At 33.9% G+C, this 72,089-nt stretch overlaps 4 protein-coding genes and 1 pseudogene across 13 annotated transcripts; all 5 read right to left on the reverse strand.

Moving 5' to 3' along the window:
- Positions 1 to 11,416: 11,416 nt before the first annotated feature.
- On the reverse strand, positions 11,417 to 16,817 carry LOC107482581 (endoglucanase 24-like). Of its 2 annotated transcripts, none has more exons than XM_021139767.2 (6): positions 16,527 to 16,817; positions 15,151 to 15,434; positions 14,492 to 14,929; positions 13,645 to 13,792; positions 12,737 to 12,903; positions 11,417 to 11,752 (listed from the first exon to the last, which is right to left on the reverse strand). In XM_021139767.2, exons 1-6 carry the CDS (start codon positions 16,747 to 16,749, stop codon positions 11,417 to 11,419), a joined length of 1,596 nt encoding a protein of 531 aa, XP_020995426.2. In that variant the 5' UTR covers positions 16,750 to 16,817. The 2 variants fall into 2 exon arrangements, with proteins under 2 accessions (XP_020995426.2, XP_052117156.1); XM_052261196.1 differs by having other exon boundaries at positions 11,605 to 11,752; positions 12,732 to 12,903.
- Positions 16,818 to 23,270: 6,453 nt separating this feature from the next.
- On the reverse strand, positions 23,271 to 40,368 carry LOC107482781 (uncharacterized). 8 transcript variants are annotated; one of them, XM_052260085.1, is made up of 18 exons: positions 40,273 to 40,368; positions 31,408 to 31,684; positions 31,248 to 31,290; positions 30,848 to 30,969; positions 30,116 to 30,223; positions 29,574 to 29,718; positions 29,402 to 29,493; positions 28,832 to 28,925; positions 27,980 to 28,469; positions 27,619 to 27,761; positions 27,134 to 27,462; positions 26,102 to 26,269; positions 24,861 to 25,151; positions 24,310 to 24,720; positions 24,134 to 24,178; positions 23,966 to 24,051; positions 23,781 to 23,871; positions 23,271 to 23,625 (listed from the first exon to the last, which is right to left on the reverse strand). In XM_052260085.1, the coding sequence occupies exons 2-18, from the start codon at positions 31,585 to 31,587 to the stop codon at positions 23,548 to 23,550; spliced, it is 2,916 nt and encodes a 971-aa protein (XP_052116045.1). In that variant the 5' UTR covers positions 31,588 to 31,684; positions 40,273 to 40,368; the 3' UTR covers positions 23,271 to 23,547. The 8 variants fall into 8 exon arrangements, with proteins under 8 accessions (XP_052116045.1, XP_015958844.1, XP_015958846.2 ...); XM_016103358.3 differs by lacking the exon at positions 40,273 to 40,368 and adding an exon at positions 34,828 to 34,855; XM_016103360.3 differs by lacking the exon at positions 40,273 to 40,368 and adding an exon at positions 34,828 to 34,855 and having other exon boundaries at positions 31,235 to 31,290.
- A 3,469-nt stretch (positions 40,369 to 43,837) lies between these two features.
- LOC110272357 (uncharacterized) lies at positions 43,838 to 49,824 on the reverse strand. 2 transcript variants are annotated; one of them, XM_052260775.1, is made up of 7 exons: positions 49,500 to 49,824; positions 48,768 to 48,946; positions 46,734 to 47,065; positions 45,426 to 45,521; positions 44,535 to 44,594; positions 44,176 to 44,416; positions 43,838 to 44,087 (listed from the first exon to the last, which is right to left on the reverse strand). In XM_052260775.1, the coding sequence occupies exons 2-6, from the start codon at positions 48,868 to 48,870 to the stop codon at positions 44,201 to 44,203; spliced, it is 807 nt and encodes a 268-aa protein (XP_052116735.1). In that variant the 5' UTR covers positions 48,871 to 48,946; positions 49,500 to 49,824; the 3' UTR covers positions 43,838 to 44,087; positions 44,176 to 44,200. The 2 variants fall into 2 exon arrangements, with proteins under 2 accessions (XP_052116735.1, XP_052116734.1); XM_052260774.1 differs by having other exon boundaries at positions 43,838 to 44,416; positions 49,500 to 49,822.
- A 2,707-nt stretch (positions 49,825 to 52,531) lies between these two features.
- Positions 52,532 to 57,268, reverse strand: LOC107482780 (uncharacterized). Its single transcript, XM_016103357.3, has 9 exons — positions 57,033 to 57,268; positions 56,839 to 56,913; positions 56,551 to 56,639; positions 55,751 to 55,814; positions 54,664 to 54,741; positions 53,419 to 53,495; positions 53,246 to 53,312; positions 53,049 to 53,156; positions 52,532 to 52,874 (listed from the first exon to the last, which is right to left on the reverse strand). The coding sequence occupies exons 2-9, from the start codon at positions 56,908 to 56,910 to the stop codon at positions 52,845 to 52,847; spliced, it is 585 nt and encodes a 194-aa protein (XP_015958843.1). The 5' UTR covers positions 56,911 to 56,913; positions 57,033 to 57,268; the 3' UTR covers positions 52,532 to 52,844.
- A 10,805-nt stretch (positions 57,269 to 68,073) lies between these two features.
- The window catches only part of LOC127746558 (small RNA binding protein 1-like), a 5,248-nt pseudogene continuing 1,232 nt past the window's right edge, over positions 68,074 to 72,089 (reverse strand).

The following is a 72,089-nucleotide window of genomic DNA, read 5'->3' on the forward strand; positions in this document are numbered from 1 at the left end:
AGTCTGATTTTTAAATCAGTTCCCGTAAGAAAAAAAAAATTGTTCCCGAAAAATTTAAAATTGGTAACGTTAGTCTTTCCGTCAAATGTTTGAGTAACGGCGTGGACATTTGCTGACCTAGCCATTAGTGTGACACCTCACCAAGAACCTAATCGGCGTCGTTTTGCAACTCCCTATTATAACGCTTTCAGCAACACCTTAAACGGCGTCGTTTTCTTTGCTCCCCATTACAACGTTTGGGTTTTCATCCCTGTTTCCTTGCACACGTCTCGAGTTACATCCTTCTTCTGAGAAGAAAAAACCTCTGTAATCCCTTCCTCCTACTTGTTTCGTCCAGGTAGATGAAGCTTTGAACAGTGACCACCAGGCTTGACCGAAGACGACATTGTGCTGGAGTTGCAGGTTTTGGTTTGCGACGACGTTGGTCAACAGAAAAGAGCACTCCATCGCCTTGCGTGAGAGGTAGGTTACCTTTCTTTTGTTATTTTGTGAGAGTGATTGTGGTTTTATCTCTTGATCAATGTGTTTGTATTGTCGTTGGAAATCAAGTGTTACTGTTTGCAATGTTAGGGTTTAGGAGAATGTGTTCAGGCATATGGCTTTGGTGATGATCCATGAATGAATGACCTTGTTTTTGGATTGATGAGAACGATGTTTGTGCTCTGTGTAACTGCATGTGTGTGTGTTAGATTCATTTTGGTTGTTGATGTTGAATATGCTATGCCTGTTGATGAAAAAAATTTCTATCAGTTGTGTGTGTTGCTGCTTTGGTTTCGATGGATGGTCCCCCTATGACCTTTGTATTTCACCATGGTGGGAAGTTCCAAACAGATGAATCAGGCTATCTGTGTTATGAACCAGACAATACTGAAGTATTAATGGGTGTAGATTCAGACACTCTAGACGTTTTCTTTGTGAAGGGATACTATAAGGAGCTGGGGTATGCTGAGATGAACAATTGCTTGTGGAAAGTGCCTGGAACGCTGTTGGATAATGGCTTGAGGAGGCTAGAAACTGACGCTGATCTGTTGGCAATGGCTAAGGATTGCAGGAGGAATTATCACCTCATAAACATCTATTTTGAGCATGTAGTGTCTAAGCTACACGTGGTTGACTGCATGAGCGAGGATGATGATGATGATGTACTATGTTTGCCAACCATCCCTGAAGAAGCAGAGAAGCTGAACAATGACCAGAATGATGCAATGTCCCAAGATTATTGTAAGACAACAAAGAAATCACCTCAGCCAAAAAGAGCTAAAACTTAGCCCACACCTAAAGCCACTCCTCAGCCCACTCCTAAGCCCACTCCTCAACCTACTCCTCAGCCCACTACTTAGCCCACACCTAACCCCACTCCTCAGCCCACCCCTAAACCCACACGTACTCCCACAGCTAAGCCCACTCCAAAACCCATAACTAAGCCCATGCAAAAGCCCATCGAGCAGCCCAAACCTTGGACTAAACCTGAGGCTGCTAAAGTTTCTGGCAAGGTTACACCAGCTGATAAGATCAAGAAGGTGAAAGCTACAACCAGTACAAGATCTGGAAGGCAAGTGAAGGCAACTGTAGTTGAACATGATAGTGACTCTCATGAGTCATATGAGAGTGCTAAAGACAGCTTGTACAAGCCACCAAAAATTGTAGGAGATTCTTTAAACAGTAGTGACAGTGACAGTGGAGTTGATGGAGTAGAGTCTTCTAGGGCCAAGAAAGTAGATCACAGAGAGAAGCATAGGCCTGCCGCTGACAGAACAAGAGACAAAGCTATTGAAACTGATGACTCCAGCTATGAAGATATAGAATCTGAAGAATGCTCTTATGAAGGTATTCCATAATTAATTGTGTATGAGTTATTGAATTTGCTAGTTTAGTGTTTGTGTGTGAGTTAATTTTTTTTTGTTATTATAATTTTGTGTTATTTTCATGTAATTTCAGACTCAGATGACGAATTTTTGTGGGAAGAATCATCAGATGGAAATGAATGGAAGTCAGAAGATTCTGCCCATGAGTTAGACTCTGAAGATGAAGGGCCAGCTATGTATCCACATTACAATAACAAGGCCAAATTTGGTGAGCTCAAGTTTGAGGTAAGTATGGTTTTCAAATCCAAGCATCATTTCATGGCTGCCACTAGAGATTATACTATACAGTGGGGTATGAATATTAGGTTCTGTAAGAATGACAAGGTTAGGGTCAGGGCTGTTTGTAAGTGTGAAGACTGTCCATGGGTAGTATATTATAGACACAACCCCGGTGATGGTTCCTGGCAGATAAAAACACTGGTTGACAATCACACTTGTGCAAGAAAGCAAAAAAAACAGAGCTGCTACATTGGAATGGACTGTGAATAAGCTATACCCAAAACTCAGGAAGCACCCTAAGATGAAGCATACGAAGGTGTATGAGTGGTTTGTTAGGAAGTGCAATGTGAAGCTGAATAGTTCATGCATTACTAGAGCTCTTAAGGCATCTAGGAAGATAGTTGAAGGGGATGAGATTGCACAATACGGGTTAAATATGAGGCAAAGAATCTGTGTTTCATATCAAACATGCAAAAGGTGAGGACCAATTTGAGTCACAATTTGATTTTTAAGGACTTTTTTAATTTAATGATGTTTCTTTGAGGATTGTACTGACTATAAATCTTGTCGGGTTTAACTATTTGTGCAGGGGTTAATACCAGCTGTCAAAGAACTCGTCCCAGTAGTTTCACACAGATTTTGTGTCTGGCATTTGTGGAGGAACTTCTCTAAATAATGGGGCAGTGTCGAGCTTAAGGACTTGGTCTGGGAGTGTGCAAGATCAAGGACCCCGGTTGAGTTCGAAAGGAATATGAATAGAGTCAAGAGGATTAATGAAAAAGCTTGGGAATACTTAGCCAAGTGGCCGAAGGAAGCTTGGACGAAAGCCCATTTCAGTGAAGGGCCAAAGGTCGACAATATTTGTAACAACGCTTGTGAATCCTTCAATGCAAAGACAAAGCATGACAGAGGTAAGCCTATTTTGAGTTTGGCAGACGAGGTACGAAGAATGGTTATGAAAAGCATGTCTGACAATAGATTAAAGCTTCTGAGTTATCAAGGAATACTTGCTCCAGTTCAGCAAAGTAGGCTAGAATCTATTATTAAGTTATCCAGAAACTGGGCTCCCTACTGGTCGGGTGATGCGAAAGAGGAAGTCTACGAAGTTCAAGGATGGCTACTAATATGGTGGTAGATTTGGGAAACCATACTTGCTCCTGCAGGTTTTGGCAGTTGACAGGTTGAATTCATAACTGATTTCTTTTTTCATATGCATAACATGATACATACTTAACTGAATGGAATTTTTTTGTGTGGAATACATAGGGATGCCTTGTATGCATGCAATATCAGCCATTCAAGAAAAAAATGATAAGAGGCCTGAGGAGTATTGCCACGAATGGTTGACCATGGAGGCGTACATAAGAACATACCAATTCAATGTTAACCCTGTCAAGGGACAAGATCTATGGGAGAAAACAAGTTCTCCTGCACCTGTTCCACCTCCTATCAAACCTAAACCAGGCAGACCAACAACAAATAGAAGGAAGGACAAGGATGAAGGACCCAGTGGCACAAAGACAAAAATAAAAAGGAAGTATGCTCCAATTCGGTGCATGTACTGTGGAGAGGTGGGCTACAACAAAAGAACTTGCAGCAAGAAAAAGCAAGACGATGCTCAGGAGAAAGCAAGGATTATGCAGTTGCAGCTTGCAGCTGTTCAACCACCACAACCTGTACCTGGTCCAGAAGCAGAAAAGGAAGATCACACTCAGCCCATACTACCTGTAGTAGTAGCAGCTGCTCCAGATGAACAGACTGAAATTCCTGTTACTCAGCATGCTTAGCTTCTACTGACACAACAATCCCAGACCTCAACCAATGTCACCCAGGTTATCTTTTAAAGAGTTCTAAATTGAGCATTACTTGCTTGTAGCTATTTTTTAATTCAGATAATGATGATAACTATTTGATGCAGACTAGAGGTAGAGGAAGGCCTCCAAAACTCCATGTCACCAGGGCCAGGGCAAAGGGAAATGCCTCTCCAGGAGCAGTTGCTGTATCTGCTGAAACCATCAAGGGTAGCAGCTCTGCAACAGCCAAGAAACTTGCCAGCTTCATGACATTTGTTCCAACTTCGGGTTTCAAACCTAAAAAAAAAAGGACATGGAAAGACTTCAAGACTTGAAGACATAAAATATAGGGCAATTAGTATCTGTTATTTTGTCAGGGCCAAATTTTGCCATTTATAAACAATGTGGTAGTTGTGGTATCTTCAATAGTCCTGTTTTTTGTATAGCCCTTTATGGTTTACTGCTTTCAACTGTCAACTACTAGCTTTTGTGTTATTATCATGTTAAAATTGTTGTAATTTGAATCTGAGACAATGGAAACTAGTACATCATTGGTGATGTTATGATATTCCTACTTCACTTAATTTTAATTCTGCTTATTCTGCTTTGCTTACATTATGTTATGATCAACAACAATGTTGCATGTAAAGGTTTTACTAGTAAAGAAACATGAACATACAAGGTTTTCACAACAACAGAAAACTATCAAGGTTCACAACATCATCCTTTTCACACTAACTGCTTCACTTCCCACTAAAGAACATACACATAATTATAAAAAACACAATCACAACTATTAATCCAAAATACCGTTGCATCCTAAGTGCTTTTACTTCAGCTTCTAAGGTCATCATTCTCCATGATATGTTATGGTTCAAGAAAGCAGCATCACTCTCCATTTCTGCATCAGTTTTAACTTCTCCTAAGTGCTCTAATGCTTCATACTCGTCGTCCTCAGCCCACCTAAAGTAATTGCAGTGGCTGCCCTTCTGCACAACATCAGGGTACCAAAATGTCAAAATCCAACTCAAATAATTGGAAGTTTCAAGAAGACTACATTCATAACTCACTCGGTATCTTGGACAAGCATGGAACAATCTATCAGGATTTTTTCTTGTCCCAGACTTCTTGATCACTGTCTTCAACCCACAAAAACAAACTTGGTCGGAGTTCTTCCTCCGCCACCGCAGCGAAGAGCTCGAAGCATGGCTTCCGTGTGATAGCGACGCTTGTCGACTGCGACCCCCACCTACACTACCCATCGTGCAATTGGTCAAGAATTTTCGGCCTCTGCAGAATCAATCTCAAGCTGCAGCAACAATGGCATTTAAGACGAAGAAGGGATTAGGATTTACAGACCAAGGACTAATTTGACATACATATGAAAACATATCTTGTCACCAGCCACTCTGTGCCAAGCTGGCATGCTGATATGCCACACTAACAGCCACATAAGCAAGAGTTACCGGTGTCAATGACGGAATTCACGGAACATTGACGGAAGGACTAACGTTACCAATTTTAAATTTTTCGGGGACAATTTTTATTATCTTTTTCTTACGGGGACTAATTTGGAGATTGGGCTATCTTTCGGGGACCAATTTGGCTATTTACTCTATCTCTTCAAGTCATATCAAAACAGAAACAATTTTGGTTGTTTTTATTTTTTTTAATTGTATGTGAAATAATAGGTGAATTAGAATATGACGTGTAAAAGTAATCTTTTTATAATAAAAGAGTAAAAGATGTTTATATTAATTATTTTATATAAAATTTATAGTTATATTTATCTTTATATATAAGTATGATTGGAATATTAAGTAAAAAAATCTAACATTATATGCATAAAAATTAAATTTTATGTGACAGAAATATTAAAATTTTTAAATTATTTCAACTTTTATCTTTAACCTTAGCATCACTATTTTTTTCTCTAAATCCAAAATTTTCACAACCCTCGCCACTACCACCATCTCCTCTGATTACTACCGTCTCTCTTCCCTCTCTCCACTGCCACCATTCACTACTACCACTACTAGCACTGCCATCATCACCCCTTACAACTGATCCCCTACGTCACCTCACCTTTCCCACCATGACTACGAACATCTTCTCCCTCAACCACTGCCACAACAATAACATTATAACAGGAAAAGAAAGGCATAGAGAATATATTATATATCATTAATGAAAATTTTTAGATTAATGTGTGATATGATTTGAAACAGAGATATGAATGGAGAGAATCAAGCAAGTAATCAAAGGCTTAAATTTTTATTTCCAAATATAATCTATATTTGAAGGACGACGACTTTGTCGTAGGACTCACGAGAGACCAAGAGGCTTGGCCTCAAGCTTTTCCAGCCAGCTGTCATCGACGGTGGCCTTGGGTCCAATGGTGCCACGCACAACTACAATTCTGCCATCATCAAAATTTGCATCGGAGTTCGAGAGGAGCGAGCATAGGTCAGAGATAGAGGCGAAAGGAGCGCGACGGAGCTTGCGGAGGGAGCAGAGTTGGTGGTGAAGTTGCGGATGGCAGCGTAGGCCAAGGCGAGGCCCAAAACGGTGTTGTTGAAGGAAAGAACAATCTGGGAGAGAAGGGACACTAGGACTTAATCATGCGAGGAAGAATTTGGTATGGGATAGATGTTCACCTCCTTATCTCTCTAGGGAGAACTCTTCTCTCATAAGGAGTGTCTTCAGAACTACAGGTTCTACGATTATACGTTACATCTTTCTCTTCTTTACGACAATTTTTGTATACTTTTTCCTTTAACTCTGCAATTCTAGACATGGCTTATAAAGTGGAACAATCTGTTGAAGGTGAAGTTGTCCATATCAATCCAGAGGATGACGAGAGCTTTATTGAAGAAAATTTGATTATGGTGGGGAAGATTCTCTCGGATAAAGAGGTTAGCTTCAAGACTTGCAAAGCGGTACTTTTGGAAATCTAGGGGAAACCGGAAGGAGTAGCGATCTTGGATATCAGCAGAAACAAAGTGCTTATTAGCTTCAAGGATATTAGGAAGGGTATCCAGATACGCAAGGGATGATCTTGGAGCATTAGAGAAAATCTTGTTAACCTACAGATATGGAATGGAAGACAGTCAGTATATGATATGGACCACAAATATATGAAATTATGGGTACAAATACATGGGCATCCACTTAATTATATAACAAGAAAAACGGTTGAGACTATCGGTAAGAAAATAGGAGTCGTGATGAAAACGGAGAATCCGCGATTGAATAATATACTACAGAGAACTTTTTTCAGGGTGAAGGTAACATTGAACATCACTAAACCTTTACCTACTGTCTTCTGGCTAGCAACAGAAAATCATCAAACTCTTTGGGCTTATTTCAAATATGAAAGGATTCAGGATAGCTACTGTCTAAACTGTGGAATCCTTGGTCATAGTAAGAAGGAATGCAAAAATCCAATTGCTACGGCAAGCTGGGACTCGACGAAACCAAGGTATGGACTGGGATTGGGGGTTAATAGAGCTAAGCCCCTTTTAGCCAGGGGAACAGAGCAGCAAAAGGAAGACGAAAATAGGGAGTGGATAGACGATAAACAAGCGTGTGGGGGAGAGCGTGCAATAATAGACACTATGAAGGAGCAATGGACATAAGAAAATGGCACGAGCAAGAGAGTAGGAGGAGGGATTCAGAGAACTTTTGAAGCTGACTCAGAGCAACAAAAGGTTCGAGGTAGGGAGAGCCAAGGATCAAGAGAGCGAATCGAGGAGGTTTCAGAAAGTCTATTAAACAGGTGTGTTATTTCATAAGAGAAAGAATTAAGAATGGGTGAGAAGACAGCAGACTTTATAAATAGGATGAGAAAAGGAAAGGATAAGCTTCAAGAGTTAGAAGAGGAGAATTGGGCTTCCAGGCCCAATGTGATTTTCTCTTTGAATCAAGAAGTATATGGACCATGCAATATTCAGGATAATAAGTAGGGGAAAGAGGACTATATATAAGTCATGGATAATAACGATGCCTAAATTTTCGCTACGAAATCAACACTGAATGAGTTACAACTAGCTGGGCTGAAGGAAACTGAGGGCCAAACAAAAAACCAGCAAGTAGAGGAAGGTGACAGGGAGAGTGACATGTGTCTAACAATTAGGGAAGAGCTAGAAAGCCTTTTTGGCAAGAAGGATACCCAACAAATTCAACATGACAACAAGGAAATGCTGAAACAAGTAGAGAGAGATAGAAATCATAAGGCATAATGCAGGGTAGCTGTGGAGTTACAGAAAAAAATAAAAAATGAAAAGAATTGTTACTACAAGTAGCAGAACCATGATTCAGAGAATGGAGAATGGGGATAAGTATTACATCGAACTAGCTGAGGATCAGCTAGAAATGGAAGAGGATAACATTGCAATGCCACAACAGAGGAATGATCATCAGTGGGCTTTGAAGCTGGCTTATAACATAGAGATGACTCTGAACCTTAAAAGAAAAAGAGATACAAGCAACAAGGTAGATTATGAAGTAAATACAAAAGAAGCAGAAGACCTTTGTATGCAAGAACCAGGTAAGAAGTTCAAAAACGAAGCTGTAACAATCACGGCCGAGCAGGCGGGCCTTGACATGCCCCACCAACAGCCATGATTGTCGTTAGCTGGAACTGTCGAGGGATGGAGGCCCCTTCGACAATGTATGAATTAAAAAGTGTCTGTAAATCTTTCATGCCGTCCCTTTTGTTCCTTATGGGGACCAAAGCTAGCAAACTAAGTTGTGATAGAATTAGGAGAAAGTTAAGTTTTGACATGTTTTGTGTGAAATTCCGGGGGCTATCCGGGGGACTGTTTATTTTGGAAGAATAATATAAATGTTCATGTTTATACTTGGTGTGACAACTTTATAAAAACTAAAATCAGCAGTGACAATGATAAGGATTGGAAAACAACTTTTGTTTATGGCCATCTAAATCACAAGAGAAGAAAGGAGTTATGGAAGGAGTTAACTTGTGCTAATCAAAATTTGGAAGAGCCAAAAATATTTATTGGGAACTTTAATGATGTAATTTCACAAGAGGAGAAAAGTAGGATTGCACCCAAAATCGACTAGTTAAATTGAAACTTTTAGGACTTTTGTAGATGAAAATGCACTCATGGACTTAGAACTATAAGGGATGAAATAGACATGGTTTAGTAACCCAAGGAATGATTTTGTTACTAAAGAGAGGATAGATAGAGTACTCGTCAATTGGAAATGGAGAAGAGATTTTCAACATGCGACACTTTCAGCCTTACCAACTATAAGCTCAGATCATACTCCTCTAGTTCTCAATGTTGAGCCACAAGGAAAGAGGAGTAGAAGTTTTAAATTTGAGGCCTATTGGACTTACCATGCTGACTGTGACACTGATATAAGGAAGGGATGGAGTAGTTCTTATTGTAATAGTGGAGTTGGTCATTGGACGAATTTGGATCGAAGGATACAAAATTGTAAGAAGGAATTGATCAAATAGAGTAGAAAAAATTTTAAGCGGGTAGATGTTGGAATAGAAAAACTGAAGTACAGTCTCAAGCAAGCACAGGACGGAGAATGTACAGAGACACAGCAACAGGAGATCAACAGACTAAAAATGGAGATTACTAGATTATGGAGACAAGAGGAAAAATATTGGAATCAAAGGTCGAGAATGAAATGGTTGAAATTTGGGGATAAGAATACATCTTTTTTTCATGCCTCTACCATCCAAAGAAGGGATAGAAATAGGATAGACAGATTAAAGGATTCCAGAGGAGAATGGATGTGTAGGGAGAACGATATTCTAAAGTTGGCAGCAGATCTTTTTAAGAATATTTTTAAGACTTTAGACAATTTAAATATGACTGAATGCATAAGTAATATTCCTATTTGAGCTAGTGACTAAAGATATGAATAGGGAGCTCATGAAGGAGGTTACTGATCGGGAGATCAAATAAGCTACCTTTAGCCTTGAAAGTCTCAAGACACCAGGACCAGATGGATTAAATGGTCTGTTCTTTCAAAAGCATTGGACAGTTGTTGAGAAAGAGGTTTGTGAAGTTGTTAATAGCTTTTTTCATGACGAAAATTTACCAAGTAGTATTAGAGAAACCTTTTTGGTATTGGTCCCTAAGACTAACTACCCGAAAACCCTTAATTAGCTTAGGTCGATTAGCTGTTACAACTTCATTTACAAGATTATCTCTAGGGTGATAGTTATTAGGCTTAGAAGAATAATAGATAAGATTATATCACCCATCCAAAATACTTTTGTGGGGGGACGCCTGATTCAAGATAACATGGTAATTGTGTAGGAAATATTCCATGCTTTAAATAAAAAAAAGGAACGAATGCTTCCAGGAATTTAGCCATTAAGGTTGACATGAATAAAGCTTATGATAGATTGGAATGGTCATTCCTAGAAGCAACTCTAAAGGCCTTTGGGTTCAACTCGCATTGGGTCAAGATAATGATGAAGTGTGTGAGACAAGTCAGTTATAAGATTAAAATTAATAGACTTTTGTCAAGGAACGTTGTGCCGCAGAGGGGATTTGGGCAAGGGGATTCCCTATTGCCATACCTTTTTATCATAGCGGCTGAGGTTTTCCCCATCCTTATGGACAAGGCTAGAGAAGAGGGCAGAATTTCTGGAGTTAAAATTGTCCCTACTGCACCAGCTATTTCAGACCTTCTCTTTGTGGATAATTGTATAATTTTTTCCAAAGATAACGAGGAAGAAGTTTATCAGCTCAAAAATATTTTGAATATATATACGGAAACCGTGTTGCTGTTTTTTATGTTGTTTTTGCATTCTTATACTTTGTGTAGCTTAATTTTTTGCATTCTCTGTATTGTGCTTTGACTATTTAATTAAAGAATTGTTCTTAATAAAGTTAAAAGAGATATTTGAGAAAAATGAATAAATCACCATTTGAAAGTGTGTACTCCAATAAGTAGTTGAAAGTTTTTAATATAGTTCTTCTCTTTTGATTTTGATGATTAATAACAAATTTTAATATTTATCTTTTAATATTTGGATATTTATTTAGTTTATATTTAAATGAGATTAATTATAACATTTTGAGTGATGTAATATTTTTACTTTAGATAACATTTTAAGATTTATGCTAAAATATAATTATATTGTAGTATATTTATTTATATTTTATTTATTATTTTATTATAAAATAATTATTTCGTTTAAATTACAATTAAATTAATTAAATCAATAAATTAATAAATTAATTAATTAATAGTTAGAACAGTTTAATGACCTATTCGATTTTTAAAACCTTAATTATGAAAACCAAACATAATAAAGAGGATATATGATTGTCGAAACATTAGATCTTATAACAAACATTAACTACTCTATATCAAAATCATTTTTGTTTGAGAAAAAAATTTATATAGAATTTACATATCTACAATCATATTGAATATTGGATACTTTTTTCCTTTCAAAATAATTGTGATATTCACTTTTTAGATATAATAATATTTTTAATAATCCAAAAAGCAAAAACCAACGCATATTTTGAAACAATTCTAGAAAGACGTAACTACAGAAGAAGTGGCAACCAAACCAGAGAGGAGAGCAACAAAGAGTGCACTATTATAAGTGGTTGGTTCAGCTTGCATTGAATTGTTCCTTAAATCATTATACGTCTCATTGAAGAAGGGTCCACCCACTAAAGCTCCAAATGGTACATTAGGGTTAGGTTTTGGTGAGGCATACCACTTTTTAAATCCAACCTTGCATCCAATCTCTGTTGCATTTACTGGAATGGAAGATCCTCTATGATGCACATATTTTGGATAATGACTTCCATATCCTACAAGATAACTCATCTTCAATGGATTTTCTCCCAACACATATTCTGCCTGAAATTGTTTCAATTTTCTATTTTCAACATTCATTCAATCATATTATAAGTAAGCTACGTTGCACATATATGCATTCAGTATGGTACTATAAAGTATGACCTATATATATATATATATCAAATTATTTGCTAAAGTAGAAAATTTAAACAAAAATGTAGTATACAGAATCATATCATATACAGAATCATATAATATAAGAAGTATGACCTATGCATATTTTGAAATATTTTGGGAATATTCTTCTTGTTATAATAAATTAAGAGTACTTAAGTCAATGAGTAAATAATTCAAAGACAATTTTGGAGGTTTACACTATTGGCTAAAATATCTTAATAAGATTGATTAAAAAGAAAAAAAAAACCTTCATATATTGCAAAAATAAACTTTCGTTCTAAATTAAAGTGATTTGGGTCATAATGAAGTATCCATTTATAAATGGATTCCGCTAGGGAGATGGATTATTTGTACAATGTACAATGGGCTATTGTGTTATAAAATAAACATCTCCTATACTATCTAGAATAACCATTTTCCCAAAAGATTAAAGTGATTTTAGGGTTCACCAAAGATCGAACTCTTAACCTTTTGGATCTAGCACTCTAATACAATGTCATGATACAACTCATCCCAAAAGTTTCAGCTGATGGAAAAAGGCAACACTAATGATTATATCTCTAATACTCCTCATAAACTTCCATACACATTGTACAAATATTCCATTGACTCCTCATATTTTCGTTAGTATTAAGGATGGAAAATATGAAACTTAGAGTGCGTTTTTATTTTTAGTGTTTTTTATTTTTTGAATTTTGTAAAGAAAAAAGTAAAAATAGTAAAAATAATAAAATTTTATTTTTTGTTTTTATTTCTCGTTTTCACTTTTTTTTATAAAATTCAAAAAACAAAAAATATTAAAAATAAAAACAACAAATAAAATGCAAACCGAACCCAACCTTATTTTGCCAAAAATACATACCATACCTGAGATATGGCAAATTTGCGAAGATCTAAAGGCTTATACAATTTTCCACTACAATATAGAGCTTCAGTTTGTGATGTCAGCATATAATCACTATAAACAACAGCTAAGAATGCAAAAGCCACTGCATGTTGCAGAGAGTTCCAAGGTTGTAACCATATCAATCCACCTGCATTCGTTCAAGTTATAAATTGTGTAAAAAAGAAAGTAGCAAAGTTAACAAGGAAAAACGTGTTTAAATAACAAAAGATACTTTGTTATTAAGTCATTTCACTGCATCTATAGAGATATTAGATAAATTGTTTTTCTATTTCGAAAATAGACTAATAGAGTATACATATATAAAGATTCTCTATGAATATAAAAGTTAATCAGTACATATTTATGTATACGTATATACATAGTATTTCATATTTTTTTAAAAGAGTAATTAATCAAAAAATAATTAAGTATTTTACAGTAGAATAATTAAAACTGTCATGACAGTATAATAAGATAGACCTGCAATATTTTTGAGTGGCCTTAACATCTTCTATCCAGTGTTATAAATTATTTTACAGGTAACTACGTTTAACTTGAATGAAAGTTATTAGAAAGTCTGAAATTTAATAAATAAAAAAATTATTAAATTATTAAATAATTAAGAATACTATTAGAAAACATATAAGTAAAATAATAAATTGTAGCTTCTTTATATTTTTTATGGTAAAATAATAAAAATAATAGAATTCTTCTTTTTATTAGGGTATTACTATATTGTTATTTTTTTAAAAAACAAAATTATCAAAAGTAACCCTAGTATTCTCAGGCTAGTTAATTCAACGAAGATAGAAAACCCACCATAATTAATAAATTATATTAATAAAAAATATGAAAGAATTAATTAGAGACTGAAAATTCTAAATGGTACTTTTAGTTCTCATGGTGGTAGCTGTTGGTGAATCTGGCAGAAGAGTGCATATGACAATTTCAGCGGTTTCTCTATACATCTGAAGATCGAGGTCCTCGTCAATTGTAATGTCTTTTGCACCAAAAAAGTTAATTCTGGACAAAAGAACCTAGTTCAACATCACAGAAAACCTGGGTTATGTTCAAAGTAATAACAGAAGATTTATCCAAAATAAATGTGCCTAAACTACCAAAAAAAAAATGTGCCTAATTCATCTATGTATTTCCTAATTCATTAGGCATACATTAAAGAACATTTTAATTTTTAAAGATAAAATTATTTAAGAGGTAGTTTTTTTAATTTATTATCATCTCATAATGCTTGAAAAATTTGTTCTCCTTTACAAATTTATTGAAAGCAAATCTAGAACACTATCTTTTGTTTGGCCAATTCTACAGTGTCTATGAGTTTTTGCCTAAATTTTGTCTAACTTATTTTTTATGGTAAGTTTTGATTTTTTTAATTATTTATTTTTATTTTTTTAAATTAAATAATAATTTTTAACCCTTTTTAATAAATAGGCATCACTTCTTAGACACCATATAACATTCACCTGTTTGTTTATTTAAAACCATTTGGATATTATAATTTATCATAAATAACTATGCTACGCTTACACTAAAATTAGTCACCAAAATCAATCACTAGTATAATATATATTAAAATATAATACACATTGAAAATAAATTAAACTATATATGTATTTTTACATAAATACATTATAAATATATTGGTGGCAGATTTTGGTATAGGAATGACATTTTTATATCACAAATGTTTCAGAAAGTGACACAATAATAATTTGTACCTGGATTGCAGCATGCTTATCATCCCAACTAAACCATGAGAAAGCACCAAAATTTGCAAATGCTTTTGCATTCTGTAGCGTGACATAATTGAGATATGATGGATCCTTTGTTGCATGGTAGAGCCAAGTAGCAGCCCATAAGAGTTCATCACCAAAACCAGATGATTTATAAAAGGGCTTCACTTGAGGAATGCTAACAGTGTAAGAACATTTGAAAGTGTCAGCGAAGGTGAAGAGCTGTTGAGCATGAGCGAGGAGGATTCTGGAATAAGCGGGATCCAGGTTCTTGAAAACAAGAGATGCTGAGGCCATTGCCGCTGCAGTTTCTGCTGCTACTTCTGTTCCTGGATATGATGAATTTACTTCAATCACTGGCCTTTTCTCACTTGTATGTTCAGGTCTTTCCCAACAATTGTGATCCACTTCAGGATCCCCAACCTTCAATCACAAAACAAAAATCTATTATATTTTACTAATTTTACAATTAAAATGTCACTTGTCACTCTCTCATTTTAAATTATAAGGATCAAAATCGTACTTAATCTTAATTATAACAACATAGCATATGATGGGATATGACAAATTAAACAAGATTATATGAAAGTAAAACACAGGGTTCAAACTCCGAAATCAATCAACAAAAAAAAAAAAAGATTCACCTGAATATAAAGAACATCTTCAAAAGGATGAGCATTGATAAGATAATCAGTGATCCACTTAAGCGAATCCTGAGCATATTGTAGCTGCTTCACAGCTTCCATTCTATTCCCATATTCAAGAATCGACCATGACAACATGGTTGCAGTGAAGGCCATTGGAAAACCAAATTTCATGAGATCACCCGCATCATACATTCCTTTACTTAGATCCAAACCTGCTTCTTTTCCATCTTTCAGACTTGAATCCCCTCTCCATGGAATTCTGTTATTCTGTAACTTCCCAGCTGCATGCAATACCATTATTTTTCAATTAAATATGTCAACACTAATAATCTAATAATAAAATTGTTGGTAAAGTATATTTTTTATGTTTTAATGTTTGTGATTCTTTTAAAAAATATCTATTTTTGTCTCTAAAATTTTTTATTTTTATCAAAATTATCCTTAAATATTAAAACGAGAGAGAGACAGAACGGGAGGGAGAAGACGGCGACGGAAATGGGGATGTTCCCGTGGCTACCAAAGGTGCCATTTGGGTCTTGTTAAAAATAAGAGATTAAATTGAAAAAAAAATGGTATATTATTGTGTATTTAAGTTGTTTAAAATGATACAATATTGATCCCAATTAGGACTGGCAATTCATACCCTATCCGGTATCCAACCCGGTCCAATTCGTTACTCTACCTTATCCTACCCGTTACTCTACCTTATCCTACCCTACCCGCACCTCATATATAACACATATTTTATAAAAATCTCTCTATATAGTAAAGGAAGTGAGAGTTGAACCCACAATCTCTCTTATATAATAATTTATAATAAATGAACAACCACTAAACTAGTTAGTTAATTTAGTAATTTAGAACATTAGTTTTTTATTTTTTATGTTATTAATACGTATAAAATTCGAAATAATTGAATTTTATATTTACTTTAAAAAAATTAGATATTTTTGCGGATAGGGTAGGGTAGGAGAGATTCTCAACCCACAGATAAGATAGGGTAGAGTTTTAATAAAATTTTCAACCCGCGGGTAGGCGAGTAGGGTTAAGGTAGGGTCCAAACCCTACCCTACCCTACCCATTGCCAGCCCTAATCCCAATTGATTACGCCGTCGCCAAACCGAGAGAGAGAGAGGAAGTCAGGGAACTTGGGGAAGGAGGAGTCTCCACCGGTGCCATGGGCGCCGCCACTGTTGCCGTTCTTCTCCACCATTCCCCGGCCCATCGCTACTGCCATGGTCGGAACTGTTGGTTGCTAAGGTGTTACAAAGGTATTGAATCCACAAAAATTCTAACTTCACTGTAACAAACAAGGTTATAGAATAGCAATGGAGAATGAACAGTATAATACGATGTTCTATGTATTTGATTACATTTTTGGACGTCGAAAAATTGCAGAGACAATTCGAGGGCTGAGGCATATTTCTGAACAATGTTGGTGGGGAGTGTTGATAAGGTTTGCGGTGAAGCATGGTGACGAAGCTTTTTGAGTAAAAGAAGAACACCAGCACCTACTACCACCATTCCAATCATGGAAACTGTTAGCCACCAACACAAAGCACCCACGTTTTTCTTCTTAGCGACTTTCTCTTCCATTCGATTCGATTCAATGCTGCTGCAGCAGAACCATTCAAAGTACTTAGTAGAATTGAAAATAAAGGCAATTTATGGTTTTTGAGATGTACCATATGGTGTTTTTTCCATCTTATATCTATGAATAAATACATTTATTTTATTTTTTATTGTGCAACAAGGATAGAGGAATCCAGAGGACAAGTGAGTAAATGAGACAAGTCTAAGGAATGATGCTCTACTTCATAGTTGTTATAAAAACGACAGCGATATAAAATAAAATTTTTTTTATCCGTTTAAGTTTTTAAAAAGAGTAGCTTCACAATATAGTATTGAAATCGATGGGTTTTAATATGATTATGTTATAGTTACTATTATGATTATGTAAGGATTGTTAAAATTAAAATTATATTTTTTTTATATATTTTAGTAATTTTTTAAAAAAGCATTGTTTAATAATAAAAAATATTTTAATTATAGTAATATTTTTTAAAACATTATAGTTACCGAATTATCATAGTCACTATAATATAGTTATACTAAAATAACTTATTAGAATTTCTATAACTTAAAAATTTAGAATTTGATATTTATTGATTTTGAAAAAAGCTTTTTAACATAAGTCAAATTAAAAAAATTATAAAAATTTACTCAAATTCAAAAAGAAATTTACAAAAAAAACTTATTAAGAAATAACTAAAGGTAATATTCTCTCTTACATTTCAGATGTGTAAGTAGATCCGGAAGTGGGTTAGTATTGATTTGAGTCTATTACCAAAATCTATGACTCACGCAATGATTACTTATGGTTGTGTAAGCAGCTGTTTGGTTGGGAGGAGCGGGAGAATTGACTTTGACTTTGGCGCAGTTTGTTCTAGAAAAGCACAAGATTTTGGCTTGGCTATGTCTTAAGGAGGCTCTTCTTACTGCAAATTTTCGCTTCAGAAAAATGATATTGTCATCGGATAGGTGCCCAAAATGTCTTTCTAGCCAGGAATCAGTTTTACATTGTATTCGCCATTGTCCAAAAGCTCAGCTTGTATGACATAAGTTGGATATTTTTTGTCATCCTTTGGATTTAAAGAACTGGTTCTTGTATCATAAGTTCTTGTATCATAGCAGAGAGCATCCGTTCAAGTTCTTTTCGGGACTTTGGTGGATATGACGAGTAAGGAATAATAACATCTTTAATCCTTATGAAACTTGGCCTCTGGAAATAGTGATTTGTCTGGCATTAACTTCAGAAAAGGAGTTTAGGAATATTTTTGAATTACAACGCATGTCTCTTCCCTCTACTCTAAATGTTTTTTGGAATCCTCCATCCATCGGTACTTTCAAGATTAATTGTGATGCTAGTTATCTTGGTTCGGGTGATAGTGTTAGTTTTGCTTGTGTTATTAGAGATTGTAACGAGAGTTGGCAAATGGGGTGTTTGAGTAATAGTATTCTTTAAGAAGAATTATTTACTATTTGGAGATGATATCTCTTAGCCTGAGATGTGAGTCAATGAGATGTTATTTGTGAGATGGATTCTGTGGAAGTGTTTAATCTTGTTACTAATCACCAAGATGATTTTTGGATTTATTGATCTTGGTGCATAAAATAAGAAATATCATGTATTAGAATTGGCGTATTGACTTTCGTTTGATAATGAGAGATATAACCACGGTGGCAAACACTATGACAAAGATGGCGATGAAGTTACAACTTTTTCATGTGGAGCTTCCTTCACCTTGGGAGGAGTTTAAGAATAGTCTTAAACGAGAGTGTCGTTTATTTATTTTGTTTGTTTTGTTTTTTTTTTTGTTTAGTTTATTTAAGTCACTAAAAAAAATTATTCATCTATTTTTTTAATCATGATTTATGAAAAATATTTGATGGTTAGTTATTTGTTTTTAAGTGAATAATTCGAAACAAAAGAATTAATTATTGAAAAAACATATTCTTAGAAAATAAAAACTAACTACCCTAATTCATTAATAAATAGAGTTTAAGTTGAAGCCGCAGCAGTGCAAATTAATAATTATTGTGCCGGAGAGCGATGCCACTCTAAGAAGAAGACAACCATTTGAGGTTCTGATTCTTAGTTCAACTAGTGTTTTCTCAAATAGTATCAACCTGTAACAAAAAATTGAAGTGAGGGGAATTGGGGATGTGGCCATTTGGCAGTTGGCACTTAGGAAAGGGTGGCTAATCCTTTTCTTGTGTCTGCTAATCTTGTTTTCTTAGATCACTGGGTGACAAATGTCATACTCATTCCTTTTTCCCTTTAGTTTATTGTGCACTTTGCTCTGTGTGATTTGTGTACTAATAATATAGTATATATTTTAATTCAACTTTAATATATGCTAATAAGTTCGGCACTATCTAAACTTTTCTGTAGTTAAGTGAAAAAAAAAATGTAGTTATCTAAACCACATCACTAATCATGGCGAATATTAATATATCAAAAGATTTATTCGTATCTGAGCTTACATAATATAAGTTCAATCCATTTCATTTTGGTATATAAATTACATTAAAAATTAGATCAGTTAAAATCAGCCTAATAATGTTAGGTCCATTACAAAAGGTTCTTGTGGTGTTTTGAAAGTTATTTTTTTAAGTTTTTTTTTTTGTCTCAAATTTTTAAGAATCTGTCATAAAAAATTACGAATTTTAGAATGGGTAATAGTAGATTTGGAATTTCCAGTGACAATGAGAGTTATTTTAATGGGAGTTGGAACTAGTAAACCAATTTTATGCGATTCTGCAATCAATAAAACTGACAACTGAGAGAGAATAGAGTGGTCTGAAAACTTGATAAAAGAAGGTGTTTATTTTACTAATTTTTTTGTGCAGGTATTGCAGGTAGAGCCGTAGAGGTACTTCCGACGGATATCACAAGCTATAACTTCACTAGTACTATTTGAAGAGAATGCATCCTACCAAGGGTTGAGTTGTTTACTTGGTTTGCACTAGTTGGTAGGGTGAATACAAGGAAAAAACTGTGTAGATTAAGTGTTATTAGCCAGAACGATAACATGTGTATTTTATATCATAACTCATAAGTTTGTTGAAACTGCTTTTCACTTGTTCATTAGTTGTGAGCTCACTTGGTAGGTGTGGTGTGCTTGGTTGTTCTTTTTTGAAAGAATATGGATTATTTTAGGTATGCTCAAGCAATATTATGAAAATTGGACGAATATATCAACAAAAAAGATGGAATGAAAACTGTGGTTGCGGTAGTTGGTTGGTTTTTTGCAATCATTTGAACAATTTTTTGCTAGAAAAAAATGATAGAATCTTTAAAAATCAAGGTTCAAGTGTGGTGAACATTATTAATAGATCATTTACAAGTTACGATGAGTAGATTGGTGGTAAATTCTGTGATTGTTGATGGCAATGTCAAAAATTGCTAGGGGTTATTATTTAAGTCTTTGTTTATTTTCTTTTGCTCCACCTTGTTGTGTTGAGCTTTTTTACTTAAAAAAAATTAATTAAATTCTACATCATTATTCTATAAATACCTCATCAAATAGGTATTTTTTGAGTCCAATTCTTACATAATCCTACTAAAATTCTTATTAACTTAAGTATTGAAATTTCTGCAAATACCTACCATCATCTAGGTGAAAACGTGAAACAAATAACTATACTGACAAACAAGTCGAAACCTCACCCAAATAACTTCTTTTTGAATACATAAATAGAGAACACAAAATATAATATAGTTATAAAATGCTTTATTTAATTCTTTTTATGAATAAGATACAGTTTATTCTTCTAAATTTTGTCATTTGTACAATTTTACGTTTATATAAAATCAATTCAATATCTCTAGATTATCAAATGTTAAATGATGCATGACTTTGCTAATTTTCTTTCAAAACTATCTTTCAATAAAGGGCTAATTGTTTAACTAAGCGTAAAACACATCAAATGAGATTAATTAAGTTTTTAGTCCTACAAAATTAGTGTTTTTTGTTTTTAAGCTTTCAATTTATTTATTTATTTTATTTAAGTTTTAGTCCCAAATTTTTTAATTTGATCCTTGCCATCAAGTATAACTGATGACTTGGCAACTCTATCTAATCATCATCCTTCCATTCCCACCTTTACTTCCACTAAGGGTGCACATGGGTCGGGTGAAGTCGGGTTTGATGTGACCCAGACCCGTTCCGAAATATACACCGGGTCTATTTATTAGACTCGAACCCGGCCATAGACCCGATGAAACCAATACACTTTCGGGCCACAATTATACCGGGTGAAAAGCGGGTGAAAACTGGGCCGTTAACATTACATTACGTTGATACCTTCTTATAAACTAGCATGTAAAAATATCCAAATTTCCAAGACTCCAACCATTAGTTAACATGGTAAAATTCACTTAGAAAAATATAACAAGAACCAACCATTCTTCAAAATTAAAGCATAACCACAATCAATATTAAAGTATAACCACAATCAATACTAATATTGTCTAATAATACCAAATATTTAAATCAATACAAATAACACAATCTTATGTATTAGTCTAAAATCTTATGCATTCTAAACATAAAACATTAACTTATAGTCTTATAATGACTAATAACACAAAATATTAAGATTTATAATACTTAAATTCCACGTAAGAATAGTCATGATCCATCACTAATAACACAAAATATTAATTGTGTATGATGACCGGGCCACCGGGCCGACTTCGGGTGACCCGAGCTATGGCCCGGACCCGACCCGAAATAATGACCGGGTCTATTTTTGAGACCCGTACCCGACCCTAAACCCGATGAAATCACTCCAAATTAGTTCCTAAAGTGTTCGGGACCGAGCCGGGCCGGGCCTTCGGGCCGGGCCGGGTCTATGCACCCCTAACTTCCACCACCACTACCACTACCACCACACAACAACAATAAGAATCACTTCTCTTCATTACCTCCTATTTCCATTTGTAACAACCCAAAAATCTTCTCATTCTTTTTAATAAATCACGAGTAACTAATTTAGTTTGTAACTAATTATACATGAGTAAATTGTTGCAATGATTTCACACCGTACCTTGATAATAGCTAAGTGAGTTTAAGAAAATTTGCGCCTTTTAGAGGCAGGTTTAATTCCGAAGTAAAGCTTACCTATGGGGTGTTAAGGAAGGAATGTTAATTGGAGGTTATTAACATTCTTCCTTGCCAAAGGTAGCATGGACTCAATAAATGTTCTAGGCAAGGGATTGTTGGCGATGGACCAACCAACACATTGAAAGGATTGGAGTCATATCTTGTCAAATACGGATCACAAATTTGGATGCAATAATAGGCCTCATATTCTGTCATCCAATTAACCTATGTTTATATCAAACTTTCACTTGATTTGTTAACCCAAATATATATAAACATATGAATTTATATAATCATTAATTTTAATATTAAAAATATATTAAATAATTGTAAATGAATATGAAATTTCATATAATATATTTTTTGGTTTTACTGTCGTCTTCATTGAACCTAAGTATATTGTATGCACCAAAGATATGCCACAAATAACATGTTTTACAGAAAGCCAAAGATATGCCACAAGAAACATGTTCTATAGAAAGGTAAGCACTGATACCCTAACCAATCTCAATAGTCGTACTTGACAAACTCTCACTGGGATTCAACCTAAAACCCTGAATCATTTGAGACGAACTAGTGACATTACATCAGAATCTGTGCTATCATTGACACATTAAAGCGAAAATCATTCATATAAATTGACACATTAGAGCAGCCACACTCTTGGCAAGGCCAATAAATTTCACTAGAAATGACATGGAAGAGACATGGCATTAATCATGTGGCAGCAAGAATAAGGTGCAATTAAGAGTAAACCACAAATTTATTCCAAAATGATTTAGACACATACAAAAAATACACTAAAAGATCAAAATAACAAAAACATGATCAGATTTTAGAAGTTAAAAACGAGACAAAAATAACTTTAAATATCAATTTTAATTTTTACAAGTGACAAACATATTATGTATTTAACAAACAATTTGATCTGAATTTTCATAAAAATATTTGAATAAATATTTAAAAAATAAATACAAAATATTAGAATAAAATTCAATATCTAGAACTTTCTTTTGCAATTTCTTAAACTCTAATACGCAAAACTAATCTACTTAACATACAATAACTAATTTTTAAGGGGAAAAAAGTCTCATTATTCAACTCATACTTTCAAAAACAACAACAACAACAACAAAGCCTTATCCCACTAAGTGAAGTCAGCTACATGAATCAAACGATGTCATTATACTCTGTCATGTATCATGTCTACAGAGACACCGTTTACATGTAGATCTCGTTTGACCACCTCATGGATGGTCTTCTTAGGTCTTCCTCTGTCGCTCAACTCATACTTTCAAAAGGTCACAAAAAAATAAATCTAAAACTTTAAAACATTGAGAATATAAATTTAAATATTTGGTTGTTCTTACCACATTTTAAAATATTTTATAAGCGTTTTTCTCATTTTAATCTTTCATGAATTTTTTTTCTTTTAGCGTTTAAATCTTGTGTGAATATTTTTTATAGATCACTATGCAATTAATCAAAAGCATTCTGCCTATCTCAACCACATCTGTGGCTCTCTGCTATTTGCTTCTTACGTTTCCAGCACAATTCTTGGGCATCAGGGGTGCTATTTCTCAAAGCCAAACAAATCATATATATACTGATATACATATAATTCAAATTGGCATTCTATGCTAACCTACTGCTTATATTTACTCAAGTAGCGAAGGACAAGATGAAATTCTTGACGAAAAGCTTGTTAAGGGGTGTTCCGACATTATTGTGCGCTACTTCGAGTTCGAACTCTGTCAATAAGCATTTGCCTTCCAGACAAATCCTCTTCATAACCAACAACCTGCATCAAAAGAAGAGAGTTGACACTAATATCTGCACAATAAAAGGAGGTTCTAACAAGGAAATATTCATAAACCAGAAGATAATATCAAGAAAAACTTAAAATGTAGTAGGACAAATTAAAATGTAATACTAATTGCATATAACTAAGAAAACCTGAGATTCTGTTTGTGTTTCGCTAAATCGATCATAAGTTTCAGCTCGTCTGTCTCGAGAAGCCTCACCATCATCATCTTTTCTGTCACCTCTGAGAAAATTATAACTTTGTTACAGATTAGAAGTGTCGTGAAAAATCATGTACATGATGATACAGCTGGCATAATATGCAACAAAATGCTAACCTGTTTAACCAGTGTTTTGACAATCCAAACACAGCATTAGGATTGGAATTCTCTTCACAAACGATAGTACAACCAGATGAATAGATCTATTCTGGCATCAAGGATCACTTTTTCGAAAATTACAAATAAAACACAACCTCAACGAAGTTATAAATTTTAAAAGGATACACTTCTCTCACGCCCTGTACTCCCTGGTGACCTCTGATCATGCATCTTTGAGGAAAGAAAAAAAGCAAGTTAACCAGTATACAGGGAAACAAAAAAATTGGACATAGTAGAGCAAAAACAAAGCAAATGTAGCATTAACAATAAAAAATGGAAAAACAAAAAAGAAAGACTTATACCTTGCTTGTCTCCTCTAACAAGTCCTCAATTGCAGCAGCAACATCAGGAACAGCATGAGGAACCTGTCCAGCATCTTTTACAGTATTGTCTTCAGAAAAATTCATTCCATTGACATGATGAATACCTGAATATACTGCAGCAGACACCTTATCAGGATCTTCCACAAGCCTTGCCTTTTTGCTCTGAATATTTGATATTTTTAAATCGGTCCCATTACTGGCAAGTCCGCTATATATGCCTCTATTTACTTTGTCTGTCGAATTTTGTGATTGATTCGGATACTGGGACGTCAGATCACTTATCATTTGAACGGCCTGAGTAGGAAATTGACTCACAGTACAAATTCCTGCCTCCCGATCTTGAGCAGTGACTTCTTTTGGTAAAAAATGGTCTATGGCAACAACTCCATTCTGAAAAATAAAAATAAAATAAAATAAAAATTGGAGATCAGAGAGGAAATATGTCACAGAAATGCATGCATTAAATATTTATTCCAGGCTTACATTAAAGTCCTAACTGTGCTGTCAACAGCCACTATAGATAACATTACCTGTTTGACACATTCAAACAGCCATTCGGCAGTAACTGACCGGATCCCCCATTTACAAGCAGCATCATACTTGGGCCCATTCTTGAATTTACACAACAAATGGCTGACCTTCTTCGTTAACTTCTCCACAAATTTAGCTCCCAAAACAAAACACAAGTTCCGTAGTAGAATTCTTTCTTTTTCCTCATATTGCGAAACACAAAACCGAAAGCTTTCAAACCCGGGCAAGGGAACGCGACAGGAAAGTGGAGAATAAAGAATATGACTGCCAACATCCATTAGGTATCCGGCCTTTAAAAGAAAGAACATAATCTCAAGATTAGTATGTACAAGCAACAATAACAAGGACCTAACCCACTAAGTGGGGCCACAACATTAGTAGGTAATCACACAAAAATATCATTAAGACATGGAGAAAAATAATAGATGACGGGTGCAAACTTCTTTTTAGAACATCTTTTAGTTTTACGACTATAATTTACCATTATCAAAAGCCATCAAACTTAATCGTTCAGCCCTCTCCTCTTTGGCTTTTGGAACAGCTTAATATGCACTATTCATGATGACTAGTGAAGGAAAATAGAAGAAAGCAGAATGAAACGAAGGGGAAAGAGGGTGCAGAGCCGAGAACTAGGTGTGCTTTCTTCTGATTAATTGCTCTATTCCACATTTTATCCAACCAGAATATATTGTACTCACTTTCCATCCTCTCCTCACTCAATAAGGCTATTCTTTCCCAAGATTAATCTATAATTCCTGACCAACTCAAACCCCTCCCCCTCCCTCCCCCCTCCTTTTTTTTCTTCCTCCCTTCAATTGGATACAAAAAGTATAGCTATGACGTTACAAAGAATATATGCACACCAGCTAAGACATAAAAAGAGTACAATGCATGTTAAACATCAGATAAAGGAGCACTATTAAAAAGACTGCTGAACACCAAACAGAAGCCAAAAATAACCTTATCCCAAATTAAAGCCAAAATTTCAACTGTTTCATTCAGTATAAGTGTAGCAAACTGAAAAAATGACTTACGAGTGATTTAAAACATTAAATTCTTGCAGTAATATATAATGGATAGACGAAAACAAAGTTGTCTCTTCCATCAGCTTACACAGTATTAAATAATATCAAGATCTATTACTGATTAGGCATCTAAAAATGACAAAAAATAAACCTGAAATGGAAAACTTGGATTCGTGAGTACTTGCCCAAAATTAAACTGTGGCTGCTAGGATTACCTGTAAGCAAGATCGTATCCAATGACTCGAAACATATGTACTTTGGGAATTTGCTGTCATCATGGGTGTTACACCATGACATTCAACAGTAAAATGGACACCATGTTTTACTTTCCCACTTATTACTTGTCCTCCCCCTTGATGTATCCATTCGATGACCTCAGCTCTCTAGCAGAAGAGATCATGAGTAAATTATACAACAGCATATAAATACATAAATATATCCATATGGAATACTGATGAAAAGTCATCACAAATACACTAATTGCCATATTTATTTGGTATCAACAATTCTAGACTGTTTATAAAACTGTCCAAAATATGATAAATCAACAACAGAGTAAATTAACAGTTGGCACATTAAGAATATCAATACATTGGACCTGATAGTGTTTCAATGTAGAGAGAAAGTTTGAGGAGGAAGTATACATACATAAATAGTGGAGTGCTGAATCTTTTTCTAGCTAACAGTTATTTACAGACTGCTATCCTAGCTGGCAGAGTCTGTTATCCTAGCTGGGAGCTGTTGTAACTTTTTCAACAGCTTCCAAGCTGCCTGTGGCTTATAGACACTTAACTCTACTTACTCTAGCTCCTAGTTCCATCAACTCAGCTTACTCTATTAGAACCCAGTTCAGCAACAAATTGCCAAAGTTATGGTCAGTGAACATTGTTTTGAAAGGTTAATGTAGAGCAGAAAATCCATTTGGTTATGTAAAATCCTATGTTCATTTTTCAAGTGAAATTCAAGGCCTTGCAAAATTAGTGTTTTTGCAATTTTTTGAAGAACCAATTATTATACAGCCTAGGATAGCAAGATGAAGATTTTCCCTTTTGAGGTAATTGTAAGAAGCGTAGGTCAATTCTAAGTTCATCCGCGTACATTAACCTTCCAGATACATTTCTCCAAGCACACCATTCAGGATTCCTATTATCTGTTCTCCAACTTTTCTAACATAATCATAGTGAGCATTGATCCTCCAGTTAAAAGTCTATTCTACACATCATACTTATAAAAAATATTTTACTTACCCTTTCTTCAGGAAATAAATCCGAGAAACAAAATATTTTCCCTTTGAAAACTGTTGTGGACTTAACATATTCTACACTGGGATCACGTTGTGTCACTGTCATCTTTGGAGCTGTCATCTTATTAGAAGCATGTTGATTTTGCCCCATTGCTTTACTGAATGAGTGAACACTTGTACCCACATCCAGTTTATCTTTCCCCAAAGATACTGGCTTTACACCTCCAGAGGCCATAACTCCCACCACCTGAGCACTCTGCAAGCTTTTAGGAAAACCACAGCTTTTACCTTGAACCATGGACATGCTTGTTGATGCTCCTTTGACAATGCTTCCTAAATTTAGGAAACCAGAGAACAACAAAAGCAATTAATTTCAATAAAGCATATTCACTATTTCGGATTGACTTACTAAAGAGCATTTACTAGCCTGAACAATTAGCATAACTAAGACTAAGATACACAACAAAGATGAACACAGTAATAGCAGACCTTTTGGAACAAGTAGATCAGATGCAATGTGTCTCCTTAGAACAGGGACTTCTTTCTTTTCACGGTTACAATCTTCAAGCCAGGACGTTTTAACAACATAAATGACACCTAAAGCAGCAAGACTCCTTACATCCTTCTTTTCCCTTAAAAATCCAAATCATGTCGAGATCAGTCATAACTATTAGCAATGAGAATTTTTGCCAAACTGTGCACATGAAAATAGTCACATTAGTGAAAATAACGTCCAAATATCATCAACATTAGCATTGGTAGCAACTTTGCACAAATATTCAAGGAAGTTATCAAACAAAGAGATGATAGATATCCATGAAGTTTCTTCATAATCTCAAAATAGACTCACGATTCTGAAGGGTTTCCAACAACTATGTGTGTCAGCTTGGCATTTAAAGACATATATCGGGAACCTCCACCTTTCCGCACCATATTAACTAGTTTCCGCATGTCAGAAGCTTCAAAGCCAACAAGAAAGATTTTGCACTCGGATAAGTACAGATCATTATCATCAGATTCAGAATCATTGGCAACAGGGCCATCAAGGTTCAATTCATCACTGGGCTTTCCTCGAGGTGCTTCAGCATTTGTATCTTTGACAAATGTAGCAACATTTGTAAAAGAAGACGTGTATTCTGAACATGTAGCTTCTTGGTCTTTATCTACAAACTCAGCATAAGAAGAAACCGGCATGTTTGGATCTGTAACAGCTGAGGATACTCCAGATTGAAATTTACTAATATCCGTTTCTTGGCTATGCTGTACATCTATGTCCTTAATCACTTTCTGTGAAGATACAGGTCCATTCTGAACTGGGTAGGACTCCTCGTTCAGACATGCTACCAATGAAAACAAATAAAACAGAACAATGGATACTCAGAGTGCAGTTGAAACTTAAGGGTTGATGTAGAAAAGGAGAGAAAGTGAGAGAGAATATTTAAGCATTAGAACTCTGAATAACTCTTTTAATTGTTTGAAAAATGTTTCTTTTAACAACTGTATGAAATCATAATCATAATCTTCAAAAAGTTTCTTATACTTATAACCTGTTTTCAACTTAATATTATTAACTTCCGATTCTAATCTATTTTGAAATTTACCCGACCTAGTTTTAGAATCTGTTCTCCAATGATATAGAGAATATCAAAGTGGTCTTTAAAAGACAAAAGGTGTTACAAAGCTATTAACATGCATATGTTACCTCTTCGAGCAATAGATTGATCAAACCATTTCCTCGTCACAGTATAAATATGGCCCCAGCGTTTTGCTACCTTATATTTGTCACCTTCAGGAGCTTAAAAATTGTCAAGAACACAATTATGCACCATGCTGAAGCCACATCAAAAGATGTTTGAGTTCAATACTGAACTCAGTGATAGAGGACCATATGCACAAGGGGGGAAAAAACATCATTTGAAGCGTTTTTGCAATTGCAAGCAAAGAATGACATCAAAGCACAAAGACTATACAAGGTGGGACACTAGGAGAGAAGAATAAAAGTTAGCACATCAGCAGAAAAGCTCACTCATACAGGAAGCCCAATAATGCAATCACACAGCAATACATTATCAAAATGAGCCAAATGTTAATGTTGACTTGAGATGAGAGTATGTCAAGAAGCCAACAGCCAACTTAAAAAGAATATTAAGTAGAATTAAGAAAGATATGCAGCAGACACTGAAAGCAAGTAGATTGTGCCTATTTTGATATCTGAAAAAAAAAAAAGAAAAGAAACACCCTCATTAAAAGTAGAGGACCACTGGAAGGATATATCAGAAATCAAATGAGTGCACTTCTTTGTCAATTCTGCAGAGTACTTTCCACCATTTTGTAAAGTAAGCTTCTCAATCTCTTTGCGTTTATCTGAAATAACTGAAGCAAATTAACATCCATGATCCAACAATTCTATTATGACCAAGACCAACAGATAGCTATGTTATAACCTGCTGGAATCCCAGTAACACAAATCGTCAGCCCGGAGAAAGGAAGGACCTTGTATGACTCCTGAGGAACAACACGATGCTCCTCTGAGCATTGCTTTAACCATTCATAAGTAACTATTGGTTTCTTCAGTATATTCAAAGCCCACTGCAAGACACATAAAGGATATTTGTAAGACGTATATCATGAATATCCAAACCTCCACAAAGAGTGGATGAGGGATAATGGGTTTTTCAAATTTTATAAAAGAAGAATGGACATCCTGAATAATTATAATTGTCAAACAAGTTTTTGAAATGGCTATATTTCCACAATCAAGTAGACCTCTAGATTCGGTGTTTGAGATTTGAGAGGGAGTCAGATAGACCAAGAAACAAGATGACTAATGGAAAAGAAACAAAGGATGAACAAACTGAGCACTAGTTCTAAATATGTGCAAAACTGTTGAACCATTAAACATCTGATATAACTATATATTCAGGTTAGCAAAAGTAAGCAACATTATATATCAGATCATGTGCTATATCCGAGACTGAGACCAGACCTTGTATTTTGCAGCCAAAACATTTTTCACAATGACAAAGTTCAAATCCAGTGATGCTTTAGTATGTAGAAGACCACCCATTTCAGTCACAATCTCTTCTATCTTAAGCTGCATGTTCACATACATCAAACAAACAAATTTAGAGCATAAATGAGAACAGAGAGAATGATAAGACATCCGACAAAATAATTCCTTCTGTGTGCATAAATAAAACAGGATAATTGAAAACAGGACCTTTAAGTAGTCATGACAAACTGTTAGAAAGATCAACACGGTGAAGAGGAAAAAAAACCAAACTTATCCATAAAATTTACATTTAAGGGATGAAACAACAAGCCTTATCCTAATAGGTGGGGTAGGCTAAATGAAAGGGGACAAGCAAGAAGAAAATTATGAATGGGCATAAATAATAGCTAAGATCAACAGATATTTAAAACCAGAAGTTATTTTGTACAAACGGAAAAATCTTATAACTCTAGTTGTTGAATTACAATATTACTCCAACTGATTCTTCATTCCTCCTATATCCATATATCACTTTTTTCTCAAATAGTTTTAGATACATTACAGTTGAAGATGGGAAAAATCATCCAAGCATAGCCAAAAATGCAGTTCATGTCCATGCTGAATCGCTGATAGTGAAAGTGACAACACTTTCAACCTTAAGTTCAGTTGGAAAAAATAATAATAATAAAAACAATGATTATCAAAAAATGGAAACATGCACAATACCTTCTCATTGGTATCGAAGCCAGATGCAAGTATTTTGACACCATCCATGGCAAGGCAACACGTAAATCCAACTTTAGGCAAAGGCTTAAGTTCTTTAGCACATGAAAGAACACATCTGGGTCCTGTCCAATAACAACTAAACATAACTGAGGAACAAAACCAATTTTCCTTGCCAATATCATAACAACACATGATCAGTGAATTCTGAACCACATAGATATTCATTCATGCTGCAATGATTTTTTGAAAACATCAATGATTCTGCATTTAACTGTCAAATTGGTAGCAATTTCAGAGACCTACCCTAACTACCAGCAATCAGCAGGCATTTAAAATCGTCACTGCAACAAAAAAAATTAAAACAAAAAGGAGAATGGAAACTTATACTTTCAACATGTACCAAGCAATTTGCAGCCTTTGGCTTTAAGATCCTCAAACTTCTCCTGCAAAACGTAGAAAGAAAACACACCAGTTTAACATTAGTCAGTTAATTAATTATGAAGAATTGGAATTAAAATATTAAGAGAGCGGAGAAAACAAAAGTGGGAATGAGGGAATACATGTTTACTGCAAGAAATGACATGGTAATCATTGGGGCCATTGCGGGAAGGGTCGCAGCAGAGGTGCACTTGTGCACCGTTGTCTTTGAGCACATCATGAAGAGTGTCGAATACCTCAGGCGGAACCAGGTTCCGTGACATGAACACGTTCGCGCCATTGAATACCTTTGCCTTTAACATATTACTCTTCGTTCTTTGATCTGTCTGTCTTGGTGGTGCGCTGAAGCATAGATTCTTATGGTTGTGAGGTGAATGAAAGCAGCCTCTGGAAGGATACCTTGAGAAGATGAATCGGTGAGAGTGGATGAAAGATTAGGTTTATGCAGTGAGCCTGAAAGAAAGCACTACACAATAATGTTTTTTTATAGACAAGTATTACGTGCTCACAAATCAAAAACCGTGTCAGCGAGTGACTGGTACATGCAACTTCAATCGCAATCAATCTTATACAACCTCAAAGCTAACACAGACCAACAGAACACAGAAAACCTCTTCACAGTCCCAATCCAGCCCTTGTGTATCTACTGTAACCACATTCTAATCATAGTTTTTTATTGCGAATGGCAGCTCATGGTGGTGAGCCAAAAATCCGCCATAGAATTATGGCTGATGGTGCTGTGGGAAATGGTGGCTTACCTAAAAATTACATATATATGCACAAAAAAAAAGTAGAAAATTTGCAAATGTATAAAATTATAAAATCTAATTAATTTAAGCAATTTTCTACTCATAAGGCATTCAATTAATTCAGCAAATGCAGTAGCAAATTCAACAAATAAACATAATATCAAGTCATAACAGACATAAAACATATGTAAATTGAAATAAAAGATGGAGAAAAAGAGGTTTATAAGATAACACTGAACCTATGTACATAAAAGGGGAAACCGGAGAAAGAAAAAAGGAATCGGAAGCCGATGGCTTGCAGAAACTAAGTTATGAACGAGAGAGAGAGGGAACCGGTGGCTTGCAGCGGTGGCAAGGAGCGGCAGCAAGCAGTGACGGCAAGGAGCGGCAGCAAGCAGTGACAGCGAGGAGCGGCAAGTCAGCAACGGTGGTGCCTGGCACATCAGTGTGTCAGCGAGTCAGCAACAGAGGTGCCTGGCGTGTCGGCGTGTAAGCGAGTCAAAGATAACACAAGAGAGAACAGCAGAGAGGGAAGATGGAGAAGGAGGAAATGGAGCCAGACGGTGGTACCTGGCACTGCACCAGTGATTCTTCTGGCAGCAGTGAAGAGGGTTAGAAGAGAGTTTTGGAGCATTAGAGAGGAAGAAGCTGTTTTCTGAAGAAAGGAGGCTGAGGAAGGTGAGTAGTTGCATTTAGGATTTCCTAAATTAGCAAAATAACCCTCAAATTTAAAAAAAAAATCCCAAAATGCCTGCCATTTCTGCTGTTTCTATAGCTGGCCGCCATGGCCCCACCGTGAAAAACTCGTTGCACCGAGCACTGAATGGCTGTGGGGATGAATTCTGCCACGTCATGGCAGCACCATAAGCACAATTTTAAAACACTAATTCTAATTAACTCTCTTAGCAACATTCAAAATTTTTGTCAGCATCAATCCAACTAAATTTTCATCTCCAAACATAGCAACATTACTGTACAAATCTCTAACAAATTCATTAACATTTTCACCTAACATCGTCATTCTAATAAATTTGAACATAACATGACAACAGCAACAATAACACTTATAAGATCAAGAAGGGTATGATATTAGTTTATATAGATGCAATCTCGATCCCCTAAACCACTTCAAATTAACTTAAGAGGAAATTACGAAGCATTTCCCTTCTTTAAGAATTACAGATACCCCCACTTTTCCTAGTTTTTATCATACAAAGACCTTCCTTATATTATTACTACCATTACATATACACCCACTTACCTTAATCTCATAAATCAGTAACAGTAACAGCAACAGCAGTTCCATCCAGACCTTGAATTATCACATTCCACCAAACTCAAATTGGCATAAAATCCATCTAACAACAATCTTTTCACGAAAATATCTCAACACGCTCCAATTATGATGCGCTCATAAATAGGTTTCAGTTATACAATTCTGTCACTGTCATCAGCACACCAAAACCACCCAAAATCAGCATCGAAATATTTTCACCAAAATAACTTCCTTCCTTAATAGAAGGGATTGGGATGATTCATCTTTACTCTGCCTCAATTTAGTACCATCAGTAACATAGATGTAACTTATTTAACACACTTATAAATAGCCATAAACCAGTTGACCACAAATCACCAGGCACAAGGTTCAATCAAATAAAGATTAAGAATTTCAGGGAAAAAAAAAAAAAACAATTGCCACAGTCTAACAGGCCACAGGTGGATCAAAACCCTTAGCTAAAAAGTAACGAAAAAATAGGAAAAATAGGTTACAAATCTAGATTTTGTTTGTGAGAGATGACTGACATCGAGTTTATACTGTTGAAACTTTCATAAATAATATCCTAAGCAAATTGAGATCAGAAGAAACAGGTTAGCAATCAATCAAAATCATAATTACATCTGATGCTTCAAGTTCATTAAGCCTAACAAATTAACTTGATGAAGCCTAGATGAACCAGGTCACTCTACACGAGAAGAAGTGATTTATTCTACGCAAAACCAAAGAGGAAGATAAAAGGAATGAAGTCCCCAATACACAAACTAGAATTTATAGCAACTAAAATCTACATTTCATACCATGAACATTTTACTCACTGCACTTATTATCAACTCCGAATTATTAACTTTGATTTACTAACATTCCTTTTGCTTTTACAAACTATATTACTACATATTTGAAAACCGAACCGCATATCAAACCATTCTAGCCACTACTACAATGGTTCAAAGGTTCAACTGATTTAACCAAAGTTCAACTAGAACAACTGCAATATAATAAAATAATATTTAAACTCATAAATAACCCCCTCCTCCCTCCCCAAAAAAAACCTTACATAAACATATTCTAATTGAACCAAAAATTAAAAATAATTCTACTAAGATTTTTTTTTTTATTTCAGTAATACACTAATATTTGAGAACTCAAAACCAAAAGGAGAACCCAAGGCAAGTTCAAAGCTCCAGATCAAGATATATATACCTCACTCTATATATAGTTATACACTCTTATCCTAAGGGATCTATCTATATATGTCTACAAAGAAAGACATACTAGAAAGCAGAAACCAAAGTCTTGAGTAAGTACCCCCATCTAAACCAAGAGCTAAGTACTAGTTTATCATAAAACAAAACAACCTCAAAATAATACAGCTATATACCAATATAGCTAGTTTGGCTCCCACCTCTAAAACCGCTTGACTGCTGGCTGATAAAATTTCTAAGCTTTCAAACTAAAAAAATAATTGCTAAATACATACCGAAATTGTTAGAGAGAAGAAACAGAGCAGAGCATACCAGATCTGAAGGCGGCGGGCTCAAGGGTTGACAGGACGCGACAACGCGAGGAAGGGGAGCAATGGCACGACGGTGCAAGGCAGTCCGGCGAAGGCACGACCACTCGAGATGGGAGGCGATGACGCTACGACGTTAGGCAAGGCAGCTAAGGCGCGACGGTACGACAACACGTGGTAGGGAAGCACGCGGCGGAGAGGGTTAGGACGCAACACGCCACTACGAGAGCGAACAGGGAGAGAGCGGTGAAGGAGAAAGGATTCTGGTTCTGGGCTTTTGGCGGGATTAGCGTTGGGTTTATCAGTTTTAGATCAAAACGGCATCGTTTGGCGGTTCAGGCGGTTTTCTTCAAAAAAGTTTCAAAAAACCCCGGCTTTCGGGTAAGGATTTACTAGTTTTTTTGCCCAAATCTTCGGTTTAAAGTGTTGTAAAATAATTATAATTGTGGATATATGGAGTATTATTATACATAATGGAATTCGGGTGGCAAAGTGGTGGGTCGGCCTGCTCCAACTCGTCTTGTCTAGGCCCGTTTTATAAATGGGGCTAGCTGGTCCACCCCATCAATTAAGATGGGTTTAAAATGCTAACCCGTTCCACTTTATGGTGAGTCGGCGTGCTAGCTCGCTTAACTCTTTTTTTTTTTTTGAAAAGTAAAATTCATTAAAATTAACCAAAAAATAATAATTAAAAAATCAAATACAAATAAAAAATAGTCAAATTATAATATAATTTTTTTATTATTTTTTTATTTTTAATTTTAATAAAATTGTTCAAAATAATATTTATCAGTAGAACCATTTTTATTTTAAAAAATAAGTCACATAATTTGAGCAAATATACGAAATTGTATAATAAAATAAATAACTAAAAGAATAATAAAAACAAAAACAAAAAAAGTGTTTAAAAATTTTATAATTATTAATTTTATAATAGCAATCACTCTTTTATTTAATAAAAAAATTAATAAATAAAAATCTTCGCTCCGACAGACTAGCCCACCCCACCCTAGTAAAATCCGCTAATTTGGCGGTTCGGGTTTGACAGGCTCTAAATTCTAATTCGACCCGCCTTTTTAGCGGGTTGGCCCGATAAGTTCAACCCGTTTTCCCACCCCTGAATGAAATATGGAACATTATCATACATAATGGAATATAAAATATTATTAATTAATAGATATAGATTTTCAATTATGTATTTTTATCAATTAATAAGTGGATTTAGTAAATAATATCATACTATTATTTATTTTAAAACTTTTATCTATAAATCTATAATCTATAAATAGATCCTAAAAGAAGGTTTTAACACACTAAGTTTACATGAAAAGTTTCGATTACCTTCATAGCTCATAATTTACTTGCTCAGAGATAGCGCCTATTAGGTAAAACGGTGCTCTGTTAGGGCTTTTATCGTAGCGCCCTATTAAGGTGGGTTAAACTCTCAAAATCAACACTTCTTTACATATCCCAAAGTACTGCTGCTATTACCAGACATGGACGAAAGAGCAACATATCACAATCACTATAATCCAGAGGCTAACGGGAATAAGGAGGATGTGGTGTTAATTGAGGAGGAAGACATATCCATTAGAGTACAAGCCTATAAAAAAAGCCTTATGTGGAGAACCTTTGTTGATCGAATATTCTCTGTAGGCACAATGGAAAGCACTATGAAAGCAATATGGAGTAGACCGGAGGGTTTTCAAGTGGTAGAGAAGGACTGCAACCTTTTTCAACTTTTCTTTGAAAACGAGGACGAAGCAAAGAGAATTGAAAGAGGATCACCATGACTATTCAAAGGGTACGTGCTCCACGTTAAAGAATGGAGTGAAGGAGGGGCTGCAGAAGCCAAGATGATCTCTACCTTTCTGATTTGGATTCAATTTTGGGGTTCGCCCGAACAATTCAAAACCCTCGAGGTAGGACACAAACTAGGAAACAAAATTGGTTCAATCACTAACATTGTAAGGGAAAAGGAAGCAAGAATTATAAAAGCACAAATAGAGATAAATAGCTTCAATAAATTCAAAGACTTGCTGAAACTGGCTGGACCGAACAAGAAAATTATGAAAATTGGACTCCATTATGAACGTTTGGGAGTAATCTGTAATTACTATGCTTTGCTAGGACATGAAGTGAGAAATTGCCCAAATTTTTTGGAGTATTCAAAGAAGCAACAAGTCAAAATGGAAGGCATTTGAAATTGGGTTAAAGCAGCTCAGGTAGATAAACGGGAAGAAAGAAAGGAAGCCACTGAATCAGAAGCAATGAGGAACACTGGTGGCTCCTTCCCACAAACCAAGGAAAAAGCCAGTTCTCTCATGACTACTGGAAGGTTTTTTGTGGCTGCATATGGAGGAAAAAAAGAAAACTTCAGAATGCAATTCAACCTCATGCAGAGAAGTAAGCGGACATATGGTTGAGAGAAATAAGGGCAGCTCTTGGAAATCCAACCCAGAACCGATTGGTACATGGGTATTGGCAGAGATTCTGATGCCAGTGAACACTGAGAAGATTGTGGTGACAAATGATGATAGCCCATCTGCAAGATCAAAGATGAATAATCTGAAAATGCTAGCCAGACATTAAGGAAGTTCGAAGTTGATGTATGCTGGTAGTAAGAGAAGAAACATTGGAAAAGAGAATGAAAGTAGCTGGAAGAAAGTCTACTTGGAGAATGATAATGATGTTGCTGAGAGGGTGGAGGGTGCCAGCCGTAAAATGGCACCCTCGGACCCATGAAGGTGCTAATTTGAAACTGTTGGGGTTTCGAGAGACCATTGATAGTCTAAAACTTTAAAGGAATGTGTCAATTCCACTCTCCTGAGGTTGTGTTCCTTTATGAAACAAAAAAACCAACTTCGATTGGTGGAACGTAAGCTAAGAATGTGCAGATTTCATGATTGAAAAATTATTTATCCAAATGGGATGGCTGGAGCATTAGTTATAGCGTGGAAAGAGGGGGTAAATATAGAAGTGGTTGCGGCGGATTACTTTTACATTGCAGCCAGAATAAAGGATGAGGTTGCAGATACATCTTGGGGGTTAATTGGAGTCCATCTGAGTTGCTCTGATCAAGTTCGGCTAATGCAGTATGGAGAAATCTCTGATGTGTGCCAGCAACTTCAGGAAAGAATCGTGATATTTAGGGACTTCAATGCAATTGTCAGTCAAGAGGAGGGCTTAAGGCATGGAGTTCTATAGTAGAGTTCACAGAATTTATAGACGATAATGGATTGGTTGATTTGGGTATGGCAGGTAGACCTTATACGTGGTCTAGTCGCAGAAGGGGGGTGGACCTTGTCATGGATAGGTTAGACAGATTTATGGCAAATGGAGATTGGAAAACTATGTTTCCAACAGCTTCGGTTCTGAGGTTTATAGAAAATGGCTCTGATCATGAACCAATTCTTTTGGTCTTAAATCCTCAAAAGGAGAAATCCAAGCAAAAATTTTAAGTTCTAAAGGGGTGGTGTGGACTTAAGGAGGTTCGGTCACTAATAACTAAAGCATGGAATACTCATTTTGAGGGCTCAACCATGTTTAAATTAGCACAAAAGCTGAAGCTGTGTAGGCATAAGTTAGTAGAATGGCAACAAAGCACTAACTGAAATTCCAAGAAGAGATAGACAGGTTGTGTGGGTGGATTGAGATACTTAAAAATGCAGGGGTGTTTAGGGGAGATGCGTTAAGTTTGTTGGAAAAGAGACTAAAAAGGGCTAATAGCAAAGAGGAGAGCTACTGGAAGGAGAAGTCAAGAATCAAATGGTCGAAAGAGGGGGATAAAAACTCAAAGTTCTTTCACCAATCCTTCCAATCCTGGACTCGCAACAACAAAATCTGAAAATTGAAAAGGAGTAACAGAAGCTACGTGACTTCCCGTGAAGATATAGCAAAGGTAGCTGAAGAGTACTTTCGGGCCATTTTTTCCTCTACAGAACATGAAGACCCAAAGCCTCTATTTGAAGACTTCTCGGCCAAGGTCTCCCCAGCCATGAATTGTCGGCTTCTTTCACCAATTTTCTTGGAAGAAGTGAAACGAGCAACCTTCAGTATTAATTCTAACAGTGCACCAGGAGACGATAGTTCCAGGGCAAAATTTTTCCATTTCTATTGGGATGTTGTAGCTGAAGATGTCTATAAGGCAGTGAGGAGTTTCTTTGTGAGCGGAAGAATGTTGAGGAGTTTTAATCATACTCAAATCTACCTAATTCCAAATATCACTGATGCACATGGTATGTCTCAGGTTATATCGATTAACCTCTTATCTGTTGTCTACGATATTATTTCTAAAATAATTGTTCACCGGCTGCAATCTATTATGAATTTGATGATTAGTTTTAATTAGTGTGCCTTTCTAAAAGGGATATTAATTTTTGATAACATCCTTATTGCCCATGAATACATGCACTACTTAAAGAACAAGAAGAGGGGCTTAAACTCAGAAATGGCGATTAAGCTGGATATGAGTAAAGCCTATGACAGAGTTGAATGGCCTTTCCTAAGGTTTATGTTGGGGAAATTGGGTTTTAACCCTAAGTGGATTAAATGGATTCAAGAGGTGGTTACCACCGTTTCTTACTTTGTTGTTGTTGAAGGACAACTATTTGATTTCTTTAGACCAAATAGGAGTATCTAACAAGGTGATTCCTATTTTCATACCTATGTCTTTTTTGTGCAGAAGGTTTATCCTATTTGCTACATAAGACAGAGCAAAATGGTATCATCTCTAGTATTCAAATTAACAAATAGTTCCCCTCAATAAACCATTTGTTATTTGCAGACGACTCGATCCTATTTAGCAGGGCTAATGAGGAGAGTTGTGATAATATCCTTTATTTACTTGAGAGATATGAACGATTGATTGGTCAAAAGGTTAACCTGGATAAATCTACAATCTTCTTTAGCAATAACACATCCATGGATTCTTGGTTGGGTTTGGTAGATAAGCTCAACATTCAGAACTTCGGGGACCAAGATAAACATTTAGACCTCCCGTCGGTAGTACAGAGATCAAAGAAGGCCATTTTCAATAAGATCAAGGAAAAAGTTAAACGTAAAGTATAGGACTGGAAACACATACTACTAACACCAACAGGTAGGAAGATTTTAATAAAAGCAGTGGGTGCGGCTATTCCCACATTCTCTTTATCCTGCTTTTAGCTTCCAAACACTCTCTCAAAAGAGATCCATGGAATTCTTCAGCAGCTTTGGTGGGGTCGAAAGGGAGCAGAGAAGAAGATGGCGTGGATAAGTTGGGAGACGATGACACGACCAAAATGAGAATGAGGTTTGGGCTTTAAAGATCTTAGAGCTCAGAATCTAGTGTTACTAGCTAAGCAGTGTTGGAAAGTCACAACTCAACCAAATACTTTACTGTCTAAAATACTAAAATGCAAGTACTTTAGGTACGATAATATAATGAGTGCTGAGTTAGGGACGTTACCGTCATAAGGTTGGCAGGACATCCTGGAAGGACGCACTGTGCTTGAGAAATGCCTGATTTGGAGCATTGGAATTGGTTTAGTGGTTCGATTTTTCCATGATCCATAGTTGCCTTCACTATACCCGTTTCGACCTTCTCCTTCTTGGAGCCAGAAACTAACTATCAGATCCCAAGAATCGTATGGGTGAAGGACCTCATCCTGCCAAATTGGACATGTAATAGTGAATTGATAAATCAAAAAGTCTCAGCAGATATTAGTCAAAGGATCCAGGCCATTACAATCTCAGATGAAGCGGATAAACTCAAGTGGCTCCACACTAAGAACAATAATTTCGAAGTGAGCTCAGGTTACAGAATAGCATACCAGAGTAAAAATTGGAAGGAGTAAAAATGAGAGAGTATGTGAGATATAGTAGTGGATACATTGATAATGGATCTATGGCCAAAGCTTGGGGTTTGGTTTGCCTCGCTCTATCTTCCTCAATTTGTTTGAGCTGCGCCTTTATGCGTGTCAACTCTTGGTCTTTTTTGTGAAAATCAGGGCCAAAATACTGAGTCTGGATATATGTCTTGAGGTCTTGATCAAGTTGTTGAGCTTGCCTGGTTAAGCGTTCTTTCAATTCATTGACTTGGGCTTGCATAGAATACACTTGTGCAGACAGCTTGTCAGTTTTTTCAACAAGTGTTTCTAGGGTATGGTCAATTTTTAGCAAGACTTTATTTTGACTAATAGCATTATCAGTTTGCCACTTTAAGACCTCATCTTGTGGTGTGGTTGACTGGTATCCTTGTGGAGTTACTCCCTTACGGGTTACATATGGTCTTTGAGCGACTCGTTGATCATCAGTGGTAACCTGAAGAGGAGGAAACTCTTGGTCATAAGATCGGATAGTAGCCACACATGGTAGAGTAATAGGACTTCTCAAAGGATGTTCTTTGAGGATTTTTTGGGATCTCTTCTTTAGATTGAATCTTGGTGTTTCATCAGGTTCATCTGGTGAGTAAATCCTTGGTGGAGCAGCACATCTCTGCCTCTTTTTCTTTTTTCTTGACTGCTTTCTCAAGCAGTCTTCTTCCTCAGAGTCACCCCATAAATCATAATTATAATTAGAATCACATATACTAGGATCAACATCCCATATAAAATGGTTATTAGTGTGCGAGACACAAACAGGTTTTCCTTCTTGGAAATAATGGTTTGGGGGATCCTCTTGCTCACTTGTGTGTTGGATGGTAAGAGGAGAAATAGTACAAATTCTCCTGAATGATGATTGTCCTTTTCTTCCTGGCTTTTGGAAGACTGTTCTAACAGTTCCATCTGATGCTCGGCTCATGACCGAAGGCATTATTGTATGCACATCAGGAACGTGTTGTGGAAAGCTCTTTCATAGTTAGAGATCCATTCCAAAGGTACTATAGAGGAAAGTTCTTCCGTAGTAATCATTCTTGGGATGTTAACTATGATTGGCCCATGATTCTAATCACTGAACATTAAGAGAGCATCTTCTGTGGAACTTGGAAGGTTTAGATCTAAGGCATGAACTTGGACTCTATACAGGACTTGATGCTGGAGTGTAGCTTGCTCAGCACTAGCATTTTGTGTCACTCCAATCCGTTGGACTTGTATCTTGATCCTTTGAGCAAGTGTTAGATCAATGAGTCTTATGGTAAAATTCGGAGTGATCGTGAGGATCACACTTCCATTTGTCAAGGTGGTGACAAGTACTCCAATAAGAGCGTGTTGGTATTTTTTGAATGTGGTATCCAGGAGTGTAATCTTTACTGTCACAGGTAAGCCTTTTCTGCCATGTAAGGTCAGGATTAACCTTATTGCTCTTAGATGTAAATGAGTGTACCCTTGTTGCAGGTAATCACGAATAAGTTCTTGTGGGATCTCAATCGTGACATATTACTCAGCACATGTGGCTTGAAGGCCACATTATTGTAAATGTGAGGTCTGGACAATTTCTTTGACAGGAGGTGTAGGGTTTCTAGCGATGAGATGACGAATATTGGTTATGGCTGATCGTTTCTGTTTGTGGTAAAAAGTGTATGGATTTATAAGTGGTTGCTGGGTTACAGGTATTTTTAAACCACTCTCAAAAGCAAATTTTTTTGCCAACCTTGTACATAAAGGGGCAAGTGTTGCTACCATTATTGGTACAAGCAAAATAATTAATGACTCTAGAAGAGTTGTTATTTTGTTTCCTAGAGTAACAAAACTCATATAGATAATGCGTTATTATTTACAAAGTCTCAAAGGAATTTGTTGAGTTTTAAAAATATTCGTAAAGATAGATATCATATTGAGAAAGTAAATAAAGATAACAATGAATTTCTCTGTATTACGAGTTGTAATTCAAATAAGAATGTTATATTAGAAAAATTGTCTATACTCTCTTCTGATATATATTATACTCATATTAGTACAATTAAATTACATACTATAGTAAACCAAAAGTTTATTAGCACAAATGAATTCATTATTTAGCAAGACCGATTAAGTCACCCTAGACAATAATGATGCGAAGGATCATTGAAAACTCACAAGGGCATTCGTTGAAGAACCATAAGATTATTCAATCTAGTGAGTTACCTTGTGTTGCATGTTCTTAAGAAAAACTTATTATAAGGCCATCGGCAACAAATATTGGATTTGAATTCCCTAAATTTCTTGAGCGATTCAAGGTGATATATAGACCAACTCATTCACCATGTGAATCTTTTAGATATTTTATGGTCATAATAGATGCATTTTTAAGATGGTCTCATATGTACTTATTATCATCTTTCAACTTGGTATTTAATTTGTGAGACTACTTGCACAAACTATAAAATTCAATCAAAACAATTTGCTTTAACAATGTTAGTGAATTTACTTCCGAAGTCTTTGATACTTATTGTATGGCCACTTGTATAAGCGTTGAACATCGTTACTCATGTTTATACACAAAATAAGCTAGCAGAATCATATATTAAACTTCAATTGATTGTTAGACCTTTGCTTATGAGAACGAATCTCTCAATTTTTGCTTAGGAGCATACTATTTTACATACTACAACACTTATTTGTTTAACCAACTAGTTACCACAAATTCTCTATTTTACAATTGGCTTTTAGCCAACGGCCAAATATATACAATGTGAGAATATTTAGATGTTAGATGTGTGATGTATATTCTAATTGTTCCACCTAATCGCACCAAAATAGGACTCCAAAAAAATTGAGAATATATATTAGATATAATACTTCTTCTATTGTGAGATATCCAGAGATACAATCAGAAGAAACAAAGCCCAAATATCAAGAGGCCGTGGGGATTAAAGCTAACTGAATACTAAGAGGACACAAGTTCATGCCTAATGAGTTCCTCAAAAGCCAATGGTGGCAGTAGAAGTAATGGTGATTCTCGTCTGATTCACCGGTTCAATTCCAATTTTACAATTGGACGATTTCCTTTACAAACCGAACCACTTAAGTCATCGATTTTCGATTCAACCGACCAGTTTTCAAAATCATGGGGCCAAGGTTATTTTGTGATCAGTCAAAAAAAAAAACGTAGCGTTTCAAAGCAAAACTAATTTCTCTTATAATGATATTTTTTGAAAACTTAAATGTCGTATAATAAAATTAAGTAGGGCTTATTTATCCAGTATACATTGAAAGAAATCTGCATAAAGGATAAATTTCTACGCCTCCAACCCAGGCGGTATGATGATACTTGACAACATCAACTACAAGGAAATAACACCATGTAGCTTCAAGATTTATACTAGCATAAACTACGCATACACCTTAGTAATCAAAGCTCTAGCTGCGAATTGAAGACTTCAATCAATTTCAGGTCTCTAAGCAGGAGAGGAACATCAAAAAGCAAAAAATGTAGATTAGATGCAAGCTACCTGAACCCCCACAAAACACACATCTCTATCTACGCTCTCGTGAGTAGTCATCTTCCATAGCAGGATCGGCATGCATTTTTCTACCAAAAGTCTCATATGCAAAGTCATCATCAACATTCTCCATGGTTCTCCCAGAAATAAATGCCTTTGTACCCATTGTTGTAAAAGGCATCAAGCCAAAAGCACGAGCAGTTTTAATCTCTCTAGCAACCTTCCTTTGAGCCTTTGCACTAATGCCAGTCTACTCAAAGACATCAAGAAATGGATGGTAAGATCTCACAATTCAAATACACCTGACAAGAGAGAGAGAGAGAGAGAGAGAGAGAGAGAGAGAGAGAGAGAGAGAGAGAGAGAGAGAGCTTGCTTCTCTTAATAATTATTCCTGCCTCTGTTATGAAGTTTGCTAGGAAACTAACATTCTGCATATAAAACATTAAATCTATCAAGAGTCATTCCAAGAATAGCAGTACCAGAGATCTCATACATTAGCAATGGATCCTCATTAGCAAGAATGAAGCAAAAAGATAAAGTTGCTGCACAGATTGTCACAAATATTCCCTTACCTTCATCTGCCTTCACAGCAGTAAAGTAGAATTACCCAAAACTTCATGATGATTAATTTAGTATTAACATGAGGGACAACGAAAAAATTATTAGGTATGAGTTGCCAATGAAAAATGTAAGCCGAACTTTTTACACTTTCATTTAAATTCACATCAAACTGGCTATTAAAATTCACACTATGTAAACTTCATTGCATCTATTAAATCAACTAAATATAAATAACATCTGCAAGTCATTTCTTTGTCATAAAACAAAAACATGGCAAAGGCTAAGACAGTATCATAGTTGACTCATTGGCACCATTTCAAACAATCTTGAGAAGATGAACAAAAATGTTAACAAGCTAATACTTTGTAACTCTAGTGCAGCTTTTTTTTTCATTATGCTAGTATAACCTATACCTTAAACATCTGCATCAAACTACTCACAACATTAACTAAACCTTGTCCACCTAGTCAAGTCTGCTAACAAACCACAAACGAATAGCAAGAGTTTTATCTTTATTTGTGTTTTACTAAGTTAACCACATGGATCAGCAATGATGGATGTATATTTTAAGTTTTCAACACAGTTGCATGAGGTAATTTTCACATAGCCATAGCAATCGGAATGGCAGGGTAATTAAACCAATGATACAGACTTGTTCTCATAATGGAACTACTCCAACAGAGTTCATAAGTGCTAACCCTGAAATCTGCCTGACTAAGAACTTCTTTCGTGGTTATTTGGAATTCATCCCTCGGTTTGGGTTTGCGTACGCCAGGTTTTGTAAAGTCAAGATCCTGTATAAAGGAACTGTACAAATCAGAACTCCATTATGATACACTTGGTACAAATGAAAACCAAAAAAGGTTGCAAATATCACAGGGATAAAGGAAGCATAGCAGTTAATGGAGTCACACAGGAGGTAAGCTACGAATTTAACATTGGCTACTATGCCTGAGGCTCAATCTGAAATCTGAATGACCCTATGTTATTTCATGTAATTTAAATACTTCCATGCAAAAAAATGTAGTTAAGTTTTTATTATTATTTTTTTACTGAAGATTTTAGAAGGGACAGGAAAGCAAATCAATACAACAGGCTGGAGGTAAGAAATCTTCAACAAAGATAAACTGCAAGGAAAAAAAGGGAACTCTAAAAAACAACTAAGCAAACAACAGCTATCAGTCACCATGCAATAGACCAAAATGATCAATATTATCACAAAAATCTTAGAAAGGAAAAGAAGGGAGTGGCACTAGTGATTCTCTCCAGCCACCCGAAATTTTAAACATGCCAATGCAATATAGATTTTGTCTCTTTCATGAGAAGTATTAGTAAAAACAAAGGGTTGATTATAATTACAGTGCCTTTTTTCTAGTTAAAAGAAGTCTCCCCTGCTTTTCCAACTGGTACCTACAATGTAGATAACTCTGATCACCCACCTGAGTTCTGTCTTTGATCGGGTGATGATAGCCCCACCACATAAGAGGTTGCCATACTTTCATTTGTTTGGTGCAATTAATTCTTCGACAGATTTTCTTTTTTATGGAAACTAGTACTACAGCTACTATATAATATATTTTATTTGTTATGTTTCAAATCTTTCACGCATTTAGAGAGGCAATGCTGGTTTTGATGTGCTGTTGTAGCTGAAAACAGTAGGAGACATTCCATGGTGCACTTGAAAAGGAATTCGCAATCAGCTGTAAGTATAGTCTACTTGCAATAAACAGGTTTATGAAACAAGCCAAACATCCTCTAAGAGAAACAAACACAAAATATTTCAGAAAAGAATTGTAAATACACTTCAAGGAATACTTTTCCATGAAACATCTGTGTATAATTTAGTTTATCATTACATCAAAGATTAATTTAAACGCAAATGCCAAGACCAAAATAAAAAAATAAAAAATAAAAGTAAAAATTCATAGAATGTCGGAATGTTAAAGCAAAATGTGGAAATATAACAGTGATAAGCAGCGGGAATGAGCCATTTTTATTTAACATACCCTTAATTCATATGTTGTGTAAGGCCAAAAGGTGGCATCATGTCGAAAAGAATAGTCTTCTTCTTCGACTTCATCTGAATCATATTCAAAGTATCGTGCCGCATTCTTCAGTTTTCCATCCATTCCATCAGATAATGTGTCAAAACTTTCTTCTAGATCATCCAACCATGAGTTGTCACCTTTAGCTCTATCTTGAGCCTTTCCCCAACGAGAAACCTTTTCAAAAAAGGAATCAACTGAGGAACTTCTCCCAGGATTATCACCAAAAATCCGCCCCTCAAACTCCTCGGGAGTCTCTAACTTATTAGTTTGCTGATTAACAGTGCCATTATCTGCTTGAACCTCCGGTAAGGGTTTCACAAAGATAAGTAAATAAATCTGAGAAAGAAATTGAACATCTAGAGATGTTGTATAAGGGCAAATTATCATCTTGGTTCCAAACATTGAGGGTATGCATTAATGTTGTTCCCAACATTTTGGTTCCAACGATCGAGGATATTGTTGTCCTCTTCCCCATTCCCCATCGTCATTGTGTTCCCATGTCTATGTAAGAACAGGTTCTTTGCTAAATTCCTAAAAAAACGACAATTTGAAAGGATATACACCCTCCTTTATTGATTTTTGGTGGACTTAAGTGGGAAAGTTAAAGTCACTTTTAAAATGTTTGGGACGCAAATAGGACGGAAAAAACATTAGGAATAGCATTGTATTTACCCCAAAGATTTGCAACAAAAATAATACTACCCTTGTAATAAAGGAAGCAAGCATGAAGTTCTCAGCTGAGCATATTATAAATTGAAATGTCCAGAGATTTTCTTTAATTTCACTTCTATTCCTTCTTCCTTCATACAGCACATCGATTTTCCCCTTCCAATATGCACATTGTACCAGCAATACTATAATTATTTTGCATAGACTAGGTAGACACACAAATATTATAAAAGAAAATTCTCATACTCTTCAGCATTTGTACGTTCTTTCTCTTACTTTATTACAGCTATCTTGTGATTCGATGTGTTTAGGATCCATTCTAAAAGCAGGGTCATGCATACTTCTAGATCTTTAGGAGTTATTAGTTCTCAAAATAGCAAACAAACATGCCTTTAAAAGGTTCTAATGACATGCGATATAATGATGTAATTTGGGAATCACAATACTAAATCTGTAGCAGATAGAGAGACAACAATATAAATCAGCAGGTTACAATTAATAATGATGACTTCTATAATATAGTTACATCACCATCATTTTCAAACTTGAGAATAAAGTAATAACTAACAAGACATTCACAATTCATGCCCCAAATATGCCTAAAGGAACTAAGTCTAAAACATGTCGAATGTAAGCAGATCCAAGAAGTTAGGGTTGTGCATGGAAACCTTCCTGATTGGAACCAAACCAAATTGTAAGCAAACCAAAACCAAATTTAAAATCCAGATTCCATTTTTTTTATAAAAGCAACTTAACTGTTTTTTTTCTGCTGCAGATCAAAATTTGTTTGACTTGGTGTAGTTTTTTTATTACCAGTTTTACTTGATAGAAAGAGTGATTGCTATTTGCCAGTCAAAATCAGCTCGTAAAGCCACACAATCAATGCTATGAAAACCACTTAAGGAGACTTTAAAGCTTCTGGTGGGAAGAGAACCCCCCCCCTCCCCTTCCCCCTCCCCAACGCAGAGGGGTGAAGAGCTTTTCTCTTTCAGTAAGTATGTGTACAATAAACTGCTTCAAAAATATTGAGATGTCATAAACCAGTTTTATATTTGGTTCTGCTTTTACATGAAAACTAAATCATGCAAAACTCTATAAGTATAATTTTGGGAAGAAAATCTATCCCTCAAAATCAGATTTGTTTAGCAACATTTACAGTCACACACTATCAGGATTAAAAACAACAAGACTTTCACATGGTCAAACAGATACACAAGCTCAATCAGACACAAAATTAGAACCAACACACGAAAACATCCAAATAATGAGAAATATCAACTATTGATATCAGCAAAAAGAAAAAATGGATAAAATCCAAAGTACCAGTAAACTGCCATGTAGAAAGTCTTCTGAGCAAATGTGTCTGACGAAACTGATTTATCGAAACAAAATTCAATGACCTACGTGCAACTGAGAGTATATTCATTGTTCTTTTGGCTGCTTCTCCTGCTCTTTTAACAAAACTTCTGCTACAAAAAGTGGTCTGCTGTTGCTTTGCAAACCTTCCCAATTTACAGAAGGAAAATGTTACAACACTAATCACAAGAATAATGCTACGAAAGATTGAAGAAAGACAAAATTGGAGGTTTTCTTCATTCTTTAACACAAGGATGCGAGAACTGAACCGGCCGAGTGATTGGTTCCAAGATTCAGTGGTCCAACCATGTTTGAACCATGGTCAAATCAGTTTAATTAAATATAAAATAAAATTATTTAAAATATACCAATATAGATTTCAAAATATCCAAATTCACTGATTCAATGATAATAAAATTCAAAATTTTACTTCTCACACAATACTTTGTCTACTTTTCAACACAAAAATTAAACAGCAACTCGGCAATAAAATTAAGGATAGATTAGCAATCAAATTAAACAGCGAAAATCTCCAATTACCAATCAAATTCATGAAATTAGGATAAACAAAAGAATCCAATTAAACAGCAAGTCAGCAACTCAACAAAAACATGGCAGAAATGAGGATAAATTACTAATCGAATTCATGAATCATTAAGCAAATTCAATGCGGAAATTGAGAATGTCAAAATGTCATACTAGGGTGGGCAGAGACGGAGAGAAGAGGCGCGTAAAGACGTGGCCGGAGAGGCGAGTGGCAGAGATGCCGGTGACCCGAGCGAGCAGAGACGCTGAAAACAACGCGCAGGCGGCAGAGAAAGAGGCGGCTATGCAGGAGTTGAACGGAGTAGCAATGAAGGAGGAGAGGTCGAACGGAGTAACGATATCGGCGACGGCAACTCCGTGACGTCAGACAAGAAGACGGGGTAGGGGACGTTTCGTGGGTAATGATTTAGGGTTTTTTGTTTTTTCAGCAGTAGACAACTTTGTTTAAGCTCCTTTTACAAAAAGATAAAATAAAAATAAAAAATTGGGCTTCACGTGATTGCTGCCTTTGCCGGATTTTTAATTGGTACACTACAAATTGGATTTTTATTAAGGTTGAGCCGGTTACTCCAATCCAATTTTTAGAATTATACTCTAACATTGTTAAGCAAGTATTATTCTTTAAAAAAATATTTAATAAAATAAATGTTTCAAAATTTTAGTTAACTTTTGCTACAATATTTTAATTTTCATGGATCAATTTGAGTTATACTAATGTAAGTATAAAATAATTGAAAAAATTTGTTTAGTACAACGTATTTCTAGGAGTATAATTTACTATTGTTGCCGATAAAAAATGAGGTGTTAAGATAAAGGTAGAAATTTTGGTGTAATTAAATTTATGTAAAATTGATAGATGAAAGTAGTTAAATAAAAATTTAGTTAAATCTGTCAAATTATTTAATAATTTTTAAAAGATAAAAGATAAAAATAATTACTTGATTGTTGTTTGGAAATTCACACAATTTTTAGAATAATTATCAATTAGACATTAAACTAGTCTATAAATAAAATTTTAGACAAATAACATAATCATATTATTTTTCTAAAAAAATTAAAAAATCTAAAAACACTCTCAGTTGTTCTGTATACATAGTAAAATTGAAAATTTTAAATATTTTTTTTGAAATCTGAAATCAAACTCTTGTACCATATTTTTATATTTTTAATTAAAATTATTTACTTTTTAATTCTTCTTTTTCACCTTCTTCTTTTTTTATCTTTTAATTTTTTTATTTTATTTTTTTCTTCGGCACCTTACATATTTTGTGTCTACCACTTTTGTTTTTTTAATTTACATCAAAACTACAATTGAGATATTGAGACATTTACAAGAGAAGTCATTTCTACTATTTGAATTAAAATTGTGAAATAAAACTCAAAAAAATGTTAGTTTATTTGTTGTTAACAATGAAATAAAAAGTCGAGTAAAACAAATAAATGGCCATGCTCAGTAGAACAGTGTTAATAAATTATAGTTCTATAAAAAATTTGTTTGAATCTGTACGAAGTTTACGTAATATCAAAATTGTTTTTTAGTAGGGAGACAAGGGGATGGATAGGAGTAGATTTTCGCTCTATCCGATCTCACTCAAAATACAATCACTAAAAATAATACAGCACAAGATACGAATAATATAAGTTCATATAAAGAATTATAATATCTGATATAAATACAACCACTAACAGCTGCTATTTTTATATTTATTAATATGTCATGATTATGCTAACAACAATATGAAAAGAATAACTTCAACTCAAGTATAAATAATTGCATACATACATTGCCTCCTATTAGAAGTATTCTATATAAGAGTTATAAATCATGTTCCAAGGTGACCAGCATTGTTGTTTATTGATGCTTTTTTTAGTTTCCTTTATTATGGAATGTGAGAAACAGTATCAGCATTGTAATGCTTGTTGCTGTGTGTTGCATAGCTTTGTTTGCTGTCGTGTCGTCTGTAATGACTTCTCACTGCCTCATGGCTTTAGTGAGTGCTCCACTTATCCCAAAAAAAAAAAAATCATGAACACTAAAACTGATATTCGTGACCAGAAACATATGCTTGTATGCAGTTGAGAAAATTAAATGCAAATCTGAATAAGAACAAGTACATAGCTATATTGGAAGGATATTGTTACTTTATGGAAATGGATCCTCTTAAACTTTTTTTAACAATTGAGAGGGTAAAGTATGATCTCTCACCATTAATTTTATAAGTGGGACCAAGAATAAATGAAAAAGAGAGAGTTATTAGAGGTCATTTCATGTATCGGGGTTGGATGAATGAGGAAAAATAAAGAAAAATTATCAACCTCATAATTTGTAATGGTCAAATACAATGTTTGTAACCAAATGTAGAAGCTTGTATGTATTCAAACTTCTCAGGTCATGCTGAGCTATATGGGGTGGTCTGTGAATTTTGATTATCATGTCTCTGATTCTATCTGTATATTGCACGAGACATGGTAAGTCACATGAGGTGGTCTTTGAGGGGTTAAATGTCAACTCCGGGAATAAATTTGAGTTGGCCGAGTAATCAACTCACTTGTCCACTTAAACAAGTGTCAGAAGTTTGAATCTTGCGTTGTCTCACAAGTCGTGCACAGGATGACTCGGGAATTTAAATATCAAGTTTGGAATAGTATACAATGACAAAAAGAAATAGTTGCAATTGAATTAAAGAATTACATAACGCAAAGACCCTAATCACGACCTTTGGATAGTATTAGATATTTCTCACCACTAGAGAGGAGGAGGAGGTGGAAGGAGAGAGGTATAGAGAGCAGGAGTGGAAGGCAACGGGAAAATGAACACTTGGAAGGAAAGATAAAAGAGAGAAAGCACAAAGTTTTTTAATTAGGAAGAGTAAAATAGATATTTTCACCAAATATATTTCATACCGAAATTTATTGATTGTAAATCACTGTGGTTATTAGAGAAACTTTATCCTTATTTATTTATTTTACTTTGAGCTGTGAAGTTATTAATAGTATGAAATCAAGTGTTTGTTCTATGTCCCTTGGTGTGTGTTTCTGGTATTTTATTTCTTTTGAACTGATCCACATGATTTCATGTATCAACCTTTTTGTTATTAACCGAGAGAGAGAAAAATTAAAAAAAATTAAAAAAAAATATTGATGTAATATTGTGTTCCTAATGTGCGGTGAGCAGAAAACATCAGTGATCCCCAAACAGCATGACTTGGCATTTTCATTCCAATTGTTTCTAACAAATCAAAGCTACAATTTGTGGTGTTTTATACTTACTCAATCCAAATACCACCAGAGGTAAGACCTGGAAATGTTGAAATTCATATGAAGCACGAGAACAGTTTTTCAACATTAATCGACACACAATACCAACAGGATAGAATAGAATCATGTAAATTTCTGGATTATTTTCTCACATGTAGAGGTGAAAGTTCCAAATCTTCCTATAATGAGATGTACAGTACTCATTAAAAATATCTTAACTGAAAATCTTCAGTAAAAACATCAGCCTAACCTTGCTTCTCTATGCAACACCTGCAGGACAAAAACAAATTAATCTGGTTTCAAGAGGATCGGGAGAGCTCCAAATAAAAAATGAGAAAAAGAAAAGAAAAGAAGAGGACCAGGATGTCAATTGTTTGATCAGGACTTGAGAAAAGAATGGATGTGCAATGGCAGATTTGAAAGCAAATTCAATGGCAACTTTACCTCTTCAGCAAATTTTATCAAAATCGTTGTCCTAGGTCGTTGTTGGCCTTCCACAGGCACAAAATGAGCAGTTACAACAGCTGGAAACCCGGCACCGTCCAGAACACCCTATATGGATGAATGAAACAAAACAAATCACAGTTTAATGCTGCACAAGAAAAAACATAAAACAGGTTGAAGGTAAAAGACGCACATACCCGTACTATTCCAGCAACAAACGCTCCACAATTAAACGTTCCCATATCCTTTGGAATAGAAATGAATCTATAAGCAATAGATGATCCATTAGGTCATTGTTATTTATGTTCAAAAAGCAAGTATGTAATTACTGTGTAATAAGACGTTTGTTGATGCTAACAAATTCTGTCACCTGTTTACTAGGAGCTCCTTTTCACTGATCATGTATTCATCTTCATGTTCAGTTCCTTTTTCCAGAGAGTCTGCTACCTAAAAAAAGGGGGGCGGGGGGAAAAGAGAGTAGTAAGATGGTAATAATTTAGATAATTGCTAATTGACCTAATCCATACGGGGAAACCAGAACAGAACACAAATTAGTGAAAATGTTTGCTTTGCATTATCTCCGCAAAATTAAAAATAAGTTCTTGATCATTACATAGGGGGCACTAATGAGTAATGATCCATTCATTTCTACTCTTACATAAATGATGGAGGGCCAAAACACATGAAACCCCACAAAGTCAAGGGTCTTGAGTAGAAAAGGCAGCCAGCCAACCATATATTGAATTCCTCCAAGGCGGTTTTATGCAAACATTGGTAGGGCAACATTCAATCTTATAAACACTTTTGTTGGCGCAAAAAGCTGTATTGATGAGTTTAACATGGGATAGAGAGGAAGAAAGAGTTCAAAGAGAAGGGAATGGGGTGCAAATGAATATTACTTCATGGTGGTTTATTGAATTTTAACCTTCATTTATACCTACTCTATATACATGTCTTCATATTGAATAATTCTCACAGATCAAGCATTTTGTATTTGCATTTCTTGTATTGGCTATTAACAACACATCTTGAAGTTACTATTCAACAAATGAAAATAGACGCAAGGAAAACGTCGATGAATAAGAAGTGTGTGGCGATCGATGGATTTTTTGCTCAAATACAATGAGAATCTCAAAACCATGTCCAACTGATTATGAAATGACAACATGATATCTATGTTTGTTCAACATTTACAAGGTCTTTGACTTGACACTAATAGTTATGCTGTACTCATCCCAAGGAGGCAACGACCACATCAGATCATCAAAGTGAACCTCAAGGATCAAATTCAAGTACTTTGAACAGCCTCACAAGCTTGTTAACACTAATCACCAAAACAACATTTGCATAAAATCTAAACAGTTTATACTGTCCTATTTTTTACAGTTAAGATAAAATTGTTTTTAGAAGGTAATGCTGGTATTCCTTTTATGAGTTAGAATTTCCCAGAACCTTGTTGCGATTCTAGAAGGGCATACCATACTAGAATGAGAAAGGTTATTCCATTGTACAACATCAAGTTTATTTTTATTTTTGCATTAAAAGATTGTGTTACACAATATTTTCACAGTTCTAGATATCGGGTATAAAAGAAAAAGTTGATGAAGGAACTAACCTTTCCGAATAGTACTTTCCACACTGTACTGTGTACAAAAGAGAGAATTCCCAACAGTCGTGTCTCCCTTCTATTTCCCTGTAGTTTCAGAAATTATTGCTATTTCGGTCATCCTAAACTCATAACCATAGATATCCCAGCTCATGGGCAAACCCAAATAATTGTCTATTGCCTATATATACAAACATACAAACAAAACAACGTATAGATCCAATAAACCTACCTTCCTCGAGGACAAATCAGTATTGAATAAATAATGACCATCTCAAGATTCTCTCACTATAAAGAGAATGTTACAAGACAAACAAAATCGTAGTGTCAAATGTGATGGTGGCAAAGAAGCATTACATAGGATGGGTACTTCTATTAATATACTACTCTACTCATATAGACTCATGCAAAGATTTCAAATTGTAATACTTATAATCTCAAGTCAGTGAGTCACTGATCTTGTCAGTAACACATTATATTAACAAGTGTATTAATAGGCACGTCCATCTTTTTAATTATTAAATATGTAAAATTGTTACAAAATTGAGATTAGTCAAGATGGTAAGTATCTAACATTCTAACCAAGAAGTTTGGGTTCAAATTCTATACATAGCAGAAAATGTTTTTCAGAAGGATATTTTAGGAACAAAAATCTTTGCACCAAACCCCTCCTCAATCCCCATTATATATATTAGACGTAGACTAGAAGTAGATATCAAATTATAATCAAGTAGAACATACACAAATAGAAGAATCTAATATGTATATGAACATCAAGAACGTAATATATTTTAAAGATTCGCAAAAATACACGTCCTTTTCTTCTTTCAAGTTTAAGCAATCAAATCTGTCAGAAATATTGATAGAAACAAATTTGCTTACAAGTACAAGACTGAAGACTCCAGCAACAAAGCTCAAGGATCAGAATGCAGCATAAAATGATAGTTTTATCTATGGACATTTTAGCCAATAGACATAATAATCCTTCAAAGATAGGAATCGACTCTTTCCATATGTCAGCATCCAGTGTCAAATAATTGTTCCTAATCAGATAAGTTAACTAAGATTTTGCAGAGAATTATGATAGCAGATTTACCTTATCCCTGTGGCAAAGCAGCTCTAGAACTCGGGCCCCTACTGCATATCCAGCATCCTCCAGTCTAGTGCATTTACATTGATAAATATCAGCATACTTTATATTGATTTCAAAACATAATAAAAGCAAATCATCAGAACAATGGTATTTTTAAAGCCAGGTCAATCTCTGGTTCCTATAATCTAGAAACATTATCCCTCAACACTACACATAAGGGTAAGTTTGGGAGTTTAAAGAGGATGGAAGATATTGGTTAATAATATAATAGAACAGAAAAAGTGTGGAAGGGAGTGGTTAGTTGTATGTTATTCACTTATTATATTGTTTGGGAGTTTAAGACGAAAGGAAAAGATGGTTTAAGACTTTCGTTTGGGAGTTTCACAGTGTAAGCGAATAGAATGGAAATAGTTATACTTTTTTTCCTAGTTGTTGGTGTGCTTTTTCTCATGTAATTGTGCTTTAGAAAATTTAAGGGTAAAATAGCAAAATAAAGAAATAAATAAAAAAATGACCCAAAATTCTAGTGTCCCCTCCTCCCTCCTCAACCCCAAATCTGTGGATGGCTATATGGGTTTTAGTGTCAACATGTGTAATGGAAGTTTCTTTGCCATGCCATGTTACTGCCTCATACTTTGATCTCTCACACTTTCTACTCCCATACGCATCAAAGAAATCATCGCCGAAAGATAATTAAAGGTAACATTAAATATTCAGTCCCTTGTATCTAGAAAAGCGATATATCTTAATAACAGAGCAGTTTACTCATCATAAACACAAGATCAAGTTGGTATTTTCTTCACCTTCGTTCAAGCTCGCCAATGTTGTCAACCTGAGTTTGGTTGTACTGGACAAGCTCAGAGAACAAGAACGCAAATGCACTCAGACTAACCTGCACCGAATGCATCAAATTATTCCAAGAAATAAACACATCAACAGACTCAGAAGTCAGTGAGAACCATAATAATCTATGATTGACTAAAAGATTTCAATCTTCCGCTGACAATCCTGTAGAAAATAATAGCATTGAAATGCGAGATCTCAGAGAAATGGAGGGATTTCAAGTGAAGGGAAACCTAAACCTAACTAACCTCTTGCTTGCCCTTGGTGAGAGGCTTGTCAAGGACATTAGTATACTGCTTCATCTTCCCCACACCGATCATCTTCTGCAATTGCAATCACCCTCAAACGACACCATATGAATTGACCGGAGAAGGAAGGGTACAAGATAATAAAGACTGAAAAGCTAATTAGCTTAAAAGAAATGAGATCAGTAGCACTGCACCTTGCAGCGGAGAAGAAGCGGAGGATGGGAGCCGCGAGAGCAAGCGGACTCAAGAAGCAACGAGAAGAGGGGACGGCGAATCGGAGAATGGTGGCAGCGCCGGCAAGAGCTGAAGCAGCGGCTGACAGAAGCAGCAGATGGCGAAGGCGAAGAGAGACGAGATTTCTTTTGGGCTTTGATACGTTTTGTGGTTCTTTTGGGTTAATAATCTGGTAGAGAAGCTGATTCAGAAAGATTTTATTTGGGTTTAGTTTTTCATTTTTTATTTTTTTTATTTTTAGTGTTTTTAGTTTTTTAAATTTTAGAAAGGAAATAGAAAAAAATAGGAGGTGAAAATAAAAAATAAAATTTATTGTTTCTATTATTTTTTTAATAAAATTTTAAAAATAAGAATACGAATTAAATGTATTGTTAATAGTTTAGTTAGTTGAATCCTATGATACACGGGACACACATTGACATAAGATATTTGGACACACTAATTTTAAAATATTATAACACATTATATATATAATTTATTTCAGAAATACATATTAAAAATTAGGCTAAACACGCTATACGTGATAGTATTTAGGTGTGTCTAAAGATAATTTTTTTATTTTTTTATTAAAACACAGTTGGACACAGCAGACACGCATGTCGGACGAGTATCGATGAATATTGTGTCCAAAATATATCCAGTACGCAGACATGACAACTCAGCGAAATATCCGTACTTTATAGATTGAACCGTAATTACTAAAACAATTTAAAAACATAATAAATATAATCTTTTTAAATCTGATATTAAAGAATGGATATTGCCATTCTAATTTTAAAGGTATCACTCCTTTTCTATAAATTATACAAATGTATAAGATAAAAAATCATGTATAGTCATGTAGAGAATGATATTACCAAGAATAATAAGAATAACAATATCTGAAGGTTTGTGAATGACTTAAAGAAGATAGGTTGAACTTATGACCTCTTTTTTTAATCTCTTTTTGCTTTTTGCTTTTGACTGGAATAGAAACTTAGTTACTGATGCATCTAAATTAAAATTCAGGAGACAATTTGATTTTGTCTCTTGAAAATGCGTTTAGAAACAGAACAACTAGTTACTTTTGGATAGCTACATCTTTTGAGAAATATATAATGCATGAGACACTTTTATTTTGTCTCTTATCGAAGTGAAACAGAAAAAGAGTAGAGAAGAGAAAATCACACAGCCATGTATCCTAGTTTAGCCACCACGTGCAATGTGACCTATATCCATTCTTTCCTACAACAATGGAGGAATTTTCATTATCTTTCACAAAGATTACAAATGCCAATTTTTCTAGAATTCAACCCATTCCTATATAGGACAAACCTAATTTCTACCTAAGTTAGAATTGACTAGGTCTACTCTCTAAATTTTCAACCACTATGTGCTTACCCAACTTAGTAAGGAAATCCCCTCAGGATCATATGTACAAAATAGAAAAATATACAAAAGAGCTTTGACATAATTATTTTGGCTTTTTCTAATAACTCTCTTTATCTTTTCTCTTAATGGTTTTTACTAATTTCTCACATAATGTCTTTTTCTATTAAAAAAAACAAAGAAAAGATGAACACTGAAGAATAGAAAATTTAATGTAAAACTCTAAAAAGAAGAAAGATTAGCTTGAAAGCTATGAGGACCCAAACTTGTGTGCTCACTCTTTGAATCAATCTCTGGCTGTTTACCCCTTTAATAGAAGAGTAAAGGTTCCAAAACTTGAACCTTTGTTTGAACTGTTGACTTCTTTCTTTTCCAATGTCACAGCAGTAGTAGCAGTAGTGCAGAAGACATCAGCAATAATTAAAGCAAACATGCAATCAAATCTAGCTGCTTTTCTTTCATCTTTTTCAAGAATCTAAACTGTATATCAAAACTTTGGTCCCAGGTTTGATTCTTGACCCTTAATTTGTAATAGAATTTTACAGTCTCTACTTTCTTCAATTTTTTAGTTTGGTGCTTGAGGGAGAATAGCATCTTCAACAAGTTACCAATAAAGCACTAAGATAGAAAATATTTTTTGATTTATCTCTTTAATTTGATCCTGACCTGAATTCTAACTTTTGACTTGCTTAGTTTTGACAATCCACTTTTTTTTTTTATTTGAATCCTAATTAGACTTTCTCTTTTTTGCTTCCTTTTAGTATGCTTCACGTGGGTACGAGAGAGAGGAGAAAAGAAAGAAGAGATAGAATTGGTTCGGTAGCTTTGATTTGGTTCAGATAGAAATGAAATTTCATTTTTTGGTTAGCAACCATTTTTTTGGGCCATGAGAGTGTGATATGGTATTGGGCTTGGATCAATAATTTGACCTTTAGCTTGTCTTTATTATGATGAAAAAGTGTTGGTATGATTAGTGATCAGTAGCAAATATTCCCTTGAAACTTATGGTCCTTAAGTTTGCTATTGAGCCTGTATTGTTTTCTATTATTTTCTACACAATTTACAAATTAATCACTCACATAATTGGATTTTTAACACAATAATAATGTTTAGTCATCATTAATTAATTTATTATTTCTTTAAACTCAACAATCTCCTTCTTAATGATAAACATTATAAAATAAATTATAAATGAAAAAAATAAGAAGAGTTTAATAAACTTCCTTTTAATGATACAATCTTTAAGTTTGAACTCTCTCTTTCTTTCATTCTGTTGGCTCTTCTTAAATGTAAAATTTTTTTTAATCTGTGATAATTATTCAAGCAATTTTTATGCAGAAAAATATTCTCACAAACAAATTTAATTATAAAAAAATACAACCAATCATTTTTTTTAGCCATCCCAATAACTTGTTTTTCAAAAAAATTGCAAGCTGTTAGCATCAACCAATCATAAGTAAAAAATTAGAACTGTAATCAATCAATGTTTTAAAATAACAGCCTTAATCAATTAGCACCAACTAATTCACAAATAGTTTATGCAAAGAACAACAGTACTAATTATTTATGAATTAAACACCTTAACAATTTATTTTTTCCCCTTCAAACTCACTCCTCCTTTTGTTATTAAGGAGGACGAGTATTCTCTACACAAAAGTTTTGTTGGACATAAAAAAATATATCAGTTCAAATTAAAATCCTACAAAGTCAATATTACGATTATTCAAAACAAACTAAAAAGTATCAAAATAACATAATTTAAATAGTAGAAGACAAATTTTCAGAATCAACAGTAGTGACAAGGAGTTAAACATCAAATTCCTCATCTTTAATTTCTAAAATATATTCTTCTTTATGCTCAGATATTATTTGGTCATCTTTCAATGATTCAATGTATTTGAGAAGTATTTCAACTCTACTTTACGATTTTTTTAAAGAGTTTTCATTTTGAATTGCAAGTATCCTATCTTGTTAGCTAGAATTGATCATGTTCTTAGTGAGGTTGTACAAATTCTTGCAACACATCTTTGACAATACCATTTACCAAGTACTTGTTGGAAGTTGATGTCCCAGCTGCAAATAGAGGAAGGATACTTTCATCTTCTTATTCTTCTATAACCGTATCTTTGGCAGTCTTAGGCATTTTATCCTTTTTTTTGTTTGACTACACCACCGCCTTTACGAGATAAAATTCTATTCTCTTGAGTCTCATTTTTTAGATCAACGCCAAAGTACTCAAAGAAACAAATAAAAAATATATCATATGGTAATGAAACATTTTTGTCACTTTTGATACAATTATACATATGACGCATTATTAAATAAGCAAAAGAAATTTCAATTTTGTTAATGATGGCAAAGAGAACCAAGGTATCTCAGAGAGTAACTTGTTGATATGAACCGCTTTGAGGTAAGAGAATGTGGGTAATGATGCAGTGTAACTGAATTTTGACAGGACCTAGGACACAGTGGTTAGGAGTAACATCATTCATGAGAAAAATGTTTTTACATATCTTGGCCAAAATATCCTTGTGTGAAATTCTCAGATCATTGTCCCATTTTTCAGTGATATAGGCATTGACGCCAACATCATAATAATCTAAGGTTTCACCAATGGATTCTAGAGTGTAGAACGAAGTTTTTATAAATGTTTATTGCACTCATATTATCACACATTAAGGGAATACTATTAACTTGCAATTTATAATTTGCAAGTTGGGTTTTAAGCCATAATAATTGAGAACAACAAGATGATAGGGCTATGTATTCAGTCTTGGCTATGGATAGGGCCACAGTAACTTGTTTCTTGCTGGACCACACGTTTAGTGACTATCAAAGAAAGCAACAAATTCCTGAAGTGCTCATTCTATCAACTCAATCATGGACAAAATCTGCATCGCAATAACCCACTATACAAAACTCATCAAATTTAGAATACCAAAGACCAAAATCAGAAGTGTCATTTATATATCTAATGATTTCATTGACAGATGAAAGATGGGATTTCTTTGGATGTAATTGGAATTTAAAACAAATTCCAACACTAAAAATGATGTCCGGCCTAAAGAAGGTTAGATATATAAGAGATCCGAAAAAGCAAGGGACCCGTCTGTGTTGCCTTGACTTCGTCGTCTTCGAAGTTTGTCTCTCTCCCATGCTTACTGATGTTGTAATTGGAGAAGTAAGAGTGAAGAAGATGAAAGGACAAAGAAGACGAAGGAAGAGTATAAAAGTGGAATAAAGAAAATTAATAAAGGGTTAGAAAGATGAAAATAGAATATGAACCTAAAAGTGAAGAAGATGAATGTTGAACTAATTGGGATTTGATCGAAAAAGATCAAGTGGACACAGAAAAGGGTTTTTCTTTTATTACAAGATGGGATTTGATCGAAAAAATATTTCAGTTTTAAAAAAATATCAAAAGGGTATATAATGTCTTTTATTATGTATTTAATTGTTTTTATTTTTTTAAATATAAACAAAGACATTTGACAATTTTTTATCTACTACTTTCAAATATAATACAGAAGTATAAAAAAATTAGAAATTATCTTTATCTTTCTGTCTTTATATCTTTATTTTTGTATTTTTATCTTAGATATAACATTTAAACATAGTCTTAAAAAAACAAATTAAGTCCATATTCTATCATTAAAAAAGATAAATTAAGTACTGCAATTTTTTACGTAATTATTCAGTGTTATTTTTTTTAAGACTTATATCAGAATTTTTTCAAAGTTTTATTTGATATTAATATTTTTTTAGAGACCTATCTATATAAGTTTGTTGCAATTTTTAATTTTTTAAGATTTAATCGTCTTGTTACTAAAAAAGAATAGTATTTCAAGTCCGAACCCTTTATCCAGTATTTAAAGTTGTTCCTAATATATAGTATATTATTTTTTAGATTTAATCTCTATGCATTTTAGTGTAAAAATATTTTTTATATTTAGACATCAAATTTTCTCATTTCATGTTAATAAAACATAATTTTTTTGAATCATTCATTATCTCAAAAGTTATACCAATACAAATATCACCAAAAAAATAAAACTTTTATATAGTAGTTAATAGTGAAAGAGAAAAATAAATGTTTAAAAGTAGTTTTGATGGTCTCTCATTATAAGTAGAAAAGAAACAAAAAAGAAATGAAGGTCGAAATACATCCTTATTTCATACTAATCAATCATTTAAATAAAATGAGGATATTTTTATCGATAGTAGTTAATATTAATTGATAATAAGCAAAAAATAGAAATACATATTATTAGAAAAAATATTACGATAATTAGTGCTTTTGCATGGATTTAATATCCAAATGGTTTAAGACTTTAAGCACCTTCTGGATATGAATCGGATTGGATATCTGAAATACACTATAAAAATTGTTGAACCAGAAACAGATATATTTTAATTAAACCTGACTTGACTCAATAAACAAAACAGGTCTCACACGCAGGAATCAAACATAAACTAAGTATCTTAGTTTTAATTTCCAACCTGACTTGAGGAGCAAGTCTAGAATCTCCACCCGCACCTGCCCATATCATAAAATCAAGCACATATAGAAAAAGCAACTTTTTACCATGCAAAATTATCTAGTATTAAGGGGAATAAGTGAATAACCGCTGCAAGACTTGGATCAAGGCCACCCTCTCTAATGAACAAGTGCTTCCCTACTTTATAAATAAGTGGAAACTCAGTTACAGTCGATTTCACGTAAAATTGATATCTGAGAACCGTTAAATGATTTGACTGATTTAATTAAATTTTCATCTAATAGCTCTCAAGTATCAACTTCATGTGAAGTCGATTTCACCTAAATTTTCACCTTATAAATATCACTATTTTGCACGCAGTTGAGTTTCAACTTAGTTGCAGCACTATTTTATCAAAATACTTACTGATTTTGGTATTGGAATCTCTTACAAGCACTTACCTATTAACTATTATTTAAGAACACATGAAAGAACATTTTTTAAGAGTTTAGACCATCGTTACCTTAGATCTAATATCTATTAACAGTTCGAGTAATAACCTCAAATCATTTAATAATGGTAAAATATACTTTATGATCAAACAATTTAATTTATTGGGCATTATTAACTGTAAAATTTATTCTTTTAAAATGATTATTTTGGTGACTACCATAAAAATGTTATATTTTTTTTCTTTTCCTTACCGTGCATCTTATTGAAATGACAATATATATATGATCACTACCAGAAATACGGGTATTACCAACGGGAAGATACCTACGAATAAAAAATAGTGGCAAATTATATGATCGTGATAATCACTTGCAACGTCTTGCATCTCCGTGGCTAAATTTTGTGGATTTTTTCGACGGTTTTATTTGTTCGTGGCTAACTTGAGATGACTTTCCTCATTTACCGCAGACCTAATGATCACCGTGATGAATTTAAACGATTTTCACTTCAAAATTTTGTCTTTAATTTGGCGTTTTTCTCCATCTCTTTCAAAATATTTTTATGCAGTTTATACTTTTTCTCAATTTTTATGCAGGCTTTTCCAATTCTCCAATTGTTAGTTTTTTCTTCCTTCTTCCTTTTCAGTGCTGAAAAATTATACTCTGCCATATCTCCGAATCTTTTTTTAATTTTTCTTTCTTGATTTAAAAGTAATTTTTTTTGTGTGGTTGTGTTGTTCATTACTTTATAAAAATCATATTGTAATATAATAAAAAAAGACTAATTCATATACATACAATTTTACTATTTATATTTTTTAGTTGTCACTTTTTTTATTCGTATTCTTTCTGGCCAAATACAGTTTCAGTGTTCAATTTCACATTATGCATTAATTTAGAGACTTTAGTAATAAAATAAAATGATTCAATTAAAAATAAATGTTAAAATTATAAAAAGAATATCAAAAGAGTACAAAAAAAAAGTACATATTTATCTTTAATAAAATAACTCTAGCTAATTCTAAAAAATAAAAAATATTAACTATGATTGATTGGAATAATAACTAATTTAATTACTCACTATTAATTTAGTGCAATATTAATGAACAAAGTTCTAACTCTTAAAATTCAGAATATTAGTTTTATAACTACATTTTATTATTCTATCTATTTATTAACATTTTATTAATTTAATAAAAAAATAAAATAAAATAAACTTTATGGAAGTTCATTTTTTAACTATGTACAACATTTTTATTCTTTTTTAATTCAAAGGTATCAAAATTTTAAGTTTTAAGTTTATTTATTTTAATTTTTATTGATGCCATTTTTTTTAAATCCAACGGGTCAAAATTCTAAATTCTAATTTGTATGTAAAATTTTTAAAATATAATTTAAAGTTATAAAATTTACAATTTAATATTTTTATTAAAATTAAATTTTATTCTAAATTAAAAATGATAGTTACTTCACTAAACAAAATTCAAATTAACATTTATAATAAGATAAATGAAATTTATAACGGTAATGTTAAATGTAACTAGTAGCCCACTCACTCCTGTAATTGATTCAAGTTTGATAACATGCAACCAACCCCTCTCGCTAATAACATTCTCTTCAGTTTCTCCAAATCCGTAATTTCTTAGCTCCTGCAACTAACTTTCAGAGTAAATTTGTTATGCTCAATCCGTTCCTGTTTAAATTATGAGTACGATCGCATTAGACATTTTGTGGAAGAGAAAGGACCATGATTTGCAGCAGTTCGAGTACCGTCAGTTCGAGTCGCCGAAGAAGCAAGTAAAATCGGTGGAATCCGATTCTACGGCAAATCGCGAAGAAGAGTTGAAGGAACCTAGGTTGCTTCATTGCACCTCCTTCACTGTCGCTCTCTCTGGAGGTAGTGCTCTGAATCTTGCCTCTCTAAAATACTGGTCGATTTAAATTTTCTCTTCTTGTTGCTGGTGGAGATGAGTGCATTGTCTTGGATTTGCATGTTTTATTCATTTATCCTTTTGATGGTATAGAGAATGAATTTTTGGTATAAAGTATAATTTAAATGCATAAATATAATTATCTACTTAGTAGTACGTACTAATGTGATTAATTATATTCCTAATTAACTTTAGTTCTCTTTTATATGCTAAAATTCCTAAAATCAATATTATTTTGGTAATGCTCATAGCCATAGCAAGGTAGCAAACAAGAGTTATTATTTACATTTCTTATCATTTCTTGTGTTTCTTACTTTTGAGTCTAACTTTATGCATTTAGTTTTGTATATTCTAAACCACTTCATAAGAAGAAGTTCCACCATTTAGATCACTATGGTAGCATCCATTCTTCAAACATGTAATTTTCATATACTTAACTTTTTCAAGAGTCTAGCCTTTTTGAATATTCCTTTTTACATGAGTGTTATTTTGTGATTATAATAATGTTAGTCAGTGTAGATCAAACTATCTCAATGAGAGAGATTTTAGTTTGATGTACGAAGAAAAAGGAAGTTCCAAGAAGGGTAAGAAGCATTCTATATGTTGATCAATAGAAATGAGGTGGCAGTAAAAAAAACTTCTTAAAAAATTGTAAGGATACTTTATTTGATTTGCTTCTTTCAACTTTTCTTTCATTATAACACTAGACAGTAGTTGAGACTGTTTTCTTTCAATTATTAAAGCGAAGTTGTTGTGTGATTGAAATTTGAAATTATTTAATAAAGAATAAGAAAAGTGAATTCATAATTGAAGTGGAGGCTATAGGTCATGTTAGACATAAACATCTTATGTGCCTGCTTGGAGGGAGTTAACAGGTATTTATTTTTAGCAAAGTAAATCATTTTAAGTTATTATCTATGCTCTCACAACTCCTGAGTACATAGTATCTATTTCTTTGTATTATCAATAGCAATTTTATTTGTTTTTGTTTCAATATTTAAGCTACTAATGGATGAATATGTGAACAATGGTAACTTAGAGTAATGGATGCATGTTGCCATGGAACAAGGAACACTTATCTGGAAGATCCGCATGCTCGATATGCTCGATATTTACCTGGTAAGTTCAACTTTCTACTCTAAAATATTGATCTTGTTAATTGCTAATACATTTCTATTTTTATTTTTAAATTCCGTCTCTAAATGATTTTGATTGTAATCTGATATCTTACTTACTTACATGAAGCAATTGAATTGAAAATTGTTTAGCAGGATATAAGTCTAGCAATATATAATATATTGATTGATGAGGAGTTTAATGATATGTTTTATGTTGTGAAAATGAAAACTCAGCTTTATTGGGTATGCATTTTTACTTTTTTTTTACATTAAACTATTATTTTAAATATATGTCTTGGAACATTTTTTTTTCATGAATTAAGAGATAACACAATCTTATTTGAATGTTTTTGTAGGTACTCCAATGAAGACGTTAGAGATCTAATAATGGTGCATTCTGATACTTGATTTTGTAATAGTTTAAACTCATTTAGTTCAGGATATTTGCTTTTCAACATTATTACTTAAATTTCATATTTTTATTAATAAGAATTCTACTTATATGGATATGGCTAATTTTTTTTAATTTTATACGATATAATTTTGTACTAAGTAGCATCTTTATTATATATATATATATATTTTTTTTAATTTATCTTTTGTGATTAGCCACGGAAAAAACCATGGCTAAATAACCCACTAACATTAGCCACGGGCAAAATTGTGGCAAAAAAACCCAGCCCACCAATATTAGCCACGGACAAAATTGTGGCAAAATTATACTTGTTGATTATATTATTGTCATTTAGCCACGGTTTAGAGCGTGGCTAAAATAGTGAAAACCGTGGCTATTTAAATGTTTCCACGGGTCACAAAACCGTGGCTAACAGGCCAAAAACCGTGGCTAACTGAAAATGCGTCGCCCTTATTAGCCACGGATACCCATTCGTTGCTAACGCTTCATTGCCACAGTTTTTCTTGATTTTAGCCACGGTTTTTTCCGTGGCTAATCACCGTGTTTCTGGTAGTGGATGCACATATATGAAACACAACACGACACGAAATATGTTGACACAACACGAATTTTAAAATCTGATAAGACATGGGGACACATATATATAAAATATAAAATATTTTTTAGATAAATCGTAATGATATTTTGATATTTTATTTATATTAAAACATAAATTAAATTTTTAATTATATTTAATGTCTTATTTTAATTATAAAAAATATTTAATTTTTTTATTTTAATAAATAATAATATATAATATTTCTAAATTTATTTCATGAATATATCTTAAGAATAAGGCTAGATACACTAACACATGATGATATTTAGGTGTGTCCAAGACTCAAAGCGTGTCGAAAAAAAAATATTTTTTATTAAGACACGGTTGGACATAACAAACATACGCGTAAGACGAGTGTCGCATCTAAAATGTGTCTGACATGCAAATACAATAATTCAGTAAATATTTGTACTTCGTAGTACATGATCAATTTATAGAAATAATTAACCTTCTATTTTTAAATAATGGCCTCCTCACAAAAGAACAAAACTCCCAAGATAATGTGGATATGTATCCTTTCAATTTTTTATTTGACTTGAAAAGGTGAAGTGTGACCTTTTATCATACAATGTCGATAGGTAGACATTGAAATTTGTGAATAATGTGAACAATGTGTTACATTTAGAGTCCAAATAACACCTTTACTTAGCTATTCTAAACCCTAGTTTCACCACAACCATTCCACCCTTGCGGCCCCTGCGATGATGCTCATCGCCGCCTCTCCTGTGATGCCACTCATCACGCACTATCACAGACATGAAGTTTCTCAGTGTCGCATTCGTCCATCGTCACCGTAACGAAGTCATATTCTACTTTTCCGTTTCGCCGTTGCCTCGACAAATCTTTAACCAGCATCCTCCCCAATTCCTCGTCCCTTCCCAGTGTGGTCGCTGCCGTAGCCCTCAACCAGCGCCGATTGTTGGTGTGATATTTATAACCCACACTACTTACCGACAAGTGCACTGGGTCGTACCAAGTAATACTTTACGTGAGTAAGGGTCGATCCCACGAGGATTGATGGATCAAGCAACAATAGTGTTTGATAGGATTAGTTAGGCAAGCAAAAAAGGGTTTTTAGATATTCAAAAAGTTTAAATTCGAACTCAGAATATAAAAAGGATAGACAAATAAATAAATTGAGAATAAAATATTGAGAAAACAGTTAAGGCTTTGGAGTTATCTATTCTTCCGGATTGAATTTCTTTTACTAACTATTTTAAACATGTAGGATTTAATTTATGGCAAACTATATGTGACTAGACCCTAATTCCTTAGACCTTTCTAGTCTCCTCTAAAATTCATTAACTGCCAATTCCTTGGTCAATTAATTCCAATTAGAAGCTACATGATCAAATTCCAGTTTATATGCCACAAAAACTCTAATTACCCAAAAAATAAAAGGATTATATGTCACGTATCCCGTTAAATCCAGATAATTAAAATTTAGGAGAATATGTTTTCAAGCTGTTGTTCAAGTAAAGAGCTTTTCCAAGTTTTACAGGAACTCAAATAGAAAGAGGGTCATACTTCCGTTCCACCCAAATTCATAAAATAAAGAGCGAAAACAATTCTTAAATTATAAATTCATGCATAAATTAAAATAGAAAAAGTAAGAAAATCAATCCATACAAATAGACAGAGCTCCTAACCTTAACAATGGAGGATTAGTTGCTCATGGAATATTAGATGTAAATTTGTATAGAATTTCCTAATGGAATCTCCCTAATGGAATCTACCTAATAGAAGAGAAGTCTCCCCTTTTTATAACTAATCCTAATTAAATAATTTCTAATATCTAAAATTAAGATAATATATTTTCCTAAAAGATAAGATTTAAATTTAAATTCGAATTAATTAACAGATCTTCAGTTGATGGGTGGGGACCACTTGATTTGTCCATTCTGCAGCTTCTAATCTATGTTTTCTGGGATGGAAACTGGGTCAAAACAGCCCAGAATTCATAACCAGCGTTTTCTGTATTATTGCAGATCGCGCATGTGACGCGTCTGCGTCGTCCACGCGCTCGTGTCATTTGTGCAGATTCCAGTCCACGCGTTTGCGTAAGACATGCGATCGCGTCAGGCATGCGATCGCGTCATTGCGATTTCTCCATTCCGCGCGGTCGCGTGAGCCATGCGTCTGCGTCGGTCTTTGCTGGTCATCTCTTTGGTTTCTTCTTTTTCTCTGCAGAAACTTCATCAAATCCCTCCGAATGCTACCTAAAATAAATAAAATTACACAAAACTCAAAACAGCATCCATAGTGGTTAAAATATAATTAATTCTTAATTAAATTCAACAAATTAGATGCAAATTCACTAGAAAAAGATAGATAAGATGCTCACGCATCAATTATCCTCTCTGCCATATGTCTTCGATGGCCAAACCAGATCCGGTTCGTCATTGCGCCACCATCCTTCCCATCCACCATGAGTCTCCTAGTGTTTTATCGTGTTCGTACTCATTTCTTTTTTCAAACCATATATTGGAAGGATTATAGAAAAATTTTGGGAGGTGTTTTAAGTGGTATTTAATGATGAACATCCACATTTTAGTAAAAAAGACCATCTGCATAAATAGTAAAATAAACATTATGCGGACATGCAAAATCAAACACATTAAATAAAATATAAATAATATACTTAAATAATCATCCACTTTAAAATAAAAAAAAAACTATTTGCATACACAGTGAAATAAACCTCTGACTATGTTAATCAAACTAACAAATTTCATCTCAAATTACTTGTTAATTGACAAAAAAAAAATCAAAATTATTAACTTCTTCTAACTATTTGATATCCTATAATATGCTAAATTGGTAAAAAGCACCTCAGATCAAAATTAATATGATGAATAGACAAAATAAAAAATATTAACAATAATATATTAACAAAAATATAATTATTTATGTGAACAAATTTATTTATTATAATTTATCAAGCTAATCAAAATATAATTTTAGTTACAATAATGCTAGGAACCAACTCTATATAAGTCAAGAATCAGCTAACTGGTAAATCAGAGGCACCAGTGACTTTAACCGGATGTTGCTATTGATAGGCACACGGATGTTTCTTTTTCTTGTAAATTGGATGGTTTTGGATATGATTTATATGTTTCATGTGTTACGCATTAATAAAACATAATTAATTATATGGAACCAACTAATGAATGATCAAAGCATCTGTTCCGTGATTCTCTCCTGTCACTAGCGTATCTTTCCTCATGTTTTGAACGTGGTCAACAATAATTTAAAAAACAAATTAAATTATAAATTAATAAAACTAATTATAATTAATTATATTATTCTATTCTTGACTGATTATTAGTTGGTTCATATATTTTTCTTTTTAGTTATTATCGCTAACGTTATTATAGGCATGCTGTTGAATAACTTTTTATTTTATATTTTATATATTCATATATTAAAATTAAATTATAAAATAAAGTTAGAAAAATTAAAATAAAGCGTGATGTATAAATTATGTGTACAATTATACAAATATAAATTTTTATGTTGATGCATAAATTTTATATATATATACATATATATATATATAGATATATATATAGAGAGAGAGAGCTTAATTTGTATTGCACAGCAAATAATTACGGAAATAAATTATTTTTTAATATGTATTAATTGCTTAACTTATCTAATAATAAAATATATTAAATTTTCAATAGTAATTATAATTTATTGAAAATATAAATTAAAAATTATAATTAATGTATTTATAATTTTACAAAAAAATTAATTTTTTAGTATATTTTAATTGTTTAATAAACTCATCAATACATATATGTTTAACCAAATTAATATAGGATTAAAATAAATTTTTAATAAAATTTTAAAACTCCAAATAATAAAGAAGGATCGTAACATCCAGCAAGCTACTTTCTCTTCTCCTCCATATACTTATGGAAAATGCACTTTTGCTTAAGAACCCGATAGTACAAGCAAATTTCACTATATATAGAAACGTCACACTACTTCCATGCATGCATGTAAATACGAACATTTTATATTGAATCGAACTCTTGACTTTTCGAAATTAGAGTTCTAATATTATATCGTGATATATACCATTTATTTCAAGAGCTTAAGTTAATGAAAAAAATAACATTAATGGTTATATCTCTAATACTGAATTGGACATTTCTAAATATCAATCGTACATATTGTACGAATATTCCATTAGTCTCCTATACTTTTTTCATTTATAAATAATGAGACACGTGTGCCAACAACAACAAGGATTAGATGCCAAACCTTGTCATCTATGTAAATGAGATTTACATAAACAATGTTCCAATAAAAGTTAAGATGCGTGGTCCACACAAGATGAAGAATAATAGATATGCCGCGCGCTGCTTACTAAAAGACATGTTCTATAAAACGGAAACAAAACGTATAGAGTTCGAAAAGGCATCGTAAGTGAGCGAGATTCTTTACTAGGAAATTCACTACAAGACACGCTTAGCGGAACTAAGAAAGTAGTTTAGCTTGCCGTTTCATTTACAGACAAAAGCAGCATCTTTGTAAACCTCGTTCTCCCTCTTTCAAACTATGCACTACAAGGTAATCGGTAATCCCATTCTTGTGTTACATAAGCATTCCAGAACTTTCCTATTTTATTATTTGTTACTGTAAA

The sequence above is a fragment of the Arachis duranensis genome, chromosome 4 (genome assembly GCF_000817695.3).
Source record: "Arachis duranensis cultivar V14167 chromosome 4, aradu.V14167.gnm2.J7QH, whole genome shotgun sequence".
NCBI lineage: Eukaryota > Viridiplantae > Streptophyta > Magnoliopsida > Fabales > Fabaceae > Arachis > Arachis duranensis.

Bases quoted from the DNA above. Each gene is read 5' to 3' on its own strand.
- LOC107482581 (XM_021139767.2), bottom strand. From the start codon at position 16,749: ATGGAAGAGAAAGTCGCTAAGAAGAAAAACGTGGGTGCTTTGTGTTGG. The intron at 14,930-15,150 runs GTGAATCTTTTT...TTGTGATTGAAG, and splicing joins AAGATGTTCTTTATATTCAG to GTTGGGGATCCTGAAGTGGA. The intron at 11,753-12,736 runs GTATGGTATGTA...AAACAATTTCAG, and splicing joins GCAAATTTGCCATATCTCAG to GCAGAATATGTGTTGGGAGA.
- LOC107482781 (XM_052260083.1), bottom strand. From the start codon at position 31,829: ATGTACCAGTCACTCGCTGACACGGTTTTTGATTT. The intron at 25,152-26,101 runs GTAATCCTAGCA...TTTCTTTTAAAG, and splicing joins GGATACGATCTTGCTTACAG to GCCGGATACCTAATGGATGT. The intron at 24,179-24,309 runs GTATAAGTCTTT...CTTTCCTCAAAG, and splicing joins TGTTAGAGGAGACAAGCAAG to ATGCATGATCAGAGGTCACC.
- LOC110272357 (XM_052260775.1), bottom strand. From the start codon at position 48,870: ATGAATATACTCTCAGTTGCACGTAGGTCATTGAATTTTGTTTCGATA. The intron at 45,522-46,733 runs GTATGTTAAATA...TCCTTTATACAG, and splicing joins ACACAACATATGAATTAAGG to GATCTTGACTTTACAAAACC. The intron at 44,595-45,425 runs GTTAGCACTTAT...TTTTATATGCAG, and splicing joins TTAGTCAGGCAGATTTCAGG to AATGTTAGTTTCCTAGCAAA.
- LOC107482780 (XM_016103357.3), bottom strand. From the start codon at position 56,910: ATGATCGGTGTGGGGAAGATGAAGCAGTATACTAATGTCCTTGACAAG. The intron at 53,157-53,245 runs GTATGTGCGTCT...TCATCCATATAG, and splicing joins TTGTTGCTGGAATAGTACGG to GGTGTTCTGGACGGTGCCGG. The intron at 52,875-53,048 runs GTAAAGTTGCCA...TTTGTCCTGCAG, and splicing joins TGATAAAATTTGCTGAAGAG to GTGTTGCATAGAGAAGCAAG.